Source organism: Lepidochelys kempii, chromosome 4 (assembly GCF_965140285.1).
Source record: "Lepidochelys kempii isolate rLepKem1 chromosome 4, rLepKem1.hap1, whole genome shotgun sequence".
NCBI lineage: Eukaryota > Metazoa > Chordata > Testudines > Cheloniidae > Lepidochelys > Lepidochelys kempii.
Window position 1 is genome coordinate 128,151,305 of NC_136383.1, and position 65,376 is coordinate 128,216,680.

A 65,376-nucleotide genomic window follows, 5' to 3' on the forward strand; every position below is an offset into this window, starting at 1 on the left:
CCTCACAGATTAAAAGTTACCAAAAGTTTTGGATTGACAGAACTCCGGGTAACAGTACCAGTGCAGCTGGAGAGATTCACTTTGTCTCCAGACGCAGTTGTGTCAGACACCTTCAACTGATAAGTGATTATCAGTTTCAAGAACACCTAGGGAGAATAGCCAGTGCTCTTGAGATGCCACTGGAAGAGGCGCAGGACAGTCAGCACAAGTTACTAGAGGTTCTACACTCATTGGCACCAGCAAGAGTAGCCTAATCATAGAATATCAGGCTTGGAAGGGACCTCAGGAGGTCACCTAGTCCAAGCCCCTGCTCAAAGCAGGGCCAATCCCCAACTAAATCATCCCAGCCAGGGCTTTGTCAAGCCTGACCTTAAAAACTTCAAAGGAAGGAGATTCCACCACCTCCCTAGGTAACCCCTTCCAGTGCTTCACCACCCTCCTAGTGAAAAAGTTTTTCCTAATATCCAATCTAAACCTCCCCCACTGCAACTTGAGACCATTACTCCTCATTCTGTCATCTGCTGCCCTGAACAGTCTAGAGCCATCCTCTTTGGAACCTCTTTTCAGGTAGTTGAAGGCTACCCCCACTCACTCTTCTCTTCTGCAGACTAAACAATCCCAGGTCCCCAGCCCCCTAATCATTTTCATTGCCCTCTGCTGGACTCTGCAATTTGTCCTCATCTTTCTGTAGTGGAAGCCCAAAACTGGATGCAATAAGTCCAGATGTGGCCTCACCAGTGCCAAATAGAGGGGAATAACCACTCCCCTCAATCTGCTGGCAATGCTCCTACTAATGCAGCCCAAAATGCTGTTAGCCTTCTTGGCAACAAGGGCACATTGGACTCATATCCAGCTTCTTGTCCACTGTAATTCCCAGGTCCTTTTCTGTAGAACTGCCGCTTAGCCAGTCGGTCCCTGGCCTGTAGCAGTGCCTCCTAAGTGCAGGACTCGGGTTCAACAAGGACAAATGCAGATTTCTTCTGGCCCAATTTGACAAGGTCACTCTAGACCCTGTTCCTACCCTCTGCCCCCAGCTTAGTGTCATCCAAACTTTCTGAGGGTGCAATCCATCCCATCATCCAGATCATCAATGAAGATGTTGAACAAAACCAGCCCCAGGACCCACCCCTAGGGCACTCTGCTTGATATGGGCTGCCAACTAGACATCGAGCCATTGATCACTACCTGTTGAGCTCAACTATCTAGCCAGCTTTGTATCCACCTTATAGTCCATTCATCCAATCCATACTCTTAAAACTTGCTGGCAAGAATATTGTGGGATATTGTCTCTTCCAACCCTAATTTTCTATGAATGTATTGAGTACCCAATTCCTTAAAAATAGAGCTTCCTTCACTGGTTTCTTGAGCTCTCAACAACAGTAGGCTTCATCCTTCTTTTATCAAGCACCAGTCTTACTTCTGAAGAGATACCCTGCTGTCCTGATAAAGGGTTTGCTAAAAAGGACTTTGGGTAAGGGACAGTAGAAAAACATGCTTCAGTAACATTTGTTAAAAATTGAACAGCTACAGCCTGAAGCATAGGACTGTTACAGCAGTGGTCAAAGTCTTTACAGCTCAGTTTTCCCATTTGTGCACTGGAGTGGAAAATAGCTCCTGTTGAAGAAGGCTGGGTGGGTTAGTCTGCACTTGTAAAATGCTTGATCTCTGGATGGAAGGGGGGGGATAGAAATAGCTTTAAGAAAATAAACTAAATGCTTCAGCATAGACTGACCATTGACCAAAACTTCCCTTTCCTCACCATTATCAGCTTGAATACACACAAAGGTTAGAACAGACTCAAACTAAGATGCAAGCTAAACAGACCCAAGGGGAGCAAGTGTTAAACAAGAAGTTTATTAAAATCCATTCGTAATGTTTCAGAAAAATGTACACACACTTAAATATTAAAGGGTTTTTTTGGTAGCAGCTTAAGCCAGTACAAGTACTTTGTTAGAGGAAGACCCTACCTTGCCACAAAGAATATTTTTGGAAAGATTGTTTTAGATCTGAAAATACATTACACCCACTATTTCCCTATAGCCTACATTACCTGTGAAAGGTTGGCAAAAATAACCTTTATAGAACACAAGCCCCAGGAAAAATGTATATTACAGGAAGTATTTTCAGAAACAAAGTTTTACATTTTACAGGAGGAACAGACCATCCCAGAGCAAAAAAACCAAACCACAAAAAAACAAGCTGTACATATGAACTTAATATCTAGCTACGGAGTGTAGCTAACCGTGACTGCATTGCTTCAATATCCTCTTCCTCTTCTTCATCAGCTATACCAACAGCCCCTATGGGCTCAGTTTCTGGAAGAGCATCTGTAACTTTGCTAGGTGCTTTACCCAATGCCCCTGAAAACAAGCAAGATAATGTCCAGAATCATCATTAATCAGTCAGTCATCTGTATTTAACAAATGGAGAAGTTCTCAGGTAGCTGCACATTTTAGAGGTTTAAAAGTAACAGAAGTCAGCCACTGCTGTACGGTTGAGACAGCATGTTGGAAATTTAGAGACAAGTGATTAGGCTATCTAGGCAATAATTCATGATCAATTCTTCCTAGTGTTTACCATACAGTGTCTTGCCCATTTTAAAGTGTCTAGATGAGCACTGTACTCTAATTCTAAGGGCTCTAGGGAAAGATAGTGGGAGACTCATGCTGTGACACTAACCCGACCCTGGCTCCCTGTACTCCTGTGGCCACAGGCAAAATAGATTAAAAGTAGCTCGCCTTCCTGCTTTATTCTTCTGAGGCTCTTAACAGTTGTGAATGGGAAGAGCTCCTTGTTACAGGGCAACTTCACTTCTGTTCCCATGGTACTCAGTCATGACAGCATCTATGGCCCAATCCATAAACCCAAATGCTGCAGAGCATTACTCATCTTTTGGCAAGTGAGCAGAGGATTAAAGAGTATTTTTAAAAAGGAAAAGAAATGTGAGGCAGGGAAAGGGGGACCAAAAAAAAAAGAAAAAGGGGTTTGGGAACTGGGCACAAGGAGACACGGCAAAGCATGGGGCAGGGAACCTAATTCACCCATAGGACTAGCCACTAAGGAGGCTGGGACTTGTGGGACTTCCAGCTTCCCTGTAGCCCTTCAGATAACAGTCTACAGTCAGAGACTTCTGATTTAATATTTTATATTCAAAGCACTTTTACAAGTTGTCTCATTTAATAAGGAGATTTTCCAATTATTCAGCCTAGATTTTACTTAAAAAGGGACACAGTCAAGTGGTTCAGGGCCAATTGTTTTGGTGTTGTTTAAGCTGCGTAAGACCCAACAGAGATTTTCATTTTTTCAAAAATTGGAAAATAGGGGGAAAATAGTTAAACTAAAGTGTGTTTAGCCCAAACAGTGTAGCAGCCTGTGACCCTGACTAGATCAGAATCAAAAGCAATGCACTCCGCTATTGTTACTGTACAAGTTGAGAGAAACACAAAGTAACTAAACTGCAGCAAGCATGAATTTATTTAAATTCTGGTTTAAGGGGTTACTAGTACCAAAGGAAAGTGGCTTTTTAAAATAAGGTGATAACCTGACCCTGTCTCTATTGAGTTCTGTGCATTCCTCCTATTTATACTTTTTGGACCCACCCTAGCCAGTTCTTTCCTGCCTCAGTATTCACGATTATGAGCTACAGTACTTCTGTTCCATCTCTGAGGGCCCCATCTTGTGAAGTACTGAGAACTCCCTGCTGCCACTTAAACTAAGGGCATTCAACACTGGGCCCCCAGACATTTAGTCCAGGTATATGTACTCACCAGCTGTAATCTCAAACAGGATTTTATCGATTTCCAGCTCTGCTTCCTCTTCCATTTCCTCTTGGTCTTCCATATTTTCAAAAGTATCCTCTAACATTTCTTCTATGATACCAGCCTATAGGGAAATGGAAGATAACAGATCCCATTTCTGGGACTTACAGCCAGCCAGCAGCGCAGCACTCTCAGGAAAGTATATTCAGCTCCCTCAATTTCATAATAGTCCAGATTATGCGTGCCGCTATCTCACCCATCAAAGGACTCAGCCTTGCTTCCAGTAGCAGCTTATCTACTACACACACCATCCTTGTGCTTTCCTGATAGTTCTGTAATTAAGTCAGCATGCAGTGGAGCTGGTTTAGCATGTGGGTTATTTTTAAAATACAGACGCTTTGAACATTTTCACTGCAACAAAATGACGCGTTATTGCACACTTACTGTGAGGAAAGAATGATTGACAATCAAGAGTAGGATAACCCAAGAATTAAACTGCAGTGTTGTCTTATTAACACCTTAGAGCAATATATCAAATTTATTGCCCTATATTTAATCAAATACAACTACAACAGGAAACACTGAAATCTTTGAAAAGCCAGCCTGTATGTTAATGCTCCAGTCAGTCACACACAGCTATATTTGCCCAAATGATATTCTGTAATCAACTAAAAATTTTGGAAGCTTTTTCTATAAATTTCACTGGGAACACTTTTTCTTTAAAGAAAAATCCCCCTGCAGGGCTTGGAAACCAAACATTACAAAATTACACTAGCGCATATCACATGAGCACAGTAAAATGGATAAGAAAAAAGTTTTAGTAATCTAGAGTATTAACGTAAGAAAATTATTTAAAAGTGTGTTTTTAACTTGAGTATTCCTTTAATAGCAGCAGAGGAAGACTCTGGAACCTATGTCCTGTCTGTGTATATTGTAAGCTCTTCAAGGCAGGGACCATTTTACTATGCGTTTGCACGCTGCTGAACAATGGGACCCCAATCTCACTTTGAATGTCTAGGTGCTATCGTAATACACAATATATTTCAGAACTTACCTTCATCATTTCTTTGGACAATTCCCTCATCGTTGCCTGAATTTCAGGGATTTTTACTAGATTTTGCATGGCTTTCATGACCTCTGTGCTCTTCTGTAACGAACCTGCCACCCGGAGGACAGCTGCCAAGAGAAGGCATGGAAAGGCTTTAGAATGAAGCCAGCAGAGGGGAACAAAACTGACGAGAGTCCTGCTTGTACAGATTATCATCATTTTGGCATCTAGGAAAGTGCATATAAGAAAAGAGATTGTCCATTTACTTAATCACCTTCTAAACTTAAAGTTGTCTGCTTTAGGAGAGGGGAAAAATCTGACTTTCCCTGTTTCTGAAAGATGGAAGAGTTTTAGTGGAGATACTGCTCCAATTAACTGCAGTTGAGCCAGGCCAATAGATCTAGATTCCACCCCACCTGCAGTTAGATTCAGAAAATAAAAAGTTTCTGTTTGCTCTTCTCAGGTGGGAAGTTGATGAGCATGGAATAAAACCTACACAGAAAGTCTTACTGAAGTTTTCATGCTGGTCAGGCGAGCAAGACTAGTATCCAGTTATCTGATTATTCATGATATTAGTACCCTGATGTCGTGAAGCCACGCTTGTAGTCTGACATTTTTGGGAGAATTAGAAACTCTCTCACTGTCAGGAATTCACATCACTGGATTGTTGTAAAGCCATTTAATATTGAATTAGATAACTGACAATTGCCCCTTTTTGAACAAGAAATAAAAACTGGACTAAAATACAGCCTAAATTGGGTTTCTATCAATATTTTTTTTGCAGTGGCTAATTAACAGTCCTGGGCAACCTCCAACGATGTCTGTGAAGCTAATTATTAGAATGGTGCTTAAATGTTCCTTAAATGTCAAATCCTGAATAAAGATAAAGTTGAGAAATAACAGCATCTCTTTATTAATAATGAAGAGTTCCCATATTTTAAACGACACTCTTGAATTAAGGGGATGAATTTCACATGGTACTTTTCATTTCAAAACTCTCCTAGCTTACAAGTGTTTTTAACATCAGGCCTGAATAATGAGAAGGTACAGAAATATCAAAACATTTCAATTGTATTGATAGTCAAAGTTTTTCAAGCCAATTAGGGGTCAAATAAAAATACAAGCCAGAATCCCACCTTCCTTTCTGCCTCTGATAAAATAATGGCTATAATATCACTGTTATTACTGTGGTGGTATCAGTAGTAACTCTACAGTGAAGACGGCCTTCAGTTTTTCACTTAAAGGAGGATTAAAATCCCTCTAGAGTAGAGTTCATTGATTGAATTTAGTTCCCAGATTTACCATTACTATTGTTCAGATTAGTTTTGTTGGACACTTTGTTGGGTAAAATAGTTACTAAACTCTCCAGCGAAGGTAACTGTAATAGATCAATGAAGTTTGATATGGAGGTCTCCTGGTAGCTAAGCCATCACAGTCCCCACAAACGAAAAACTTCTTACACACACACCCCCACAACCTATTATCATGGCATCCTGCATAACAGGCACTTTGGAAATCTCAGAATTAGAAACAAAAGTAATTCCTCTTAATTATAACTAAGGCTACATTTTAGTCATGCGTATTTTTAGTAAAAGTCATTGACAGGTCATGAGCCGTTTATTTTTGTTTACTGCCCGTGACCCGTCCATGACTTTTACTATATACCCAACTAAAACTTGAGGGGATGGGGGGTGTGGCACAGGGGCGCAGTGGGTGCTCGCATGGCCTGGGGGGGCACCGCAGCTCAGGGAAGTGTGGCGGGTGCTTGGGGGGGGATGGAGGGGAGTGGTGGTTCCCTACCCAGCTCCTGGGAAGTGGCGACCCCAGCTCCTAGCTCCATGTGCTGCCTCAGCTCTGTCCCAAGCCCTGGTTCTGCAGCTCCCATTGGCTGGGAACGGTGGCCAATGGGAGCTGCGGGGGTGGTGCCTGCAGGCAGAGGCAGCACATGGAGCTAGGAGCTGAGGGAGGGGACTTCCTGTTGCCCTTCCAGAGGGCTCCCCACAAGTAGCCACCGCCTCGCCCCCCAGCCCTGAGCCCCACAACCCCAAACTCCTGCTGCTGGGGGGCAGTAGGGCAGAGACTGTCTCAGCAGCAGCCAGGCGGCTCCTGGGCCAGCCACACCAGGCTGCTGCAGAAATTACAGAGGTCACAGAAAGTCACGGAATCCATGACTTCCATGACAAACACGGAGCCTTAATTATAACCATTTGCATGGACATACAGCAAGAACTAACACCTGGATCAATAAGTCTTCACTTACTGTCTTCCAATCCTGCCTCCCTAGTTCTGCTGCCCAGCCAACTTGTTGGGGAGCCTCCTCCCGTGGCCCACCTTTTCAGCCTCGCACCTCAGTTTTTTGGTGGTTGGCTGGTCGTTCTTTCTGGAAGCTGTTCACACACCCAGCCAGTCCGTCACCCTGCTTTTCTCTACACCTCTTCCAATGCATTTCTCCCCTCGTCCCCAATGGACCTGATAAGTCACACTAGGTCTCCTCTTAGCAAACAGATATACATATGATATGATTAAATCAGACTCTGGCGCCTGTTGTGGACTAAAGAAGGTGCCTCCACTGCAGAGCTAGGAGCTCCTCCTCATTTTGTTCTGTGTTTGTACACCACCACAGGGTCCTGGTCCATGACTAGGGCTTTTGGGTGCTACAGTAATACAAATTAATAATAAGGCAACTGCTTGCAAGTCTTCCCCTCCCTATCCTTGGATCCCTTTTCTCCCTGCTGCTGTTAGGAGCTACAGTGTGGGGAGTTATCAGTGATAGACCAGCCAGAAAATGCATTTTAAAGGGAGATTTCAACATGGACAACAAGGCTTGTAGATGGTCAAGAAGGGGGCAAAAATTCTAAGTGTAGGGGAGGCATGGAAGAAGGTCTCAGTAAGGGGTTGTCAAATGCTTTGACAGATGAAAAATGGTCTAAGTGCTAAATAATAAGCCATTGGGCAAATTGTTCCTCTTCTCTATCAAGCCCACCCTTGCTTTGATGCTTCACAGTGCAGGACTCTTGCTTTAAAAACCACAGGAATTCATGCAAGAAGATACAGGGTGCTCTTACAAATGAAATACCCCTCGGATACGCAGCCTGTCAAAAAACACCCCACCCCAGTAACAGAACGTGATCAAGCTCTTCTTGTAATGCTAGAATCTTTCTTACAAGGGGCTCTGGAGTCAGCCAGCATTACTCATACTATTACTATACTATACTCATTGCTATTTTAGAAACGCTCAAAGAAAAACAAACAGACACACAGCGCATCATGAGAGGAAAGACTACCTTTTGGAGCAGATGACTTAAGTGTAAATACATCCTGCAGGCTTGGACTCATTTGAGATAGGCCCAAACCATCCCAAACTTTGACAGAATTTGACTCCAATTTTGAAACATTCAGCTCAGGGCCAACCTCTACCGTTAATCTAAGGAACAGTTATTGTATTTAGGTGCAACAAGGTTCTTACCAAGCTGGTTCTTCATCCCCATGAGCACAGAGTTCATGTGTGCTTTGGATGCATAGAGTTTGCTCACAGCCTTCCGAGAGCGGATCATTTCCTTTGCCAAAACCACACACACGTCTTTTTGACCCTTTTTGGCAGCATCTTTTACTGACCGCTTTACCTTTTCTTCTTCTCTTTGGATGTCTGGGTTACAAAGGACAAACAAGTACGGACAAGTCGTCAGAAATGGCTGGAAGCTAGGAGCAGACATTCATTGCTTATTGGAGTGCATTTTTAAAAGCAACAGTTCATCATTAAAACTTTCCACTTCAATAATGCCTTTCATTTAAGCATGTATCCAGCCACTGAAGATTGAATGGGGTATTGTGGTTTATGCATCACCAACAGATTTGTTAACTAAAGTTGTAATAGCAAAATATCTATTTCTAGCATAGCACATCCAGTTCTATGATTTCCCTTACATCAGTCTGTCACAGCATTACCTCCAAGCTTTCCAAGCACCTGGCTGAGATTAGCTCCTGTATGAAGAGCAGCTGGCTGAAGCTAAACTCTGATGAGAGTGAAATAATGCTGACCAGAAGAGGGAAGCACTTTGAACCACTCACCTCCTCCATTACAATTGCCATCATCAAAGGCAGCCACATTCACATTGTTAGATTAATGCAATCTGCTTGCTGTAAACCAGACACTGCACTGCGCTCAGACAGCCAGACAGTTGTGGTGGCAATGAATGCCCATTTCCATCTACAACTGGTCAAGGAACTACACCCAGTCCTATCCGACACAGATCCAACCATGTTGAGAGACGTTATAACCTCTAACCATACTTACTGAAATTCCTTATACCTATGAAGTTAGTGCCGTAAAGGAAGCTACATCTATCGAGATGCCAACCTCGATCATACTTTTAGGGATGTTTATGAAAAAGTTAGGGAGGTTGCTTGGACCTCTCCGCCCCTTCCCTTTGGAGAAACTGGGACCTCTTGTCCCTCTCCTCCAATGGCTGGGTTCCCCTCACTCCTCTACTTGTTGACCCTCACCCTTAAAGAGAAAGAAGGATCAGCCCTAGGAAACGTGCCCTCCTATGCTGCCTAGTGCCCTTAATTACTTTGGCCATTCCTGGCTTAGAACTCCTTGCTGGGATGATCCTCCTCCTCTATCACTGCTGCCTTCTCCTCCTGCCCTTCCGACCTCACCTCCCTTTCAGCCTGGGAAGCCAGGTCTGATAGGAAGCAAACCATGGCAAACCAGTGGGGCTTGGGGTGGTGCTGGATCCACTGCCCAAGCCACAGGCTGTGCATGAATTGCCTCAGGTGGATCCTGGTGGAGAGCTCTAGTACCTAGAGCACGTTGACAAAGTCCAGCATGGCCCACTTGGGGCAGTTAAAGAGCAACACGCAGCCTGTGGCTTGGGCAGTGAATCCAGCAGTGCCCCAACCTATTCAAAACCACCACATCTTCCTCCTTTCCGACCCTCATGGTGCAGTCTGTGCACGAGTCATACGGCAGTGGAGAAAAAAGCCCCCCATTCCCACAATGCTATATGCTGTGTTTGTTGGACTCCAGTGGTGGTGAGTGACACATACATTTTATTTATGTGACAGAGACAAAATTAGTAGATTTAAACTTAAAATTGTAATTTTGTAATTACATGTGCAAATTCAGCAGGAGTACTGAAAGTTAGGAATGCTTGGTATGTCTGCATCTGGTTCAGAACAGAGCAACTTGCCTTCTCACTAAGACAGGTAACTGGGAATGCATCATCCTGATTTCCCAGTCCCTGCACTGGCTCTCAAACACCTAGAGGTCAAGGCTGCTGTTCTGAATTTCAACAGCTTGCATGAAATCAGCCCCCACTAACTACCCGAGAGACACCTTTCTTGTGATAATCTAAGCTCCACACCACTGGAAAAGATGAAGTGACCAAGAAAGAGGGGAAAACTAGTAGCCAAAGAAAATGGAAATTTCTTAGGAGCTGGACCAAGATTACGGAAATGACTGCCAGCCTCATCGCATTCAGAACTACATGCTAAATCCATCTGTCTGCTATAGCTTTCCCACAATAACGTTCTCAGTCACATTATCACTCACATTTAAATCCCTAACATCTTGTTTGTTCCTGCCAACTGGGCTGGGAAATAAAGGTTTGTAGAAGGTGTTCATATACCATTATGATGGGTGACCTCACAAAAATGTAGGTTTCAGAGTAGCAGCCGTGTTAGTCTGTATCCGCAAAAAGAACAGGAGTACTTGTGGCACCTTAGAGACTAACAAATGTATTCTGTTCTTTTCACAAAAATGTAGATGGTTTAGATTCACTTTGCTTCTTCAGGAAGCAGAAATCTTTCATCTATTTAGACTCCATACACATTTTGTAAATAAATGGCTCAACTTCCCAACTAGCTTTGCAAGTTATTTTAGAATCACATTTGTTTATTACTCAAAATCTTTAATCTCGCCGGTGGGATAATCACTTACTTTGTCAGACACAGTTCATTAAATAATTAAGCTTTGACTTGCTTTCCTGCCAGGTTTATACACTTTCACTGGCATTTAATGAACAAGGCTTAGAAGCAATTCATAGTATTCCACCTGGTGCATTAACTTTTAAATATAAAATGGTACATTCAAAATACATCCATTTGAAACAGCTGTATGGCTACTGTTGATATCATTGATAATGTTATATGATTAGAGAAGCCCTTTATTCTGGAAACTTTCAACAACATTGATAGACTTAGGAACATCTGAATGGCCTAACTCAACCTTAGTTTAGTCTCCAGCTTAACTTCCAGCATTTGATGTGACCAATATTATCGGGACAGTCCCAATAGTTGGGGCTTTGTCTTCTATATGCAACTATGTCTCCCCGCCCCCCGGCAAAAAAGAAAGTGTCCTGATTTTTCACAGTTGCTAATTTGATGTCCATGTACTAGATGTGAGGAAGAACAATACTGAATAGCGTCTTCACAAAATGAATTCCAGTCTTTTATACTTTGAAGTTAAGGTACTGTACAATGCTCAGCTTGGAAAAGAGATGACGAAGGGGGGATATGATAGAGGTCTATAAAATCGTGACTGATGTGGAGAAAGTGTTATTTACTCCTTCTCATAACACAAGAACTAGGGGTCACCAAACTAAATTAACAGGCAGCAGATTTAAAACAAACTAAAGTATGTATTTTTTCACACAATGCAGTGTCAACCTGTGGAACTCCTTGCCAGAGGATGCTGTGAAGGCCAAGATTATAACAGGGTTAAAAAAAGAACTAGACAAGAACTAGGATAGGTCCATCAATGGCTATTAGCCAGGATGGGCAGGGATGGTGTCCCTAGTCTCTGTTTGCCAGAAGCTGGGAATGGGCCACAGGGGATGGATCACTTGATGATTACCTGTTCTGTTCATTCCCTCTGGGGAACCTGGCATTGGCCACTGTCGGAAGACAGGATACTGGGCTAGATGGACCTTTGGTCTGACCCAGTATGGCCGTTCTTATGCATAAGCTTCCTGAAATAATCAAGGCCCCTCCTTTTAGAAAAGGATTTAAGTAGTGTAAAATCTCTGCATTTTATTCATCTTGAAGGGATAATGGTGGCTATGCATAGCAAAAAAACAAAAATCAAGGCACCTGAAAAATATCCTCAGGTAAGAGACATATGCTCATAAAAGAATAAGGGGTTAAAAACTGGGCTTCTATTCTCCTGGCCCAGAAATAAAGCTTCCATTGCAGAGGTGGCTGAAAACTAGCTTGCAAGAAAAAGACAACACCACCATTTGAATCCATTCAGCTTATTAACGTTTAGGGATATTACTGACAGAAGATTTCAGTGAAATTGCCTTATAAAGAGAGCAAGCTCACGACAAATGTATGCAGTGATTATTTTCAAAAGCTCACTGATTTACACAGAAATTTTACACCAGAATGATTCAGAATTTGGCCAGTTATAAAAATAAATCCATCAAAATAGCATTCTGCATTTTGGCACACGCAGGCCTAATATGAATTGGAGACATCAATGCAAATTCTCATGTGGGAGTTAATGAATCTTTTGGAGAATGACTCACGCAGAATAAATGTCATTCAGCAGCAGAACACCTAAGAAATCGCTATCAGCCAATCCACTGGGACAATGAGTGCCCTCCCCCACGCCCCCGGGACTATTTTCCTTTAGAAGAGTCTGGCTTAGTGGTGTTTTCCTCTTATTACCCACAAGAGACACAATATGCTTAAAAGATGCTGAAACCATTTCTTCAGCACAATCAACTATGCACTTTACATGACACGGGAATAGTTAAGTCCCTGCTCCAAAGAGTATACAATACAACTAGGACAAATACCCTAAGTGAAACAACAGTTCAGGCATGAGAAAGTGCTAAGATCAATCCATTGTGCACAAAGCCTTCCTACACTGACCATTTAGAAGGCCCAAAGCCTCTATCAGTCTATATTTTTGTAAGGTAAGCTTTGTTTGACTACTTTGAGGGCAGAGAACCCAACTATGTGAATATCTCCTTTTGCAGGGAATGCAGACTTATCTTGTGGTCAAAAGGTAGATTCTGCTTTCAGCACTGCCAAAGACACGATGCATGACTTTAGATAAGTAATTGTCCCTGTGCCTCAGTTTCCCATCTATCAAGTGGAGACACATCCCTGTGTCATAGGCTTAACTCAAGGTTTATAAAGTACTTCGAGGTCCTGGGATGGAAGACACTAAAGAAATGAGAAATAAAGTTACTTGCTGGCTTTAAACATCCAAAAGCATCCATTTGACAGGGGCACTGTGATATTCTATACCTTGGGGGGAGAGTACTGTAACCCCCATATTCCTCGTTTTCATATAATCATGATCTTATGTATAAAGCATGCTTTGTAAGGTATCAGGGAAAAGGTTATGATCTGCTGAAAGTCATTTCTCTATCCATATGTATGCTTCCAGACACAACAGCAAGGAAAGTAAGCAACACCCAGGGGGGGTGTCAAACAACCTATTAACAGCCATTGTCCAGCAAGGGAGCTACAATGCATGACTTGCCTGCATGAGGCAACACCGGGGGAATTGCTTAACCTTGCCTGGAGAGACTCAGCAATGCCACGCAGACATGCCTGGACTTGTGCTCCCCAAGCATATGGACTGAGGGTATAAAAGAGACAGAGTGGACACATACTGGGCCCTTCTCCTGCCCCACCGTCGCTGCAAGCAACTAAGACGCTGAGAAGAAGACAAGACTCCCAACAGAGGAGATTGGCTCAGGTTTAAGGAACAAACCTGTATATTAAGGACTGCAATATCCAGTGGGGTGAGAAAAACTGCTTAATCTAGACGTTGCCCAGTCTAATAGGGTTGAGAGTTTAGACTGTGTGCTTATATTTTATTTTAGTAACCATTCTGACTTTTTACCTATCACTTAATCTACCTTTTATAATCAATACATTTGTTTACTTGTTTATCTTTACCAGGGAGTTTGTATGAAGTGTGGGGCAAATCTGCTCAGGTGGCAAAGGCTGGTGTATGTCCACTTTCCATTGTTGAAGGGGTGAATCAATTAATAAATTTTCACTGCCCATCTTGAGCAGTGCAAGACAGTATATTCCTGGGGTACAGTGCTGGGAACTGGGGGGATTTGGCTGGTGCCTTTCTCTGTGTGATTCATGAGCGGCTCAGGGAGCAGTCATGCCATTTAGCTGGGTGTGTGGCTCTACATGTGGTTATGCTGAGTGATCACAGCTCCTGGAGGGGTTGCTGCTGGTCACTAGCAAGGCATTGTGAGAGAGCTCAGGCTAGGGAGAGTTCAGGGGGCACTGTCCCAGGCTGCACCCTGGGGGGATCCCATCACAGGCACATTCTCCTCCATAGCTAATAATAAACTGAATGGTTTTGTTGCAGTATGACATACTCCAATTTTTCTAGATTGAGCATAATCATGATGTGTATTTTATTATAGCATATGCATTACTGTGATTTGGCAACTGGACAGTCTCCTGGCAGGAGAGTGAGTTTGTGTGTAGAGGGGCGGAGGGTGAGAGAACCTGGATTTGTGCTGGAAATGGCCCAACTTGATTATCATACACATTGTAAGGAGAGTGATCACTTTAGATAAGCTATTACCAGCAGGAGAGTGGGGTGGGAGGAGGTATTGTTTCATGGTCTCTGTGTATATAATGTCTCCTGCAGTTTCCACAGTATGCATCCGATGAAGTGAGCTGTAGCTCACGAAAGCTCATGCTCAAATAAATTGGTTAGTCTCTAAGGTGCCACAAGTACTCCTTTTCTTTTTGCGAATACAGACTAACATGGCTGTTACTCTGAAACCTGTTATTTCCCCTTGTTTATTCCCCTCCCCCACCTGCACCCTGTTCCTCAGACGTTCTTGTCAACTGCTGGAAATGGCCCACCTTGATTATCACTACAAAAGGTCGTGTGGTTGTCCCCCCCACCACCACCCTCCTGCTGGTAATAGCTCACCTTAAGTGATCACTCTCATTACAGTGTGTATGGTAACACCCATTGTTTCATGTTCTCTATGTATATAAATCTTCCCACTGTATTTTACACTGAATGCATCCGATGAAGTGAGCTGTAGCTCATGAAAGCTTATGCTCAAATAAATTTGTTAGTCTCTAAGGTGCCACAAGTACTTCTGTTCTTTTTACCTAATAGAGACCAATACAAAAGGTCCTCCTGGAACTTGTTCATAGAGCAAAACCCTGGTGAGAAGTCCATCCCCTCACCCAATCCCAGCTGCTTGGAATGTGGGAAGAAGGGGATGTAGCAGAAAAATCTACTAATAGTATGGTGTAAGATCAAAACTCTCCTCCTTCCCGCAAAAAAACCCATACAGGAGTCAATCCTGTGCTCACAGAAATTGAAGTCCAATCTCCCATTATCAGAAGTCAAACTTCACCTCTTATATCCAGTTCTCCTGTTTGTCACTTTCCCAAATTTACCTCTCTTTACCCATCTGAAATGTAAGTTATACTTTTTTGCATACTCCCTCCAAGTCAGTGCACATCGTACCCTCTTGCAACTAAACTGTACCCTACATGGCTGAAGTTGCTGGTTAATTTGACCTAATTGGAACTTTTGAAAATTTTACAAGTGCCTTAAGACCTTAAATGCCTAAATAATTTTAGAAAATGGGATTTTGGAGACTAACTCACATTGAAAGTGTATGGGACTTGAGTACTTTTGAAAATTTTATCCCTAGAGACTTCTATGGGAGTTTCATGCTTACAAAAGATATAAATCCCTTGGACTATACTGTTCTTTTCATACATTCACAATTCTGTACCTCTAAAATGAGGAGTAAACTCATTCTGTGGCTTCACACACTACTCAGGCCTTTGGCCACTCTCATAATCTGCCCCCACCTCTTTTGATCAAGGGCATTTTTTCCCCTCCATTGATGGTAATTCATAATAAGAGCTCTTAGGTCTTGCTCAATATTATCCCATCTTCTCCTTGCTCAGCCATGAAGTTGCCACCCTAAGGATGTCCTTTCCACAGACACTTAGTTGATCCATCTTCCATCCTACCCATGTGCCCTGCCCACTGAAGTCCTTGGAATTTCACTACATTTACTATAGTTGGCTCTCCACAGACTTCCCGCAATTCCCTATTAAGAAGTTACCTAAAATTCCATTTTTTTTCTTTTGTATTTTGATATAAACCAGCATATATACACACAAAGAGGAAGTCTGAGAAAATGTGAAAAAAACACAAACCTCTGATCTGTCTATCAATTACTCTCATTTCTTTCCTCATCTTCAGCGACCATTCATTGACCTAAAAATAAAGACAGGAAAAAGAGAAAGCATAAAAGATACCATAACAAACTGACTTTATACAGTACACTCCCAGTTGTCCAAATTCCCTTCATCCAAATATCCTACTTATCTGACTACATGGTGCATCCTTTCTCTGCAAACAGCATCCACCTACCACGGGATTGCAGGGTTCAAGGAGCCAATTTACAGCAATGCTTTTAATTCATGCTACACCAGTGCAACAACGTATTCACTCAAATTATGGTTAAAGCTACGTTTTAGTCATGGGTGTTTTTAGTCAAAGTCATGGACAGGTCACGGGCAGTAAACAAAAATTCACAGCCCGTGACCTGTCCATGATTTTTACTATACACCCTTAACTTAAATTTGGGCAGGGGGCCACAGGTGCTCTGGGAAGGGGGGCCGTTCAGGGATGCCACAGGGGCTGGGGGAGGTGGCCCAGAACCCGGCTAATGATTGAGGGGGGGTGCAGCGCACGGCCTGGGACCCCTGCTGGTGCTGCGGAGGAGGGTTGGCGGGGCTGGCAGGGGCTCCCTACTCAGCTGTGTGTCCCCCTGCAGCTCCTAGGCTGCAGAGGGGCCGGGGACTCCGCACGCTGCTCCTGCAGGAAGCTGCGCAGCTGGCGCTTGCATTGGCCAGGAACCGCCGCCAATGGAAGTTGCGGGGGCGAGGCCTGCGGGCACAGGTAGACTGCAGAGCCCCCAGCCCCTCCACGTAAGAGCTGCAGGGCCATGGAAGTGGGAGCCCCCCAACCCAAGGTAAGCACCACCAGCCCCGCACCTCCCAACCCACTGCCCCTAGCTCCCTCCCACACACCCAGACTGCTGCTACTGGCCCAGGGGCTGCCCAGCTTGGGCAGCCCCGGAGCCAGCACCAGCTGCTGCAGACGTCATGGAAAGTCACAGAATCCAGGGATTCACAGCCTTAATTATGGTTCCATGGCTGCAACATTGTATCCAGTGCAAAGTGCAGCTCACAATAACTAGTTGTATCCATAGCGGCATCTCTAGTCAGCTCTCATCTCTGACCCCACAATCCAGGAAATAGCCCCTCCCAGTGATCAGCAGGCAGGGGTCACATTAACACTGCAACCACGGAGAGGCCATATCCAGCCACAGCTCAGGACAGGCAGCCTGGGCAGTGGGACAGCCACAGAGGGGTGGGGTGTGCAGGGACTGACAGGGAGAGTGCAGCCACTCATTGGCTCATAGTCCAGAATAGTAACAATAGCACACGATCGGTAAAGCAATACCTCAGACTCTTTAGCCCGCCCAGCTGTATCTGGACCATTACAGCCTCCCAGCCCATACCTAGAACCTACTTCAAAGTAGCACTTCCATGTGTCTGAATGGCCGGTTAGCAGAAAGTTTCAGGTGTCCCCCAGGCCATTCAGGTAAATGGGGGTGTACTTTATTTTTAAAAAGTGGTTCTTTTATGTAGCTTTTAGATGCATATTTTCAGAATCAATGCTTCAGAAATGCAACAAACCTCTTTCCCTGGGGGCACAAATATCCTGCACTGATATATGCACATTTGGCATGCATGACCAAAGAACCTCCTAATGCCAGCTAGCAAAGGGGCACAGATGGGATGCACAGAGGTTACAAAAACATCTTAATTCTGGCACGTACATCCTGGTTCACCAAAGAATGTAATGCAAGGTATCAGAGGAAAGCCTGGTCACGCTGGTTATGAATATCATCGTGAAACATATGTATTACTACTTAAGGAGCTATGTAACAAAAACCTGTTCTGACAGTTTGTATCACTGTGTTAATCCCCAGCAGAAGTGAAAAAAAAAACAACCCTGAAGGGGTTAAGATGGCTCAGAAGGGGCCAATTAGGCCACATTTGGGGAAGAGCCAGAGACTGGGAAAGGCTAATTGATGATGAAGCTCAGCTGGATGGAGGCATGCTGAGCTCCTACAAAGCCAGAAAGTTTGCAGCAGCAGGAGACTTGATAATATTCAGGCACTTTAACAGTCATAATGAGCTATAGGGAAGAAACAAAACTGATCTAAATGGTAAACGCTTGGAACAATTTACTAATGTGCATAACTTGGTAATATTGAATACAGGAGCACATAGTAGATTTAATTCTGTGGATGTATCCTTTTGTGTTAGATTTGGGAATTGCAAAATATAGGTAGTAAAAGCACTGGGAAATATATAAAGATGACAGAATGGGAAGTGATGACTTCCCTACACTTATTGAGTACCAAGGTTGAGGAGATGTCAAAAAACACAAAAAGTTCCTAAACCGGAATTTTTGAAAAGCTGATTGGGGCCTTTTCAAGATTGTTATGTATATTTATGTAGTAACTATACAACTGACAACCTAGGAGAATTCTATTACAATCTAATAAAAGGAATTACAGCAACAGCTGATCTGGTCATCTACAAAACATCAAATTGCCACTAGTTTAGAAATCTAGTTCCCTGAGGGAATGAGGGTTGCAAATTAGCAATAAAGGAAAGAAGGCATACAAGCAAGCAAAATACATGATGAATAGTAAAGACCTAAAGAATTCTAAAAGATGTAAGGCAGCCACACAAAGGATTATCAAAGACACAAAATTTGGCTAAATTTCTTTGGGAAACTGAACAAAGATTCAAAGCTTTCAGAAATATATAAACAAATTCAAAGAATGAATGGAAGTTGAAGTAAGTGTATACCTGGTGTTACAGTTAACAATGAAATTGAGGTCTCCAATTTGGGAAAGGCAGACATTTTAGCAAAGTAATTAATTCCAAAAGGTCAGTAGTGAAATGAATCAAAGCAATGAGCTTTGTGAGGGGAAAAAAGGAGATTTATTGAGGAAAACTGAACTATTAAATGGCTGGAGGGAATATACTGATTATGTGTTAAACAAAACTTTAGAATACAAGGGCTTTATTGCAGCCAACAAAAAGACAGTTCCAGGTAAAGATAAAGTAAGTAATGAAATGCTCTAGTGTTTGTCAGAAGGGAGTCTAAAGATTCTATTGTGGTTATATAATAATACTGTGTAGCGTGGAAAGGACTGCTGTCAGTAAAATGGAAACAAGCATTCGTGATACCAATTTGGAAACCAGGCAAAGTACATACAGGACCCGATACTTATAGGCCAACATTTGTGGTGTGTGTAGACTAACATGTAGACATCTGTCAGCTGAGAGCAGAAAAACCTTTTGTCTCATGCCTGCTGCTATACAGAAGCAAATAAGTGGCCACATAGAAATATTCACATTAGTGCAGAACTGGGTTCCACTGCGCTTCCTGTCCTATCTGTTGTTTAGATGATGGACTTAGATGCAGGAGATCTGGTCCCAGCTCTGCCACAGATTTCCTGTGTGACCTAGGACAAGTCACTTAATGCCTATGTGCCATGTTTTCTCATCTGTAAAGCATGGATTATATTTCTTTATCTTACAATGGGTGTGACGGGGAAAGGCACAGCAAGACTACCTACTCAACCAAGTAGATACATCCCAACTGCTGAGATTCATATTTGGGGCTCCAAGGTTGACACCTCTACTTCTTGGAGTGAAGAGAAGGGACCACTGCAGCTGCAAGCAAAGAGAGTAGGACGCCATGCTGTTGACTCTGGGGTGGGAGAGCGGGGTCTGCCACCATCACTCCAAATGGGAGACAGAGCCACAGGGGACCCATCTCAATGTGAGCAGCCTTAATCCAGTCCTGTATTCACCTACTGTACAGCACTGCCTATACTTACAGAGTCCATAGAAGAGTCTTCAAATTTGGGTGCCCAAGTTTCCTTTCTGAAATGGTTGCAGTTCCAAACTTCTAGCCACATGTTCCTTTACTGCTGTATCTAAAATAGTCTCTGTCCAACCTAGAGTCACAACTTCACATCATATTTGCAGCATTGTTTTCTCCTTGCTGAATTGGTAGTCACTGATCCCACACAGAGCAACAGAAGTTTTAGACCTGCTTTCCTCTGCTCAGCACAGTGCAATTCACAAGCACCAGTGTCTGCTTTTTAAATAATGTCTATAGCACCACAGAGGCGTATGATATATAAAGGAAAGGAACTGAAGAATTTGACCTAAATTACACAAGGTTCAGCCAAAGGCAGAAGAGGAATGGATTACACACCCACTTGCATCAGTTTAACTAAAAGTATTTTTAAACTGATCTAGTTAAGCCAGTGCAAATTTTTATGCAGTCTTAGTTCAGTTTAAGAGTGGCCTATTTTAATTTGGTAGAGACTGCTAAGCTAAACTGAAATAAGCTACCCAAAACAAAACGGAAGCGTCTACAGAGTGTTTTTCATCCATTTAACTATATCAGTTTAAAAACCGAGTTAAATGAAACTGCTTCATCTCTTGCATGTACAGAAGGCCAAAGTAATCTGTCAATGTATTGTTAAGAACTGGCACAAGGCTTGACAATTTTGCCAGACATCTTTTAGCCATAAAATTAATTAGACAGGATTCAGTCCCGACCCCCAGCTCCAATCCCTTATGGCAGGGGTTCTCAAACTGTGGGTCGGGACCCTGCAGGGGGTCACTCGGCTATTACATGAGGGGGTCGCGAGCCGTCAGCTTCCATCCTAAACCCCGCTTTGCCTTCAGCATTTATAATGGTGTTAAATAGATAAAAGTGTTTTTAATTTATAAGGGGTGGGGGTCGCACTCAGAGGCTTGCTATGTGAAAGCGGTGAGTTTGAGATGCACTGCCTTATGGGCTACCTCCACGCAAGCCGTCAGTTACAGCCTGTTGCCTCTATGGGCTGCACCAACAGGAGTACTGGAGGCAGGCCCCCATTGCAGCCCCCATCCATCCCAGGGGGCCAGCTGCTTCACTGACACCCCTCAGGATGTAGGTACCTGGCCCGCTGGGACCCGGTCACAGCAGCCCCACTGATGTTGGGGGCTCTGATCCTCTCAGCGGCCAGCCCCACTCCCTCAGCACCCAACCCAGCCCCATGGCGGCCCCCCTTCATAGACTAAAATCATAGACTATCAGGGTTGGAAGGGACCTCAGGAGGTCATCTAGTCCAACCCCCTTGCTTGAAACAGGACCAATCCCCAATTTTTGCCCCAATCCCTAAATGGCCCCCTCAAGGATTGAACTCACAACCCTGGGTTTAGCAGGCCAACGCTCAAACCACTGAGCCAGCCATCCCTCCCCCCTTCAACTCGACCTCCCCCTTTCAGCATTACCCGCCCCCCCCCCACCATGGCGGCCACCCCCTCACAAAGCCCCCCCCTACATAGCACCCAACCCCGTGGCGGCCGCCCCTTCACCCCCCCCCGTCCCCACTCTCAGCCTCTCCCCCCCAGCAGGGTGTTCGCCCCTTCACTGCCCCGCCCCCGCAGTGTGCCCGGCCCCACCCCTTCAGCGGCCGCCCCGCCCCTAAGGCGCCCTCGTCCCCCACCCTCCCGGGGGGCGGCGAACGCGCCTTCTCCCGCGGGTGCCCCCCGCCATTACCAGCTCCTTGGGCGGCTTCTCCGGCGTTTTCCCGAAAAGACCCATCGCTGACCAACAAAACAGCGACTCCTGGCCCTTCCGGCTTCCCGTCCCCTCCTCCACTGGCGGGCGGGGAGCCAGCCACACACATTGCGCAGTCGCAGCTTACCTCCCTCCTCCTCCTGCCTTGCGGCGCGAGGCTCATTCGCGTACCACTGCGCGTGCGGCCACGGCACCCCTGCCGCCTCTGAGGGGAAACAAACCCCAAGCTCCCGCCTTTGCGCATGCGTCCCTTTTCTTTCCTGCCTGCCTCCCTCCCTCCGTCTCGGAGGCGGCACTGCGCGTGCGTTCCCTCCTTCCGGGGCTGGTGGCAGGGCCGTTCTGTTCCTCGCCTCGGCCGCTAGGGGGCGTTTAACCCTGGCTGCGGATGAGAGTAATAGAAAATCATGCTGGAAGGAGGGGTGGGTGGGGAGAAGGGAGAGGAGGTGGACAGCGGAGGCCACAGGTGCGTGGTGCATTGACCCACTTCTCCCTGCACCCCAGCATGTGTCAGTCCCATAGCCGGGGCTGCCCAGCTGAGACAGAATTTTCCATAGGTCCAGGGATATTAAGTCCTACCCTGAGGATCTGGCCTCAGGCAGGCGGTCACAGCTGGGAACCTGCCCACCTGCTGCCCAGACTTCTGAATTGTTACACTCTCCCATAAGCAGCTGTCACAATTCAGGGCACCTGCATTCCCCCTCTATGGTCCTGCAAAGTCCCCCTTGTCTCAGGCTGCGGCCTCTCCCGCTGTCACAGCAGGTGGGTGGAGGACGTGAGTCTCTCTCCTTCCTGATCAGGATTTTTTCCAGGCTGCACAATTCCCTGCCTACACTGAATTCCCCAGCAAGTCAGACTGCTGAAGGTGGCCTGTTTTGGCTTCTGAGAGCCTATAAAATAGCATAATTGCCCACAGTTAAGCTACCATACAGCCATTGCTAGACAAATACATTTATTCTTAAGGAAAAAGCATTACAGAGAAAGTATATTTCAACAATAAAAGAAGCTATATGCACACTAATGAGTTTACCAGAGATCAACCCAACTTCAACAAGGCCACAAGCTCATACCAGCTATTAGCTCAAACAAAACACACCCCTAAACCTGTGAGTGATTCCTTTATAGTTTGGAAAAAGAAAAGGAGTATTTGTGGCACCTTAGAGACTAACCAATTTATTTGAGCATAAGCTTTCGTGAGCTACAGCTCACTTCATCGGATGCATAAAGTGGAAAATACAGTGAGGAGACCAGACCATGCAAAAATGGATGTTTACCATACACATTGTAAGGAGAGTGATCACTTAAGATGAGCTATTACCAGCAGGAGACTGGGGTGGGGGGAGAGAAAACCTTTTGAAGTGATAATCAAGGTGAGCCATTTCCACCACATTTCCAGGAGTTAACCAGAACATCTGAGGAACAGTGGGTGGGGAGAGGGGAGGAATAAACAAGGGGAAATAGTTTTACTTTGTATAATGACTCAACCACTCCCAGTCTCTATTCAAGCCTAACTTAATTGTATCCAATTTGCTGAATTGGAATTAATTTGCAGTCTCTCAAGTCTTACAAGTACTCCTTTTCTTTTTGCGAATACAGACTAACACAGCTGCTACTCTGAAATCTTTATAGTTTGGGTGGCATATGCAAATGTAACCCAAAGAATTCAGCCTTTTGAAGCTTCACCCTGAGGCAGAGACCTTTGTCTGCTGATCACCCATTACAGGTGGACAGCTACTGTAATTCATTGGGGGTCATTTAGCCCCAAGATGTAGGGGTTGTCAACCCTCCAAGATTATCCTGGAGTCTCCAGGCATTAAAGATTAATCTTTAATTAAAGATTAGATCATGTGATGAAACCTCAAGGAACACAACCAACCAAAATTGGCAACCTTATTTGTGGAGAGGGAAAACAAACAAGCTCTGCCCCATCCCCACCCAGCAGGCTGCCCACAGCATCACGACCTGTGTTGATATGAATGGCATGTGTCAAACACTAGCTTACAAAGAGTAAAAACACATCCAAGCAGGCATTGGAATGTACCGTAGCGTTAAATTTTAAAATAAAATCAAGCTTACATGGCTCCCCTGATTTTGTTCATTCTTCTCTCTCTCCTGAAGGCCTCTGCCACATCCCTACACCTCTGTGTCCCCATTCCAATACACATCTTCCACCTTGTGTTCCCCCCCATGGGGTCCTACCAATCATAGGTCTTGTGTCTGTTCTTCCCCTCTACCCTCCCCCCAAACATCAGAGACTTTGCGTATTCCCCCATGTATCTCATCCCACACACTAGGGCCTCTCTGCACCACTATGCCTTGCCCCCACCTCTTTGGCAGGGGCTGTGTGCAATGACCCCATCCCTGCATTCCACACTAGAGCCTACTTCCATCTACCCCTTCTATGCTAGCAACTCTCTGTGTTCAACACCACTTCTGTGTCAGGGGCTTCTTACATCTATCTACCCTCCCTTCTGCTCCCCCCGTGGGCTCTGTGTCCCCCTCTCCTGCCCACTGGCTGTTTATGACCCTTATTTGTCTTTCCACCCCGGGAGAGTCAATATCTCTAGACAAGTGTCTTCTAACTCAGTGGTTTTCAAACTTTTTTTCTGGGGACCCAGTTGAAGAAAATTGTTGACGCCTGTGACCCAGTGGAGCTGGGGATGAGGGGTTTGGGCAGAGAGTTGGGGTACGGGGGTGAGGGCTGAGGGGTGGGGCCAGGAATGAGGGGTTCAGGGTGTGGGATGGGGGCTCTGGGCTGCAGGCTCTAGGGTGCAGCTGAGGATGAGGGGTTTGGGGTGCAGGAGGGGTTCCGAGTTGGCGGGGTTAGGGCTGGGGCAGGGGATTGGGGCACAGACTTACTGGGGTGCAGAGGCAGGCTTCCCACCTGTCCTGGCACCGCAGACCGTGCTGTGCCCCGGAAGCGGCCAGCAGCAGGTCTGGCTCCTAGGTGGAGGCGCACAAGCCTTTGTTCCCAGCCAATGGGAGTGTGGAGCCGGTGCTCAGGGCGGGTGTAGCGTGCAGAGCCCCGTGGCCCCCTGCCTAGAAACCAGACCCGCTACTGGCTGCTTCTGGGGCACAGTGTTGGAACCTTTAGGTACTAGCCTGCTTTAGCTGGGCAGCACCGCCAACAGGACTTTTAACGTCCCAGTTGGCAGTGCTGACCAGAGCCGGTAGGGTCCCTGGGTGCTGAGCAAGGCAACCCCGTGCCTTACATAGTGCAACCCAGTACCGGGTTGTGATCCAAAACTTTGAAAAACACTGTTCTAACTTTAATCTCCTCCCATCCCGCCTCCCCCCGCAGCCTATAGTGCTTGCATTTATTTATCATGTATGTCAACTTAGTTTATATCAATATTAGACAGATTATAATGCCGCCATTATATAAAAACCTAATCCGAGTGCTGTGGTGCTGATTCTCTATCCTATCCATCACCCCAGCACCATCATTTGTCGTTGAACGATGATGCCTACATTCAGGGAAGAAGCCTGTTGTCTTTAGTTACAGATGTAGTCCATTAACAGCAGTTGGACTACTTGTGTAAGGAATAGTGAAAAAACAAGTACCTGAGGCATTGTTTATACAGCACTACACTGGTTTCTGTAAAAGACCACTGCTAGCAAAATGGCATAGTGCAATTGAAGTGAATGGAGCACTGCCAATTTACAGCAGCTGGGGATGTCCCTGCAGTAATTTGCAGCCTGCTCCTGCCATTGCTCCAGCACCTGTGTCGTCTCTTGTGTGCAATCTCCTTTACTTTCAAAACAGTCTTGCAGAATTGTTCTCGGAGCCAGTAACTTTAACAGGCAATACAATCTCATTAGTGTTTTCATTACCATCCACATCATGAGGAAGCACAAGCAAGTAGGTGTAGTGTATAGAGCAGTACATTTTGACAGGTTTTTTTTTCTTCAAGAACAGACCAAGTTTTCCCCTCAGTTACACTGGGGAAGTCCAAAGAGGCAACCTGAATTGTCCCACTTTAAGTTAGAGCAAAATTTGGGATATTGCTTTTGAAGAGATGATGTCTCTTATATGGTGTTGGGAAAGGTACCTGGGGCTAATCCTAATCCTTGCATCAGCCCCTTTAAGCCACGTAAAAGGGACCCAGCACAGCATAATTGAGACCTTAAAAGCCCTATGTCTGTCTGGGAGGGGCTTAGGATCAAGCCTCAATAACTGTGTATATGCTGAGTTAGCAGAGCATAGCATTTGCTCAGGAGATAGTGGTGGATGTGGGTGTTCATATCCTTCTAGATGTCTTATAGTTATAGAAAGAAAATGGTAGCTATCTCCCTACCCTCTTTTCTATGGCTCTAATCTAACTTGAATTGAACAAAGTTGTCCAATTAAAATGTTACATTTACTGTATATATCACTTATCCAGAGACTGCACTGTGCTTTACAAGACAGGCTAGGACTAGTCCTATTTCACTAATGTGGAAACTGAGGTACCAAAGGGTTAAAGTGACTTGCCTGAAATCAGACAAGTTAATGACAGAGTTGGGAATGGAAATCAGGGTTTCCTAATGGCCAGGGCCCTTACTCTAACCCCTAGACCAGGCTTTTTATTATTTTAGTTCCTCAAGGAATATTTGTACAAGGGAGAGTGAGGTTTGGTCATATTTGACCCATTTTCTACGTCCACTACAATAGCCAAACCAGTGTATTCTGAGAAGCTGAGCTGCGTCTTCCTACCTACTTTAGGATTTTACACTACAGCAAAAAGAAAAGGAGTACTTGTGGCACCACTCTCCCTACAATGTGCATGGTAATCACTTTGGATGAGCTATTACCAGCAGGAGAGTGAGTTGGTGTGTGTATGGGGGTGGGGGGGTGAGAAAACCTGGATTTGTGCTGGAAATGGCCCACCTTGATTATCATGCACATTGTAGGGAGAGTGGTCACTTTGGATAAGCTATTACCAGCAGGAGAGTGAGTTTGTGTGTGTGGTTTTTGGAGGGGGGGCGAGGGGGTGAGAGAACCTGGATTTGTGCAGGAAATGGTCCACCTTGATTATCATACACATTGTGAAGAGAGTGGTCACTTTGGATGGGCTATTACCAGCAGGAGAGTGAGTGTGTGTGTGCGGGGGCGGAGGGTGAGAAAACCTGGATTTGTGCTGGAAATGGCCCAACTTAATGATCACTTTAGATAAGCTATTACCAGCAGGAGAGTGAGTTTGTGTGTGTATGGGGGTGGGGTGTGTGTGTGTGAGAAAACCTGGATTTGTGCTGGAAATGGCCCAATGATCACTTTATGATGATCACTTTAGATAAGCTATTACCAGCAGGACAGTGGGGTGGGAGGGGGTATTGTTTCATGGTCTCTGTGTGTATATAATGTCTACTGCAGTTTCCACGGTATGCATCCGATGAAGTGAGCTGTAGCTCACGAAAGCTCATGCTCAAATAAATTGGTTAGTCTCTAAGGTGCCACAAGTACTCCTTTTCTTTTTGCAAAGACAGACTAACACGGCTGTTACTCTGAAACCGTACACTACAGCAGTAATTGAGTACCTTCTGCATAAAACAGAGTGGTGATAGCAAAGTCTCTAGTGGGACTCCACATTTGATCATTTACTTATTACGTATGTACATACCAGGAATACATGATAGTGGTGGTACAAAGGTTTTAACATCACGAGTTTGTCATGGGTACATTATTCACACAAAGCAAATGCTATGAGTCAGTTATGCAGCTGATCCCAGTTGAGTGCAATAAAACCTTCAGGCCACACCATCATGTAATCTGTATATGCCACACGTACTACAGATGAGCTACTTAGGAATATTTTAATTAATTCAGACTTGTACGGGAGCTTAGGGTATCCCTCCTTTGGAATTAAAATCACGCACTTTACATTTTAAATAATTTTCTCTGTTAACCTGTATGTAGACCTAGATTGTGTGCCTTGGTGGGAAAACCCATGGAAGGACTACATTAAAACCATGCAATTGGCACAGTAATATTTTGTACCCATAGAGTGGTCAGGGGAAGTAGCCCTCCTAATCTTCAAGATGGCAGGGCATCCTCAAGAAGCCATGCTGCCATGGCCTCTGCTGTGTATGCCTGACCCTACTGCCCTTCCTCAGTAGGGGGTTGATACCTAATGGGAGTTGGTTTAAATCAGTGGTTCTCAACCAGAGGCACACATACCCCTGGGGATATGCTCTGTTTTCACTAACAAGGTCAGCTCCCAGACTGCTGCGCTGGGCATCACAAAATGGGGAAGAGATGGCCAGTCCTCTGTGGAGATAGAGGTGGTTAGGGACTATTTAGAAAAGCTGGACGTGCACAAGTCCATGGGGCCGGACGAGTTGCATCCAAGAGTGCTGAAGGAATTGGCGGCTGTGATTGCAGAGCCATTGGCCATTATCTTTGAAAACTCGTGGCGAAACGGGGAAGTCCCAGATGACTGGAAAAAGGCTAATGTAGTGCCAATCTTTAAAAAAGGGAAGGAGGAGGATCCTGGGAACTACAGGCCAGTCAGCCTCACCTCAGTCCCTGGAAAAATCATGGAGCAGGTCCTCAAAGAATCAATCCTGAAGCACTTGCATGAGAGGAAAGTGATCAGGAACAGCCAGCATGGATTCACCAAGGGAAGGTCATGCCTGACTAATCTAATCGCCTTTTATGAGATTACTGGTTCTGTGGATGAAGGGAAAGCAGTGGATGTATTGTTTCTTGACTTTAGCAAAGCTTTTGACACGGTCTCCCACAGTATTCTTGTCAGCAAGTTAAGGAAGTATGGGCTGGATGAATGCACTATAAGGTGGGTAGAAAGCTGGCTAGATTGTCGTGCTCAACGGGTAGTGTTCAATGGCTCCATGTCTAGTTGGCAGCCGGTATCAAGTGGAGTACCCCAAGGGTCGGTCCTGGGGCCGGTTTTGTTCAATATCTTCATAAATGATCTGGAGGATGGTGTGGATTGCACTCTCAGCAAATTTGCGGATGATACTAAACTGGGAGGAGTGGTAGATACGCTGGAGGGGAGGGATAGGATACAGAAGGACCTAGACAAATTGGAGGATTGGGCCAAAAGAAATCTGATGAGGTTCAATAAGGATAAGTGCAGGGTCCTGCACTTAGGACGGAAGAACCCAATGCACAGCTACAGACTAGGGACCGAATGGCTAGGCAGCAGTTCTGCGGAAAAGGACCTAGGGGTGACAGTGGACGAGAAGCTGGATATGAGTCAGCAGTGTGCCCTTGTTGCCAAGAAGGCCAATGGCATTTTGGGATGTATAAGTAGGGGCATAGCGAGCAGATCGAGGGACGTGATCATTCCCCTCTATTCGACATTGGTGAGGCCTCATCTGGAGTACTGTGTCCAGTTTTGGGCCCCACACTTCAAGAAGGATGTGGATAAATTGGAGAGAGTCCAGCGAAGGGCAACAAAAATGATTAGGGGACTGGAACACATGAGTTATGAGGAGAGGCTGAGGGAGCTGGGATTGTTTAGCCTGCAGAAGAGAAGAATGAAGGGGGATTTGATAGCTGCTTTCAACTACCTGAAAGGGGGTTCCAAAGAGGATGGCTCTAGGCTGTTCTCAATGGTAGCAGATGACAGAACGAGGAATAATGGTCTCAAGTTGCAGTGGGGGAGGTTTAGATTGGATATTAGGAAAAACTTTTTCACTAAGAGGGTGATGAAACACTGGAATGCGTTACCTAGGGAGGTAGAATCTCCCTACTTTGAGCTACTCAGTCAATAGACTTAATGAGGTGCAAGAGACTTCGAGAGAATGTCTTTATGTTCTTCTAGCTCAGATGCACTGGAATAAATAATACCCCTAACAATGAACAGAACTCTTTCCTTCCTTAGAGGTTTTTAAGGTCAGGCTTGACAAAGCCTTGGCTGGGATGATTTAACTGGGAATTGGTCCGGCTTCGAGCAGGGGGTTGGACTAGATGACCTTCTGGGGTCCCTTCCAACCCTGATATTCTATGATTCTATGATATGCAGAGGTCTTCCAGGGGGTACATCAACTCATCTAGACATTTGCCTAGTTTTACAACAGGCTACAAAAAAAGTACTAGTGAAGTCACTACAGACTAAAATTTCATGCAGACAGTAACTTTTTACACTGCTCTATATACTAGACATTGAAATGTAAATACAATATTTATATTCTACTTGATTTATTTTATAATTATATGGTAAAAATGAGAACGTAACAGTAAGCAATTTTTCAGAAATAGTGTACTGTGACACTTTTGTATTTTTATGTCTGATCTTGTAATCAAGTAGTTTAAGTGAGGTGAAACTTGGGGTATGCAATCCTGAAGGGGGTACAGTAGTCTAGAGAGTTTGAGAGCCAATGGTTTAAATTAAACACAGATAGTTTAGAGTTCTCACACTGCTCTGCCACTGATTTGCTGTGTGGCCTTGGGCAGGTCATTTCACCTCTCTGCCTTAGTTTATCTGTAAACTGAGGAATACCTACCAAGATCATGGCACGGTAAGGAGTGGTGGTTGGGAGAATTAGTTAATGACTGTAGAAGGGTTTGACGAGGGTTAAGTATCACTAAGCAGTGCACGTGAAGAAATACAGGATTTTTAGAACAAGGTAAAAGAAAAGGGCATGAACCATCCTACTCTAATTACAGTAGCTACATATCATTATACTTGCCTTCATTATTTAATTCCCAGAACAAGACCATTTAACACTTACAAATATTTATTGTTCATCTCAGTCTCCTTCCTAAATCTTACCCAGTATGAGCAGGTATTTTCTAGAGAAGAGTTCTGTTCATTGTTAGGGGTATTATTTATTCCAGTGCATCTGAGCTAGAAGAACATAAAGACATTCTCTCGAAGTCTCTTGCACCTCATTAAGTCTATTGACTGAGTAGCTCAAAGTTGGTCATTTTGCATTTTCACTTGTTGAACTCTCAGACCAGACTCTTTCTTAGAACACTGCACTTCTAAGACCCTTTTCACCCAAAGATTTCAAGACATGTTACAAATATTCATGAAATCCAACTGAACAACAAACTACCCAAATTGTGCCAATATTATTTGTTTTATATTCTCAGCCTTTCGCCTATTCTTATCTCTTAGATTGTAAACACTGGGATAGGGAGTGTCTCTGTGTTTGTATAGCATGCAGCATAATAGACTCGATCCTGACTGCAGCCTTTGGGTGCTACTGTAACAAGAGTTTAATATAATAAATGCACCCCATTGCCATTGCTTCTCAGCTGAAACTGTCAACAAAGATACCAAATGCGGTGGTTTTTGAAATAGACTGTCCACTACGAACTAGACTGAGACCATTAATTTTACAAAGGCGACCAAACAGACAGCAGATGCCAAAGATCTGAGTCACTACTTACTGCTCATGATCTGGAGACCTACAGCAGCGAGATTCTCTTTCATTACCACAAGTCATCCTTGTAAAACTAGGTTTCAGAGTAGCAGCCGTGTTAGTCTGTATCCGCAAAAAGAAAAGGAGGACTTTTGGCACCTTAGAGACTAACCAATTTATTTGAGCATAAGCTTTCGTGAGCTACAGCTCACTTCATCGGATGCATGTAAAACTAGTGTGTCTGTGTCCTCTATATGCCTCCTTCTGACTGTCCAAACTATTGGCTTATTTCTCAAACAGAAATAGACTTCTACAGCAGCAGTGACCATTAGAACCATCTTTGACTGAAATGGACATCCACTCACTATTGCTTGCAAATCAAGGACAGTACCCACTCAGTTTTCACATTACAATGACAACTTTCTGTAACCCACAGTGTATGCTTAGCCCAAAGGTGCACTCTGCCTGATCATTACTGTAGTAGTGTTGTATAGAACTGTTCATCTTAGGAAAGAGATTATGAAGGAGGGATATGATAGAGGGCTATAAAATCATTAATGATGTGGAGTGTTATTTATCCCTTCACATATCAGAAAAACCAAAGATCACCCAAAGAAATCAATAGGCAGCACATTTAAAACAAACAAAAGGAAGTACTTCATCACACAACACAGTCAACCTGTGGAACTTCTTGTCATGTGATTTTGTGAAGGGAAAAGCATAACTGGGTTCAAAAAAGAATTAGGTAAGTTCATAGAGAATAGGTCCCTCAATGGCTATTAGCCAGCATGGTCAGGGACATAACCCCATGCTCTGGGTGCAGAGCCGTCCCTACCCATATGCAAAGCATACAGCTGCATAGGGCACCAGGAAATTTGAGGCACCAAATTTCCTGGTGCCCTACGCAGCTGTGTGCTGCTCCAGTCCCTGCTCTGCCTCTTCCCCGTGGCCTCCGCCCCTACTCCGCCCCTTCCCCAAGCCCCCGCCCCTGCTCCGCCCCAGCCCCACCCCCACCCCCCTGAGGACTGCAGCAGGGGTCGGGCCTGCACTCACCAGTGGCAAGTAGAGCGACCCGGGCCCAGCGTGCTCCACTCCACCGGCTCCCAGCCGTGGCGCTGGCAAGTGCTGGTGGGCGGTTCCCCCTGCCCTCCAAGGCTAGGAGCCAGGGGAGCAAAGCAGAGCAGAGCAGGCTGGAGCCGGGTCGCTCCACTTCCCACCGCCCCGTGAGTGCAGGGCTCAGCCCGCCCTGCACTCACCAGGCAGTAGGAAGTGGAAAGACTCGGCCCCAGCCCGCTATGCTACGCCGGCTCGTGCTGGGGGGTGGTTTCCCCCCTACCCTGCCCCCCCCCATGGAGGCCTGGTGGGGGCTGCGTAGCGCATCAGAATGGCTAGGGACGACCCTGTCCGGGTGTCCCTAAACCTCCAACTGCCAGAAGCTGAGACCACACAACAGAGGATGGATAAACAGTTACCCACCTTTTTGTAACTGTTGTTCTTCAAGATGTGCTGCTCACGTCCTTTCCATTGTAGATGTACGCACACCCACAGTGTGGCCAGAGACTTTTGCCTTAGCGGTACCTGTAGGGCTGGCTGTGGCACCCTTTGGAGTGCTGTGCTCCTGGCGTGGTAGATCAGACACTGCCGGCCCTGGGCCCTCTCGGTTCCTTTTTGCCAACAACTCCAACAGAGGGGCAGGAGGGCGGGTAATGAAATGGACATGAGCAACACATCTCAAAGAACAACAGTTACAAAAAGGTGGGTAACCATTTTTTCTTCTTCAAGTGCTTGCTCATGTCAAGTCCATTGTAGGTGACTCACAAGCCGAATTCCCTGCGGGGGGCACGGAGTTCACAGTTCTTGCAGATTGGAGTACTGCTCTGCCAAAACCAGCATCAGCCGGAGCCTGCTGGGTCAGCATATAGTGTGAAGCAAACGTGTGGATGGACAACCAGGTTGCGGCACTGCAAATTTCCTGGATTGGCACTTGAGCGAGGAAGGATGCCAATGACTCTTGCACCCTAGTCAAGTGGGATGTCACAGCCGCTTGTGGGGCGGGGAGTTACCTTCGCCAGCTCATAGTAGTAGCGGATGCAGGCAGTGATCCAGGATCAGATTCTCTGGGTAGATATCAGAGTAACAGCCATGTTAGTCTGTATTCGCAAAAAGAAAAGGAGTACTTGTGGCACCTTAGAGACTAACCAATTTATTTGAGCATGAGCTTTCGTGAGCTACAGCTCACTTCATCAGATGTATGCCGTGGAAACTGCAGCAGACTTTATACATACACAGAGAATATGAAAAAATACCTCCTCCTACCCCATTGTCCAGCTGGTAATAGCTTATCAGGTGACCACCTGATGATCACTTTAGATAAGCTATTACCAGCTGGACAATGGGGTAGGAGGAGGTATTTTTTCATATTCTCTGTGTATGTATAAAGTCTGCTGCAGTTTCCACGGCATACATCTGATGAAGTGAGCTGTAGCTCACGAAAGCTCATGCTCAAATAAATTGGTTAGTCTCTAAGGTGCCACAAGTACTCCTTTTCTTTCTGGGTAGATACTGGGCAACCCTTCATCCGGTCTGTGACAGCAACAAAATTGCATAGACTTACGGTATGGCTTCATCCTCTCTATGTAGGCCAGCGCCTGCCTGATGTCCAGGGTATCCAGCCTGCATTCCTCATCTGTAACATGAGGCTTTGAGCAGAGGACTGGAAAATATATGATCTTACACGATCAAACTCATGGCGATTGGGGGAGGTCCCGGATGACTGGAAAAAGGCTAATAAAGTGCCCATCTTTAAAAAGGGGAAGGAGGAGGATCCAGGGAACTACAGGCCAGTCAGCCTCACCTCAGTCCCTGGAAAAATCATGGAGTAGGTCCTCAAGGAATCAATTTTGAAGCACTTTGAGGAAAGTGATCAGGAACAGTCAGCATGGTTTCACCAAGGGCAAGTCATGCCTGACTAACCTAATTGCCTTCTATGATGAGATAACTGGCTCTGTGGATGAGGAGAAAGCTGTGGACGTGTTACTCCTTGACTTTAGCAAAGGTTTTGATATGGTCTCCCACAGTATTCTTACCAGCAAGTAGTATGGGCTGGATGAATGGACTATAAGGTGGGTAGAAAGTTGGCTAGATCGTTGGGCTCAACGAGTAGTGATCAATGGCTCCATGTCTAGTTGGCAGCTGGTATCAAGCGGAGTGTCCCAAGGGTCGTCCTGGGGCTGGTTTTGTTCAATATCTTCATTAATGATCTGGAGGATGGAGTGGATTGCACCCTCAGCAAGTTTGCAGATGACACTAAACTGGGAGGAGTGGTAGATACGTTGGAGGATAGGGATAGGATACAGAGGGTCCTAGACAAATTAGAGGATTGGGCCAAAAGAAATCTGATGAGGTTCAACAAGAGCAGAGTCCTGCATTTAGGACGGAAGAATCCCATGCACTGCTACACACTCGGGACCAAGTGGCTAGGCAGCAGTTCCGCAGAAAAGGACCTAGGGGTTACAGTGGATGAGAAACTGGATACGAGTCAACGGTGTGCCCTTCTTGCCAAGAAGGCTAATGGCATTTTGGGCTGTATAAGTAGGAGCATTGTCAGCAGATCAAGGGACGGGATTGTTTCTCTCTATTCGGCATTGGTGAGGCCTCATCTGGAGTACTGTGTCCAGTTTTGGGCCCCGTACTACAAGAAGGATGTGAAAAAATTGGAAAGCATCCAGTGGAGGGCAACAAAAATGATTAGGGGACTGGAACACATGACTTATGAGGAGAGGCTGAGGGAACTGGGATTATTTAGTCTGCTGAAGAGAAGAATGAGGGGGGATTTGATAGCTGCTTTCAACTATCTGAAAGGGGGTTCCGAAGAGGATGGATCTGGACTGTTCTCAGTGGTAGCAGATGACAGAATGAGAAGTAATGGTCTCAAGTTGCAGTGGGGGAGGTTTAGGTTGGATATTGGGAAAAACTTTTTCATTAGGAGGGTGGTGAAGCACTGGAATGTGTTACCTAAGGAGGTGTTGGAATCTCCTTCCTTAGAGGTTTTTAAGGTCAGGCTTGACAAAGACCTGGCTGGGATGATTTAGTTGGGGATCGGTCCTGCTTTGAGCAGGGGGTTGGACTAGATGACATCCTGAGGTCCCTTCCAACCCTGATATTCTATTATATATGTCCTGACCAGTATGGAAATGGGAGACATCCTTGGGCAGAAAAGCTGGGTATGGACGCAGCTGGATCTTGTCCTTATAGAAGATCGTGTACGGGGGCTCCAAAGCGAGTGCCCTGATCTTGGGACACCCTACGGGCCGAAGTTATAGTGACCAAAAAGGAGACCTTCCAGGAGAGAAGCAGAAGGGAGCAGGTAGCCAGGGGCTCAAAGGGGGGACCCCGTGAGCCTGGACAGCACAAGGTTCAGGTCCCAAAGAGGGACCGGGTCCCAGGTGTGCAGGTAAAGGTATTCCAGAACTTTCAGGAACCGCGCCATCGTGGCATGGGCAAATACTAATCTGCCATGAAACAGAGGATGGAAAGCTGAAATGGCTGCCAGGTGCACCTTGACCAAGGACAGCAACAGGCCCTGGAGCTTCAGGTGTAACAAATAACATAGGGCAGGGGTTCTCAAACTGGGGGTTGTGAGGTTATGACGTGTGGGATTGCAAGCTGTCAGCCTCCACCCCAAACCCCACTTCAAATTCCGTATTTATAACGCTGTTAAATATAAAAACAAGTATTTTTAATTTATAAGGGGGGGGGTCACACTTAGAGACTTGCTGTGTGAAAGGGGTCACTAATACAAAAGTTTGAGAACCACTGACATAGGGTGACCACATTTCTCTATGCTAAATATGGGAAACCTGGTAAAATTACTTGTATTCAAGCAAGTTCAATGGCATTCAGTCAGAATTATGTAGTACAAACGTTCAAATTAACATCAAGTTGACTGAGCCCGTTAAAAAGAAATACTGCATAGTTGGATTCTTTTTATTTACCTTCTTATCAAAAGTTACCTTTTGCACTGAAAGTTTCCATGCTGGATTTTCAGCTAGATGATTTTTGACAAGTGTAAACAAAATACCTTCATCCATTTTATGCATCAAGGTCGTAACACATACACTTTGCCACTATATTAAGCACCCATCCTCCCCACTGCTGCTCGCACTGTACAGACAGGTAATAAGAAACAGTCGGACTTTGAAATCTCAAACTTGTTATTTAAATAAACAATATTATAAATGTTGTTTTAGTCATTATGTGAGAATGCTATGCCACCTAGTACAGTGGATCTCATACTAAGGTCTACATGCCCTTATGGCTGGCTGTAGAATGAGACACAAAGGCCCAAGCAATGGATGGTTGTGAGGGGAGAGAGGGAAATCTTCTCTCATAGACCTTTTACAAAGTGGTCTGCAGAACGAACTGCAGAATCACTGGTCTAGCAGAACAGCACACAACAGCAAAAAGCAGGCTCAGAAATACTTACAAAGGAGAACTCTTCAAGACAGGGACACATGGTCTTCCAGTGTTTGGCAAGTGTCTAGTACATTTTTAGAACTACCACAATAAAACAAATTCTTCCACCACCAGAGAGATGATCTATAGGTCTTGCTGCAAGTCTGAAATAGTAATGAGTTTAAATGGCTTTGAGTGAGATAAGGAGTTATACTTACTGATTTTTGCATTTCTTCTGTATACAGACACAAAAGTTTTATTATGTTTTTATTTGTCTTCACAGCTATGTAAGACTGGTAACATCTGTAGCCACATGCACAGGATATTTATCAAAACTCATATTACAAGTCTGCAGCCTTCTCATTTTAAAATAATTTATTTTACGGATTTATTTTTAAATGGTACTGTCATATAACATACATTATTCAACAAAGGTGTGCTGAGCAGACTCTAAAAGAAGAAACTCAAATTATGCAATTCCCAGATTAGAATTTCAAATGTTCATCCAAACCCTAACTTGTAAACTTTTGCTGGAATACACTTTTGTTGTAGGCTTGATCTTTGTGCTTACAAAAACTGCATTAAATTTCCAAATGTTGTAAAGGAAAAAACAATTAATTGTATAGTAAGTATGCATTCAGTTTCAACATACAAGGCAACCAAATGATTCTGTCATTAACATTACCATCATGTATATTTTAGTTCACTGCACTAACATTTAAACTAAAACTTCAAACCACAAAATCTTTAAGTGACTAACATTTAAAAGGCAAGCGGTAATATATGGAAAGTTTACAAAGGACATTAGTACACAGCTAAGATGGGGTATCGTTTGACAAAGGCTGATGATGTGTATATGGCTGCTTTTTCTTATAAGAAGCCCATCTACAAACTGGGCAGCAATGTCGCCCCCCAGCTAACCACATCACGATGCAATTCTGATGAAACACATGACCACATGGTAAACCCATTAGCAGACATCCATTTTCAAAATTCTCTAGACACACAACACATTCTGTACAGTGCAACATATTAGAGGGCCAGGCTGACCAATCTGGTTCCATGTCTTCTGTAGTGCTATATGATCCATACGACCTTGCTTTCCTTTCATACGGCTCATTATGACAATTTTTATTGGCACATGAACAGATATCAGCATTGCACTGAGGCTCTACTTCACTGGGACTGTGAACTGTACTTAGCTCATCCTCAGATACTTCTTTTTCTCCACTCAAGACATCTTTGCTTTCACTGTCTGAGTCACTTTCACTCTCTTGAGAGGCTTCCAACATTTCCTCTTCAGAATGCATGCCAAGACATTTAAACCTCCACATTGGTAAACTTTTTATATAATCAGTTGGTATCAGAGGGTGAAGCCATAAATCAGGGAAAGCTAATCGCTCTAAGAACAAATCTGGGTCTTCGTCCCAATCTGATTCATAGGGGAAGTGTTGAAAAGAAGCAATTGGGTGGAACAAGTAGCTGGTGTACCAGTCCCACAGACTTGACAGCCATTCCAAGTTATTGGCATTTATTTCATCATTGTTGTTCCGTCGTCTTTTTTTCTCAAAGTAATCTACTAGTAAGCCATGACCAAGGTAAGTGCTGAGGAATAGGGCTGGGTGTGATGAGTAGAACATCCAGTCAGCTCTCACCCACGAAGCTAGAGTAGTTGTATTAGAATACCTGAAGAGTTTTAAACTATACTCATAAAAGCTATCTAAGTAAGGTAACTGCAAAAAGCCCAACACAGGTAGCCAAGAAATAATTAAGAGAGAATTATATGTCCCTAAAGTGCTTATCAGAACCACAAAACGCTTTATAGTAGCACCTTGTGTGATAAATAGGTCCATCCAAGCCATCAGATTAACCAATACTAAGCTTAAAACAAATAAATCATTAACTTCAGGTTGTATTGAGCGCAAGAAGGAATCCATGGCACGTAGGGATATAAATTCACCAGTGTTATTCCCATACCTGTAAATTCCCTCTGGAGTTCTAAGTATGTAAGATGGTGTCTTACAGATACCAATCTCCGGCATATGACTCTTGTTGTCCCAGTTTTCTACATTCACAAAAATAAACTCAACTCTTCCAGTAAACTTTACACTTAGTGCAGAGAAGAAAGCTGGAGGCTGGTCAAGGTTAGCAAACAGGTATATTTTCACCCGATACTGGTCACTTTTGTTCCATTCTTCTTTTAAATGTTCAGAGTTGTAGATAGTTTTGATCCGAGAAGCTGCATGGGCTGTTATCCACTTGAAAATGTGTTCAGCTTCAATTCTGCGTCCACTGTATTCTTTAAGCATCACTTTCCCCTTGGAGGTACTGGTTTGTGGGACTGACATAATTAGTGTGGATCTCACCCAGCCTCTTCTCCTGCAGTATCTGCAAAGAAAATAGTGGATAAGCCTATACAGTTTTATATTTCGTGGACAGCAGTCCTTAAATTTTGAATGCAAGTCTGATGATTATCAGAAGTGCTGAGCACCTGCACACAGAGAAATAAATGGGAGGTGTGTGCGCTCAACACCAATGGAAACCTTTCCCCACTCCCAGAACCTGCTGTTATAATTCTTCTAGTTTCCTATCTACTTCACAAGGGTGCTGTGGGGTCTTGGGAGGATATGTAAAGAATTGGTGATGAGGAAAGTGCTAAATAAAGGTTTATTATAGTTAATAAAGTCATGTATCATTGATATCAAAGTTCTTAAAGTAGAACTTGGGGGAAAAAACGTGCTCACTTTCAAGTGGTAAGTAGAAAGCTTTAATTTTAGAAGTTATTAAGTTTCTAGGCCTTCAAGTTGTAGAGATAACCTTTACAATGTGAACAGATGCAGCAGTGCTTTCTTGACTCTGCAAACTAACCTCCCGGTGCTTCTGTTGTTATTCATAGTTTTGTCAAGCAATAGCAAAGTGAAGTTAGCAAGATTGTGGTCTGTTTCTCTGCTGCTTTGAAAAACAAGGTGCAGAGCCATTCTGCCAGGAGGTTCTGGAGTGAAGTTCTACAAGAGAAAGCTTCTCTACTTTCCAGCTGGCTGAAGGAAGGGAAGAGAGACTGACTTCAAACAAACACCTACTAGCCGAAGTTTGATAAAGACTAAGCTCCCAAGCAGGGTCCACAGACACCTCCCTGGCAGATTTCCGAGAACCTTTTCTAATCCCACCAACTGTGGGGCTGGTCTGGTCAGCCAGGTGTTGTTCCTGGAACTCCCTGGTGACCCCTTCCTCCACAAATCTTGTGTGACAGCCTCTGACTGATCACTTTAGTTAGCAGGTGTCTGATAAATTTTTCAGGACATTTTAAAACCCAACAAAAACTATAAACACAGCCATCTGCCTCTCTTTCCAAACCTGACAAACAAGTTCTGCGAAGGAATAAAAGCAGGAAGACTGGTTCACCATCCAAATAATCTATTCCCTTTCTATCTGTAGTCATAGTTTTGAGTAATTATTTTTAAATTTCTCATATAAAAAAATTAATTGCTGCCACCACAAAAAGAAGTTAACATTAATTTTGAAAACGGCCACAAGATATTATGCCAATAGCAAAAGAATCTTAACTGATGATGACGCTATGTGCTCTTTAGTGGGAGTTTCAACTGTTTTCTGATGAAAATTATTCATGAGCATTTATTCAGCAAGACAAAAAAAAAAGACTAAAATACAATGTTAGTTTTGTTTCTTTAAGTTAGATTTTATTTAAAAATAATATTTGATCACAATGTGAAGACTAGTCAGAAATTATGTACACAACTAGATGATCTAATGGTCCCTTCTGGCATTAAGCACTATGAATCTCTAAATGCTGCCTCTCATTTTTAAGATGTTTAAAGTTAAAAAAAAATTAATACAATATTAGCTTACATAAACACTTCTGATCTAAAATTTCTCCCATCCTATTCAGTTTAATACTTCTGTAAACTTTTAGGATTAAGACCATCTAAGAATCATGCACACATAATACTACCCTTCCTGTACATCGTACTGAAATTCAAGGCAAGCTTGTCTGTGGTCTGAAGGAAGCGACCACTAATGCCTGCTAAGTACTAAAGGATTGTATTGGTTTTGCGACAGCATAGCAATAGCTACTGCTGAAGCAGCTGCAACTTCTTTGGAGATTCTTCCATTTACAGTGTTGTTCCAGAATCAGAGAGTCTCTGGCACATTTAAGAGCTTCAAGAGCTTTAAGGTTACATTAAGTCTACTTTCCAACAGGATACTGTATGTTGTTAAAAGGGTGTGTTCATATTTACACATGTATATACACACATTCCTCAGGCTGAGAGAAAACAATATCCTGTGTACATTCTTCTGAGAATAGGGTACTATTGTCAAGGTTCAAACAGATGGCTTGTCCACACATGGAAGTCAGTGCACAGTAAGCTAGGATCTGAGCTTAAAGTGCACTAGATACTCCACACTAACTCCCCATGTGGACATTCTTACTGAGCACTTTTTCCAATATGCAGAGGCAGCCAAAAAAGTGAACAGAATGTTGGGAATCATTAGGAAAGGGATAGATAATAAGACAGAATATATCCTATTGCCTCTATATAAATCCATGGAATGCCCACAGCTTGAGTACTGCGTGCAGATCTGGTCATCCCATCTCAGAAAGGATATACTGGAATTTTAAAAGGTATAGAAAAGGGCAACAAAAATGATTATGGATATGGAACAGCTTCCATAGGCGGACAGATTAATAAGACTGACTTTTCAGCTTGGAAAAGAGACAATTAAGGAGGGATATGATAGAGGTCTATAAAATGACTGGTGTGGAGAAAGGAAATAAAGAAGTGTTATTTACTCCTTTTCATAACACAAGGACTAATAGGCAGCAGGTTTAAAACAAACAAAAGGAAGTATTTCTTCACACAACACACAGTCAACCTGTGGAACACTTTACCAGAGGATGTTGTGAAGGCCAAGACTATAACAGGGTTCAAAAAAGAACTACATAAGCTCATGGAGCATAGGTCCATCAATGGCTATTAGCCATGATGGGCTGGGATGCAAAATCATGCTCTGAAGTCTCCGTAGCCTCTATTTGCCAGAAGCTGGGAATGGGTACAGGGGATGGATCACTTTATGATTATCTGTCCTGTTCATTCCCTCTGAAGCACCTGGCATTGGCCATAGTTGGAAGACAGGATACCGGGCTAGATGGACCATTGGTAGACCCAGTATGGCCGTTCTTATGAGCACTAAGAGTGCCTTTGGGCAGCTTAGCTTAATGTACTTTCAAAGTACATTAAGCTAATGTGCACAAAGGCTCTACTGGTGCACAGTAAGTGTGTGTCCACACAATGAGTTAGTGTGGAGTAGCTAGCATGTAGAGCTCCAGTGGACTTCCCCCCGCACCCCCTCAATTTGGACAAATCCCCAGTTAAAACACGGTGGCTATAAAACATATACATTTTGCCCCCCTTTTCAGACTAAGCTTTAGAGTCTTGTAACTAATAAATTTATCCAACATGGGCCAAATTCAGCCAGGTCATAAGTGAGCACAATTCCCATTAACTTCAGTCACGGCTATAAAGCCAACAGATTCATTTAGTCATCTTTCCACACTGCTGTACTCTACCCTAGCCCAAATATATATTTCTCAGATGCTACTTTTAGTAGCAGCAATTTTATGGGTAATTACATTATTTATGAAAATCATAATGGAGAGTTTTAAACATACTTTAGCAGGGATAAAAACCTGTAGGTAGCAGCCTTTTGTCATGGCTACCTGTACAACAGAAGGCATTCCAGTTAGAATCCAACTGTACTTTAAGACAGCCTATGGATTTAAATTGCCCTTTAAAGAACATACCTGGGGTCACTGGAGCAGTTAAAAGTGCCTGTCCGTATGCCAAATCTTGATACTTTCTTCACCATTTTTTCCCAATGGACTTTACCCACGAGAGGACTTCTATCATTTGCTATCACCTATTGCCAAAAGGAGGTGGGAGGGGGGGAAGCTTTAGTGCCAGAAACAAACTTAATCAACATTTCACAACATCTGCTCTCCTACAATTAAGTTAACTTTTCATGAAAACAGAAACCGGTTCATCCTCAATATTTCATTTCCTCCAAAATATACTAAAGATTTTATTCTGAAGTTTTGTCTATCCCTAGCTAAAAGATTGTGTTTGGTAAGTGAAGCTGTAACATTGGTAGTAGGAGTATTATGGTTTCTTGCCAAGAGAAAAACATGTCAGGAACATGACAACTAATACAATTATTTGCTACATGCCAAAGCTTCTAACATTTAATAGCAGCCTTGCAAAACTCATTAAAATTTACCAGCCCAGGTACAAAAATATGCTTGTTCTTTACCAGTGAGGAAAATGTTAGTGATACATTACTAACCAGTCTCTCTTTTCTCTCCCAATGAGAAACTAAAACCTACCCAAAAGAGAGTTGATCCAGAGCAAGTAGAATTATACACAGCTGCTTTAGACTACACACAACCATTACCGTATTAGACTCCCTAAAGCGATTTGCCAAAGAAGGCAATGCTGTCTAGTGATTAGATCCACAGACAGGCACCTAGGAATTTACTTCCAACTCTACCAGTGATTCACTCTATAACTGTATGTAATCACTCCATGCCTCATTTGTAACATGAAGTTCCTTCCCCCTTTGAACATGAGATTAATACTTAATTCACAGAGAAGTTCCAAGGCTTAGTTATTAATGTCTATAAAATGCTTAGAGCCTCTTTGTTTAATAATTTATTTGTGACACTTTTGATCAAACACTCATCTGACTTATCAAAACCAAGAGAGAGTTAAAAACTGCCTGCAGGCTGCTGACAGGTAATTGTAAGTTACATGATTGATCACGAATCAATCAGTATGACATTACAGTATCTACACACACTGCTTATTTTAGAAATGCTTAATATGCCCTAAAAGCTGACTGGTTGCCACTTTTTAAATGATTTCAGACTTCACTTTAAAAACTCACATTTGTCAAGTGTTTATTAAAATAAATACAGTAAAACTGGTCCCAATGATAATCTGACCTAACAATAGGAAATTTCACACACACTTCAAAAGTTGATATCTCCATCATGATTAGCCACCTTATGTTGCTCGTGCAGGTGGCTGCATAGTCACTGTGAGCAAACATTAGCACAGCTGAAACATAATTAAAGATTGGATGTTCAGAACCCCAAACCCTAAGACAGCCAGAAACACTCCTCCGTTGTATAGGGGAAAAAACAAGGCTGTGGGAAGTCCAGAGGACAAATATATTTTAACATTACATAAAAGTGAAACACTACTTCACTGTCTCTCCTATTTCCATACTGCACTATCCAGTTACTTGTAATGACAGCCAAGAAAATACAGTTACTAGTAGGCTTCAGTGTAATTTGGCTGTTTGCACTGATTGCACCATGACAGCACAATTGCATTATGTTCAAATGACAAAAAAGCTTCTCTCTTGGAACTGGTTATTTATTTGCACTAGAGAATAAACACATTATTAGTGGTTTTAAACCATGACGGATCTAGTTAAAAAACTAATTTACAACATGGTTTTGCAAAATGAAGTTTTGCTAGCACATCTTGGAATTGTGTCTTTTGCTTTGTTTTCTTTGTAAAATACTAAGATGGCAGAAGAGCCATATATTGCAGCCACTTTGCACAGTGAACACCTGCTGACATCACTAGTTCAGTGCATAGACAGGATAGGACTTTATCCTCTATGCATCACATTTCATGGAAGACGTATTCATAATCTGCAAAACGTTATCAGTTTGAATGGGAATTACTGTAATAAAATTTATATATTAGTCCATTCGTGATTTAATGTGTCAAGAGGATCCAGTATGATAAAAAAAGTACTGTGTTAACTAACAATCCCATATATATTAAAGATTATATGCATAGTCTGAGTCTAAATACAGGTGAGAAGGGTTAGTTAAGTTTACACAGTCCAGATCACTGCTATTTGTATATGGAAGAGAGAAGACAAATTGCTGTCACGTAACAACTAGTCAGGTAGAGTAGTGTGGCAACTTGGAGAGGCACAATAGTCCAGTAGTTAGGGCACTAGCTTGGGAGATGTGGATTCAATTCCATGCTCTGCCACAAACTGCCTGTGTGGCCTTGGGTAAGTCATTTAGTTTCTCTAAGCCTCGGTTCTTCTACAGAATTGAAAGGATAAGTACTTTAAAAGATGAGATGCTCAGATAGTATGATAATAGGTGCCATCTATATACTTGAAGACAGACAGGTGTTCCCACTGATAAATGAAAAACATGAAAGCAGAATTAAAGTTAGTATTGGATCATTAATTCTATTTTAATTTTAAGCAATATCTTAAAACAGTATTATTAGACATGTATATTTTTTAAAATGTTGCAATTAAAAAACCAGAATTAATTAATGTAGGAATATATAATTTGGCAACAATGTAAAATCCTGTTGATTTTGACAGGAAATTTCACAATAAAACTTGTAATGTAATATCTTTGTTGACACTGGATTAGAGTGAAAGGTCCCAAACGATTTCAAGTGAGAGTCTCATTTAAGATGTGACTCAAAATTATGGGGCGAAGGGACCAAAAAGCCTTTACGAACAGATACTTGGATGAATAAGGTATAGATTGTGACGGTGCCCCCCATAAGGCTTTATGGAAATATGCTTATTTATGTATATATAACATAACTGGAATATGTTTTACGCTACATATGCCATGTAACATATCTCTGTAAAGTTATGATCTACTGAATCTATTAATCCTATTTGTATGCATATGTCATTGTTGTATTCGAAGTTATGAATATTGGCTGTGTATTTGCTTGATTTCTAAGTAGCCTTAGTCAAGGATTTGGTCAGCTTCTTGAGAAAGGAATGTGCAAATTAAGTGCCCAATCAAGAAGCACTTAACGAACAATGGATCTTGGAATGCTCCAATCCACATAAGAAGTCTACTTGAGGACGTCCAAGGTATCATGTGACTCATGGCTGCTACCTGTAAATTCTGACAGGTTTCAGAGTAACAGCCGTGTTAGTCTGTATTCGCAAAAAGAAAAGGAGTACTTGTGGCACCTTAGAGACTAACCAATTTATTTGAGCATGAGCTGTAGCTCACGAAAGCTCATGCTCAAATAAATTGGTTAGTCTCTAAGGTGCCACAAGTACTCCTTTTCTTTTTGTAAATTCTGAGTCATGCATGGACATGTGACTGGCCCATGTGACTCCAAAACTCCATACTGTAGCTGAGATTCTACACAGGGGGAGTGAGGGGTGTCCACCCACCAGAGAAAGTCTATTTAAACCCGGGGGGGGGGGGGGGGCTCCATTTTGTCTTCAGCTGGCTAAAGAGATAGCCTCTCCACCCGCAAGGATACCTGAAAGAAACTGGAACAAAGGACAGTAACTACAGGGGGTGTGAGTGATTGCTGGACCCTGACTAGAAGGAGACTAGTTTGTAAAAGGAAGCTTACTAGAATTCCTTTAAGGGTGAGGTTTTTATCTGTATTCAGTTTTCTTAGACATAGACTTGCGTGTTCTATTTTATTTCGCTTGGTAATTCACTTTGTTCTGTCTGCTATTACTTGGAACCACTTAAATCCTACTTTCTGTATTGAATAAAATCACTATTTACTTATTAATTAACCCAGAGTATGTATTAATATCTGGGGGAGTGGGGGGGCAAACAGCTGTGCATCTCTCTCTATCAGTGTTATAGAGGGCAAACAATTTATGAGTTTACCCTGTATAAGCTTTACATGGGGTAAAACAGATTTATTTGGGGTTTGGACCCCATTGAGAGTTGGGCAACCGAGTGTTAAAGACAGGAACATTTCTTAAACTGCTTTCATTTCAAGCCTGCGGCTTTGGGACACGTGGTTCAGACCCTGGGTCTGTGCTGGAGCAGACTGGCATGTCTGGCTCAACAAGACAGGGTGCTAGAGTCCCAAACTGGCAGGGAAAGCAGGGGCAGAAGTAATCTTGGCACATCAGCTGGCAGCCCCAAGGGGGTTTCTGTGATCCAACCCGTCACATAGATGCCTAGAACATCATCAGTAGGAAGTGGCTCTCCCTCTCCCAACAAGAAAGAATCTCAGACAATTGCGCAGCCAAATGGTTTCTCCATCATTAGCTAATCAGTATAGTTGCTACTTGCTTTGCCAATTGCCCTAATCAGGATTTTTTAAAAACTATTATTATTCCACTATAAATCCCATACAAGTGTTAAAGGGTTTGATATAAACCAATGAACTTGAGGAAATTAAACACTCCTACTGTCCAGATCAGCTGCTGTGTCTACGCAACACAGAAAGATCACTCCCTTTTCCATTACTCCAGAAATACACAAACATGAGCACACCAGGGGAGCAGCCTAAATTCTAAGTTTCATTTCTGCTGTTGGTGTAAGCCAGATATCCCTCATGCTATTTCATGCAGAGTTTTTTATAGGTCATAATAATAATATCTAGTCCCTCATTAAATTTCCAAGAAGATGTGCAAACATCACAAGACATGTGAATGAAGGGTCACACAGTTGACAACTGAAGACAAGAACCGCATTTAATTATAAACTTTGGTATAGTCTCCAGTATAGTATGTCATTTTAGCATTTTTGATTTCTATAAGTTTTTCCCTCTGCACTGTAGTTACAAGACATACGATAAAAATTTTCTGTGCATTTGAGGCACAAGAGGGAGGATAAAATGCAGGAGAGGGATTAGGTATATTTTGATGCAGAAAACATTAAAATAGGATTAACTAGACAATTTTAATGTTAAATAATGCTTTCAACATATCACATACAGAATAAGGTATAATGCATGGTGATTTAAAATGTAGTACTTTATCAAGAACACAGGGTGACTAAAGTTGTTTGACTGAAATAACCCAATGTTGTTGTAGCTGTGTTGGTCTCAGGATATTAAAGACACCAAGTGGGTGAAATAATATCTTTTATTGGACCAACCAATCTGTTCTATCTTGTACCTAGCTGTGACTCTCTGAGTACATTTCCCAGACCTGAAGAAGAGCTCTGTGTAAACTCAAAAGCTTGTCTCCCCTACCAGCAGGAGTTGGTCCAATAAAAGATATTACCTCACCCACCTTGAATCTCTAAAGGAACCCAAAGCATTCTACAAACTGATACAGAGCCTACTTGGGGATCATTTCACCTATCTATGGTGAAACAGCAGCTGTTTGAAAGAAATACCAACTTAAAAGAAAAAAAGGGGACTGAACGGGCGGTCTCACACATCTGAGGAGAGTGCACTAACCACAGAGTTCTGGATATTCTGAAAAGGCCTCCTCTCAGTCTCTTACGTTAAAGCTGTTCCATTGTGGATAAATACTTAGAGTCACCAGGCCAGAAAGAGAGAGCGAGAGAGAGAGAATGATTCTGTAGTCAGGTGCTTAGGGCACCCTCTTGGATGGAGATCCAGGGACCAGTCCCCCTGCTCCAAGTACTCAAAAGTATTTATATACAGTAGAACAGCTTCTACTGGAGACTAGGAGTCCTACATCAGAATATCCCTTTGCTTAATGGTTAGAGCACTCTCCTGAGGGATGGGAAACCCCCTGTTCAAATTCTTTCCCTGCTTCTGGCAGAGGGGTGAATTGAACCTGAGTCTCCCACATCCCCGGAGAGTACTCTAACCACTGGTATAAAAGTTATAAGATGGGCACCATCATCTCCTCCCCCCTCAGATTTTGAATGGGACCTGATCTAGTAGGCAGCCTCTGAGCATACCTACTGGATCAAGGGTGACAATACGTCCTGTTTTGGTTGGAGAGTCCCTTTTTTAAGCCCTGTCCTGACTTTTTTTTGGCAAAAGCAAACAAGACAGATGCCTAGTTTTGTGTAAAAAAAAAAAAAAAAGTGGGGTGCGGATACATGTACAGGGGTGGGGGGGAGTGGTGATGCCAACCCTGCACAGGGAGAGAGGCAGGGCTCAAGTGGGGGACAGGCAGGGCTCGAGCAAGCAGCATCTCTAGTCTCAGCCTGACGCAGGGGGAAAGGCAGGGCTTGGGCGAGCAGCAACGCCAGCCCCGCATAGAGTTTGGGGTGGGGCGGGGCACCTCAGGCTAGCCTCATGCGATGTTCTGTTTTCCCTTTGGGAAATATAGTCATCCTAATCAGGCCCCATCTGAAAGTTAGGCAGACAAACATCTATCTTCCCCAGTTTGTGAAGTGCTCTGGGGCTTAAGCAGGAGATAGGTGTCTGGATCATGCATGCCCAAAGGCAAAACCTTAGGTGATTAGGGAACTTTTACAGGAAGGCTTGAATGAGTTCAGTAGAAGTCTTGTGGATTGTAGTGGACTCTAAAACTGGAACTTAGGTGCCTAAGTACCTTTGTGAATCTAGACATAAAAGACTATTTCCATTGGAAAAGATGTAAGTGATTTATAAATAACAGCCTTCTTTATTAAATGCAAGAAAAAGAGAGCACTTGATGAATTAAAAGGCAAATATAAAAGTTAAGACCTTGTGTGCAAAACACAAAAACAAGAACCTCCCAAAAACACAAAAAAAGTTTGTTGCCACATGACATTATTCAGGCAAACCAATTAAATTCAGAAAGACGTCAACATTTTACATGAATTAGAATATCCTTTGCAGCTGCCCTCTGACAGTCCTTATTTCATTCTAGCTCTGCTTATGTTTTCATAGCATAAGCTAATCAGCAGCTGAAGCCTGGAAGTTTCCTTTTCCTCTCCACATCCATGGTATAATGTTGCACAGGTATACTGTGAGGGTTTCACAACTTCCTCTGACACTTCCAGCAATGGCTACGGTCAGAGACTGGAGACCTGATCAGGTTTTTGCAGGTCCATCCATTTATGGTATATGGCAGTAGTTAAGCCACAGCCCTGACAACTATAACATCATTTAAAGAGGCATTTTATCTGTAGATGACTTGCTGTATATTTGAGAGTCATATAGTGTAACAATGATATTGGAATCACTCTCATGTCATCAGGCATGAAGAAATTCTAGAACCTGTCTGCAGAGTTGAGGCTGTAGCAGGAGGGATAAGAGGAAGCGAGAGTGCCACACACAAATCCTACATCAACATGGTTATCAATATGGTAAACTGGACTGGCCTCAGCTCTTGGCCTCAGCTCTTGGATTTACTGCTTAACCTCCTTGTCAACCAAAGAGGAAATGCCATAACATCAGGATAAAAGGAAAGAAGTGATGAGCTCATCAGCTAATACAAGAGAAAGAATGTTGCTGCTTTAGGGACTCCAAGGAAGCTCCACGCAGAAATATCAGGCACTTTGACATATGCAGTCATTGAGGAAGGCGAGATTGCTTGTATTGATGCACAGATTACCAGATTATTTTGGATGCTTTGTGTAAGAGTTCACAAAAAACCAAGGAACATAGCCACAAAATATTTGACATTTCTTTGCATACTGACTTTGATCTGTTTCTTCAAACGTTTATATTGCTGGCCGTAAACAATACACTCACAGATAAACCTGTCTTAAGTGAGCCCTCACTTGACTAGCCTTTGCACCCATCAGTTTCAGGAAAAATCTAACATCTCTGTACTTTTTCTGTGCCATTATTTATGCATGGGACAGACCCCTGGGGGCACAACAACAAACAAAAACAAAAAAAGTGTAGACCCACTATCTTATCCTCTTTCAAAACCCCGAAACCTGTCACTTTAAGACCGTCCTCAATTGTATAGACTACAAAACACTGGCAGCTGACCATGGCTGAGCATGCGATGAGCTGTGACTGTCACTCTTACTCTGCTTCATTACAGCAGCCAAAACTGACTGGAGATCCAGGGACAGTACCCCGATAGGTATCCCAGCTCCCTTCTGTTTCCCAGCAATTAGTGCAGGCAATGTGGGGGAAAGGAAGGTAGGGCAGGCATCTTCCCTGGGCACTGCCCATGAACACTGGAGTCCCTATCTTCGTTACCGATCTGTACTTAGAAGGTTAAGTCCTCTGACTATTAGCTGTCTTGTTAAATTTCCAAGCCCTACATATGTATATGGCTCAGAGTGGCCAATTAGATGGACAGAAGCAGGACAGATTGATCAGATAAGTTAGGGGAGAAAAAAAAAAAAAGTATGATATCAAGAAATTTGAGAAAGAAAGGAGAAACAGAAAATATAGGGGGGAAAGTAGAGGCCACAATGTAGAGTAAGAAATTGCGGGGGGGGGGGGGGGGGAAGAGAGTGAGAGGAGGAGGAGGAGGAACAATGAAAATAGTTCAGAAAGTCATATACCACAAGCTACTACTAGGACAAAAAATGGAGAGAAACCAAGAATGGAAAGGCGATACTACAGCTCTCTTCTTTTTATTCTGCAGGACTAGGCAAATACCATTTAGTGAATATGCTATTCAATAAGTTGCACTGGATCAAATAATTTATTCAATGATTTTTATTTTTACAGTGTTGTGACAAACTCTATAGCTGGTCAAATACCATTCAAAAATACCAGTTATAGCCAAATAATTATTTCTAATATAGTCTACTATTTGATCAGTCATAGTAATAAATAACTACATTTTTAAAATGTATTAAGTAAGCTGATGAATGCTATATTGCAATCAAATTCAGTATGCAATTGAAAGTACACAACTAATTTTATTCCTTTAAAATTGTTGTGGCTGACCTTTGGGAAGGTGCTAACACACATTTTTCATCCTGGCCAGCTGGGGGTCAAGTACATTTCCCCCATATCCTTAGCTTTGCCTATTGGGATGTTTCATAATGCATATACATAACATACAATGGCAAATTCTTACTGTACCTGGCTACATGCCAGTGCAGTGTGTACACTTAAGAACAAATATGTATTATTGTGCTATTTACTGGTTCTATATTAAATGTCTCTTACTAAACAGCATACTATAATGAAAAACTGTTTATGATCAGTATAGGAGCTCTGTCACTTCCTATCCTATCTGCTGTCGCACAGGTTAGTTCTCTCGTGCTTGTTACCTTGGAGTACCCTTCTGGGGTTTTCCTTGTACCACAGAGTCAAATGCAGTCTCTTAGCAAACTCAGATCCTACGTGTTGCTATTAGATGAACTAGTCTCCAGAAATAACTTCTCCTTTGAAGCATATTTTAGCCACGATCAAAACTAGAAAAATTTCCAATACCTGTACCAGCCAGATACCATCCTTTGTGTCTTCTACAAGCTCATAGAAGTGCATTTCACCACTGAAGTTTGTACTGGAAACTGATTCAGAGGCTTCTTCTTCCTTGAGAGCAGAATAGAGCTCACCCTCCATGAGGTCTCCTAAATAATGGACAGAAGGAAAAAAAAAATTACACTACATTTGATAACGGTTACATTAATCAAACATATTCCGACACAAAAGCCATTTCTTTGTCAGATAGTGAAGATTTTGTTGATTACATTTTACATAGCTGGGTGAAGCATCACTTCAGTCCAAGGACCATTAAAACTACTCTTAGTTTATTTTTATATGTATTCATACTGTTAACACACACACCAATTTTAGCTGTCAATAAGCCATGAAAAATGAACATTACACAGATGCATCTACATATGTAATTGGACATACTGAAAAACAAATGTATTTTCAGCCTCGTAAGTCCCTGTTGATGTTGACTGAAATTTGCAGTACTAAATTGGAAGACATCAGTTTTAGTTTTGATGTCTACTCCTTTATTTTACATGAAATTTAGTTCTACTGTGAACACAGAGATCACACAAAAGACAAATTGTTAAAACTGCCAATTTAGACAGGTTTTTAGAATTCCAAACACTATAATTAGAATTTTACTTACAATCGAATAATCTGACGTAGCTTTTACACAGCTAGCCTATGATTAAATTATTCCATTCTAAAAATTTATTTATTCATTCTATTTACAAAGTAGTAAACATTTCCTAAGAACTTCAAGCCTAGCAACATGGTTTCCTTAAAACAATGTATGTAAGCGTATTTGATCATCTCTCTTTTGTTATCTCATTTCCTTTCCCATACTCCCTTTTAGAGACATTACAAACCAGATTATATTGTTAATACCGAATAACATTGTAGCACTTACTGTATTAAACTCTCTTGAAAGTTTTTTTTTTGTAAACAAGGAAGTTGTTTCTTACAAAATGTACGAAATTGAGAATTAAAGTTGAACTCTTGGTTGTTAGAAAGCTATGAACTTCATTGAGAGACACCATCACATGATTTAAAGCCAAAAAAAAAAAATTGTGTAAAATTGTTACAAAACTTAATAGGAGTGTTTCTGTGACATTTAAAAAAAATCAGTGACAACGTTTTGTTTGGAGTTAAACATTCCCCTTCAGTGTTTGCACCCACACATTACAACGTTATGAAAGCACATGAGCCAAAAAGCAAAAGTGACAATCAACACAAGTGAAACTGACTAATCAGTTGTCACTGTTCAAACCAGGGAAGTAATAATAAATAATAATAAAAAAAGTAACTAAACAAGGTAAATGGTGAAAAGTAAGTTAGATTTTTAAAGTGTTAGTATTAACAGTACCAGCAACTAATATCAACAATTAATTTTTTTAAGTCAATGGGACCCAAATCTCTTCTCACTTTCACTGGTGTAAATTAAGAGTCAATCCATGCGAGTCTTTTTCTTTCTGCCCAAACACTCTGAAGTCCTAGCTCCCACTACTGTTGCCTCTTCTCCATCCTCCCCCTCTCCTACACCCACATCCCATTGACAATCAATTTAAAAAGCAGCAGCTAAAATTATCTTCCTTGCCTGTTACTCAGTCCACATCAGCCCTTCCTCCCAACCACATTCGCCATATCACATTCTAATTTCACATCCTCACCATCAAGGCCCTTCTACAACACCGCACTTCTTTACTGGTCTGCTCAATCCTTATGTTGCTTGCCACCTTCAAAGATGCCAACCTCATCCTTTCTCAGCTTCTCACACAACATTTCCATGCCTAATTCCTGACTGTGTTTTGTATATGTATAGAACTATAAAACAACTACACTACCCTCTCCTCAAGACCCACCTCTGAAGCAACACCTGTAAGAAACCAGTCAGATTGCTAGGTTGAGAAGCACATAGGGAAAGCTGGCACATTATTATAAAGATTAACATATTTGTTGGTATCCTTCTCTCTTCCTAGACTTGATGGACTAGATCAGTGATACTCAGACCTCAGTGTTCAGAAGCCACATTAGCAATCGACATTATCCAAAAGAGCCACAGTAGCGTGAATTCATTGTTTCTTTAATATTATATATTATTATTCTTACAGCAAAATGATGGACCAAGTATTATTATTTTATCAACTACAATGGGTTAATAACATAGTAAAAGCATCCTGATTGGCTAATAAATAAATCACCCAGTGTTTTAATATAATGTGAGGCAAAGAGCCACAGGAGATACATTAAAGAGCCACTTGCGGCTCATGAGCCTAGGCCTGAGTATCACTGGGCTAGATTCACAAAGGGTTTTAGGCACTGTGATGCGAAGCGTTGCAATGCTTAACGCCTGGGTGCCTAGGAAATTGCTGTGATTCACAAAGATAGAGTTAGATGCTCAGGCTTCCTATAACAGAGGGAGATAGGCACCTAGAAAAGCTAGAAGCCAGATTAGGAGCCATCTAAGCTAGCCAGTTGGAGGTGCATCTGTCCTAAGCCATGCCCCTCTCGGGGAGTTCCGTGCCTAAATCCATGGGCTGGAGCAAAGTGCCTATCTCTGCTTGGGATTCTCCGCTGTGAACCCTCTCCTGAGTCAAGTGCCTAAGGTATCTCTTACAAAAAGTTCAAGCTGGGGAGAAGAAGAGCTCCCTCATAACTTTTAGCCCAATGGTTATGGTATGCATCCGATGAAGTGAGCTGTTGCTCACGAAAGCTCATGCTCAAATAAATTGGTTAGTCTCTAAGGTGCCACAAGTACTCCTTTTCTTTTTGCGAATACAGACTAACACGGCTGTTACTCTGAAACCTGGTATTTACCTGGTATGTTATGACCCTGTGGTTCGATTCCCCCTCCCCCCCCACTGCCTGATAGCAGTGGTGCCTGATCTGCCACTTGCTGTTCCAGTTTGGATAAGTAATTAAAGAGTCATTGGGCAAGCGAGAGACAGAGTGCACACAAGTGTGTAAATAGACAATACTGTACATAGAAACAACCTGAACTTAAAACAGAAATCAATACAGGTGACTTTAAATCTTATTAAAAGATGTATAATCTGTTTGGCCCATACAAGGTTGTACTTAGGTTTGTGTGGCCCTCCTGTGTAATAAATTTGGGCACCACTGCCCTAACCATGGGCTAAAATTTATGTGGGAACACCTCTGACCATCATGGGCCATTTTAAGTGCAGTTAGATATGCTAAGAGCACACCAACCAGATCAGGCCCCACAGGTGAGTTAGGCAGAGGAGCATTTTTCTTCCCTCAGCTAATTAATTGCACTAGGCCTCGGGCGCCCAGACATCTAGAATGAAGCACCAGCGTACATTCCCAGAGGCAGAAACATAGGCACCCAGGGAAATCTTTTCCAGCAAAAATGTGAGTGCTGAGTGAGTTTAGGCACCTACAGGGCTAGGTGGCAGTGGAGCAGAAATTTTGTAAATACCAGTGGTATCTGGATTTACACACCTAAAGTGGCAGTTAGATGCTTAAGTCCCTTTGTGAATCTAGCACCATAGGTCACTTCTCTTTTTAGATAGCAGGCTCTTTGGCACAGGAGTTAGTTACATATCTGTGCTATGTGCTGCATAAACACGCACATAAGAATGTTGGTCCTAATTGGGGTCTTTGAGCACTATGGTAATATAAATGGTAAGTTAGAGGAGTTCCACCAGGGCAAGACCAGTGTGACCAAAATTAGGCCCATAACAGCGTCCTTTTAAAAAGTTAATATTCTGGCCTATGTAGTTACAGTGCTGAGGGCTAGAGTAACCAGGAGGATGCAGAGTGGGAGGGGAAAAAAACGTTTGACTTTTAGAAGCTAAGCTCAGAGTAACAGCCGTGTTAGTCTGTATTTGCAAAAAGAAAAGGAGTACTTGTGGCACCTTAGAGACTAACCAGTTTATTTGAGCATAAGCTTTCGTGAGCTACAGCTCAGCATCCGATGAAGTGACCTGTAGCTCACGAAAGCTTATGCTCAAATAAACTGGTTAGTCTCTAAGGTGCCACAAGTCCTCCTTTTCTTTTTAGGAAGCAAAGCTGACAGCATACTTCCTACTGTGCAAACATAATCTAACATTCAGATTCAATCCCCCTCAGCAACTCAGACTAACTTCTCTAAAATAGTCCCTTTCCTGCTTGCTCAGTAACTAGTCTATTGAATATAGAAGGTCTATTTTCTTGATAGATGGTAGAATATGATATTCACATTTACAACTTCTGTTAGAAATTTAATGTATTTTACAGTTCTACAGCTTTTTGAATGATCTCTTACATTTATCACACTAATATTTTATTATTTGGTCTACCAAGACAACTGGTTATTTATTTAAATTCTGCTTGGAGAGCTGTTAACTCATAAAGGTGGACATAAGGTTGAGAAACAGAGACATGTATTGTATATAACATTTGACAAGACCTGCAAAACTGAGGCTCTGTCCCCTCACAGTAAGCATATCATGATACTTTGCATAAAAGTAGCATTTGTCCGGATGTCCTTGGCCAAAATTTCCCCCCTCCCACAATACTATAGTAAGGCATACCCTGTGCCAGCTGGCTGCTGTCCTATACTCCAGAGGTGGCTGCATTTCAGTAGTGCTGTATGTACAATCTGGAAAGCACTTTAGGACCCTTCCGTATGAAAGCTGCTATTAGAAATGTAAGATTATTACAACTGAGATGATTTTGTTCCCCAATAAGCTCTTAATGTGTATTAAGGTTTTTTTTAAAATCAAGCGTTCAAAGATTTTTAACTAAAGAAAACCATTCCTAGGCAAAAAACCAGCAAACGTCTAAACGTTAATGGGTGAAATATCTTCTTACATGATCTCTTACCTGACTTCTCCACCAGCTCCCTGACATCTTTCTTTTCCGGCAGCCCAGAGTACCCAAGCCCCCTGCACTCCAAAATGGTCTTCAGCTTCTTGAAGCTCAGGGCCACCGGGTCCACCAACTGGGTGGCAAAGAAGCCAGTCTCATACCAGACAATGGCCTCAAAAAACCTGGCCAGGACAAACAGGACCAGAAAATAGAGAAGCAAGAAAAACAGCTTCAGCCACATCTTTCCTCTCTCTGTGTGTGTGACTCTCTGCAGAGAGAGCCAATCCTAGGAGAGAGAGAAAGAGAGAGATCCCAATGGAGGAGACAGGGGGAAGGAGCGAATTATTCAGACCAATAACCCCACTGCTGCCGCCGCCTGGATCCTCCTCCTCCTCGCCCCTGGCTTCTGGGCCCTCTCCTTGCTGCCCTGGTCCCCAGTCAGGTGTTGGGGGGAGAGAAAGGAGGTCTCAGGGGTGTTGCCAAGTTGGCCGGGGGAGGGGGCTGAGCCCCCAGTGAGGCCGGGGAGGGGAGGGGAAGAAGCTGATCTGTGTGCGGGGGATTTGGAGAGGAGACGCCTCCCCTCGGGGACTCCCCGGGCTGAACGGTCAGCGGGCCGAGGCGCTGGGCCTGGCGCCGGCCTGCGAAATCCACGTCCCGGCCTCCCGCGCCCGGCCGCCGCCTGGCCCCAGCGGCGCCCGAGCCGCCGGCCGAGCCATAACAAGTGACGTCGCAGCCGGGGACAGCCGGGGAGGGGGCAAAGGGCAGCGGGGAGGGGGCACCTCGGGCACCGCCCCCTCCCTGTTTCCGCCCGCCCCAGGGCCCCGGACACTTAGTTCCCTCCCCCCGATCTCTTCCCCGGCCCCTAATCCCCCCTCCCCCCTATCCCGGGCCCCGGACACTTAGTTCCCCCCCACATCTCTTCCCCGGCCCCTAATCCCCCTCCCCCACATCCCCGGCCCCGGACACTTATCCCCCCCCATCTCTTCCCCGGCCCCTAATCCCCCTCCCCCACATCCCCGGCCCCGGACACTTATCCCCCCCCATCTCTTCCCCGGCCCCTAATCCCCCTCCCCCACATCCCGGGCCCCGGACACTTAGTTCCCCCCCACATCTCTTCCCCGGCCCCTAATCCCCCTCCCCCACATCCCCGGCCCCGGACACTTATCCCCCCACATCTCTTCCCCGGCCCCTAATCCCCCTCCCCCACATCCCCGGCCCCGGACACTTATCCCCCCCCATCTCTTCCCCGGCCCCTAATCCCCCTCCCCCACATCCCCGGCCCCAGACACTTATCCCCCCACATCTCTTCCCCGGCCCCTAATCCCCCTCCCCCACATCCCCGGCCCCGGACACTTATCCCCCCCACATCTCTTCCCCGGCCCCTAATCCCCCTCCCCCACATCCCCGGCCCCGGACACTTATCCCCCCCCCATCTCTTCCCCGGCCCCTAATCCCCCTCCCCCCCATCCCGGGCCCCGGACACTTATCCCCCCCATCTCTTCCCCGGCCCCTAATCCCCCCTCCCCCCTATCCCGGGCCCAGGACACTTATCCCCCCCCATCTCTTCCCCGGCCCCTAATCCCCCCTCCCCCACATCCCGGGCCCCGGACATTTATCCCCCCCCCCATCTCTTCCCCGGCCCCTAATCCCCCTCCCCCACATCCCCGGCCCCGGACACTTATCCCCCCACATCTCTTCCCCGGCCCCTAATCCCCCTCCCCCACATCCCGGGCCCCGGACACTTATCCCCCCCCCATCTCTTCCCCGGCCCCTAATCCCCCTCCCCCCTATCCCGGGCCCAGGACACTTATCCCCCCCATCTCTTCCCCGGCCCCTAATCCTCCCTCCCCCCCATTCCCGGGCCCAGGACACTTAGTTCCCCCCCACATCTCTTCCCCGGCCCCTAATCCCCCTCCCCCACATCCCGGGCCCCGGACACTTATCCCCCCCACATCTCTTCCCCGGCCCCTAATCCTCCCTCCCCCCCATTCCCGGGCCCAGGACACTTAGTTCCCCCCCACATCTCTTCCCCGGCCCCTAATCCCCCTCCCCCACATCCCCGGCCCCGGACACTTATCCCCTCCATCTCTTCCCCGGCCCCTAATCCCCCCTCCCCCACATCCCGGGCCCCGGACACTTATCCCCCCCCCATCTCTTCCCCGGCCCCTAATCCTCCCTCCCCCCCATTCCCGGGCCCAGGACACTTAGTTCCCCCCCACATCTCTTCCCCGGCCCCTAATCCCCCTCCCCCACATCCCGGGCCCCGGACACTTATCCCCCCCCCATCTCTTCCCCGGCCCCTAATCCCCCTCCCCCACATCCCGGGCCCCGGACACTTATCCCCCCCCCATCTCTTCCCCGGCCCCTAATCCCCCTCCCCCCCATTCCCGGGCCCAGGACACTTAGTTCCCCCCCACATCTCTTCCCCGGCCCCTAATCCCCCTCCCCCACATCCCGGGCCCCGGACACTTATCCCCCCCCATCTCTTCCCCGGCCCCTAATCCCCCTCCCCCACATCCCGGGCCCCGGACACTTATCCCCCCCCATCTCTTCCCCGGCCCCTAATCCCCCTCCCCCCCATTCCCGGGCCCCGGACACTTATCCCCCCATCTCTTCCCCAGCCCCGGATACTCATTCCTCATTCACCCCCCCCCATCTCTTCCCCGGACACATGCCCCCCAGGGAATGATCCTCCCCCCCATATCCTGTGACTGGGATTATCATGTGCTAAAGCACAGGGGCAGCAGAGCGTTTACCTCAGCCCGCCGCTCCCGGGCTCCCTGTGGGACCGAGTCGCCCCCACCCAAGCGAGCCGAGGCGGCAGCGGGAGAGGCTGAGGCGTGGGGCAGGCATGGTTTTAGCACCCCGAGCCGGGCTTTTTCATAACCGCGTTGGCGAGTCCGCAGCATCCCTCCCCCACCCCGGCCCTGCTGTGAAGGGCTGACACCCCACGAACAAGGGAGCTCCAGGGCAAGTGAACTGGGGTGTAACCCGAGGAGCCCGGTCCTTCCTGCTGACAGCGGCTGCTCCACCTGTGTGCAAGCCAGGCAGCTGCCTAGGGCTGCAGGTTTGACCCGGCCACCCCTCTGTCATGATGGAGAGGTGGCTGGGTCAAATTTGGGTGGCCTTGTAACCCCATGGGCCAGGTCACAATGCCACTTACTCAAATATGGCCCGGCTGCTCCCCCATCATGACAGGGGGAGGGCAAATCTGCTGCCCCTTTGTGAGGAGGAGCGGCTCCAAATGCAGTTTTGCCTAGGATGGCAGATTGTCTTGTGGGGCCTCTGTCGGTGGAGATTCATGTGTGCTCCCCCCTTAACTCACATGATTTATTCCTCTCACCCAAAGTGATAACAAGCAACCCAAATGCTGCTGCTCCCCAGGATCAGGCCCTAAGTGCTTCCAGAGAGATGAACCCCCCCTCACCCTCCTGTGCCTTGCCAGAGCTGGAGTTTAATTTATGTGCTCAGTTGGATGTTAATGGTAAATTCTATGGTGGGGGGGGGAGAAAACCTGGATTTGTGCTGGAAATGGCCCAACTTGATTATCATACACATTGTAAGGAGAGTGATCACTTTAGATAAGCTATTACCAGCAGGAGAGTGGGGTGGGGGGAGAGAAAACCTTTTGTAGTGGTAAACACCAATTTTTTCATGCTTTGTGTGTATAAAAAGATCTTCTATACTTTCCACAGTATGCATCTAATGAAGTGAGCTGTAGCTCAGGAAAGCTTATGCTCAAATAAATTGGTTAGTCTCTAAGGCGCCACAAGTCCTCCTTTTCTTTTTGCGAATACAGACTAACAGGGCTGTTACTCTGAAACCTGTCTATGGTGACTGACTATAGACTTTTTAATAGTTTTGACATTTTAATGTTTAAGACTTTTTTTATTAACTGAAATGTTCAAAATTGCAGGAAATTGGGGGCGGGGGAGGCATCAGATAGTAATTATTTAATGATTGTAGGCATTGAGATTCAAAAAGTAAAAGCTTTATAACCATTAAAACACAAATTGTCAACATCACATGCCAAAATATACAAAGTAGATATCCTTAAATCAAACTCTAATAAGTTCGCAAGCAGCATTTTTCTTACATTGCCTATTTGTTACATTTCAATTACCAATTTTGTCATTTTTGTGTGTGGATGATGAAATTGACATTTACCAATAAAAATGTAATCTTTGCACACTGAACTATAGAAAAGCCAAGCAGAGTTAGATCAGTTGGTCAGGCAGCTTAGGCCCCCGATTTAAGATTTGTATGAAAAGAAAAGCGTCACAAAACCACAGCACTGATATGTGTCCCATTCGTAACTCTTGTCCAACAAGCCACACGAAATCTGACCGTAAGTATTGAAGTTCCTACAGCTAAAGCGTAGCTGGGACTGCGACTGCACAAGCATCTCTCCCCACAGTGCCAGCAGATCCAACAATTCAGGTGTGCTCCAAGTGGGAGAGCATTTGCTGCATGGAGCCCCCATGGTCAGCTGGGAAGATGCATTCAGCTGTCCACAGGGAGCAAACAGGAAGTGGAATTTCAAAAAGTATTGGGCCTTAAAAGGGGGAAGGGTGGATACCTTTGTACCTAGGTGCAGTGCAGCAAAGTTCGAACTGCTGACCAGTTGTCACGATGGGCATTGTGGGACACCTCATGGAGGCCAATTAGAGCAACATAACCAAAGGCGGTGTCTACACTGACACTTAGTTGATATAACTTTGCTGCAAAAAGCTCTATGCTTCTCAGCGAAGTGGTTTTATTTTGTTGGCAAAGCAGAAGAGTTTTCTTGCTAGAAGAAGCATTGCAGTGGTACACCTCCACTGTTTTGTCGATGAAAGCTGACTTTTGTTGACAAAACTGTGTAATGTAGACAAGGCCTAAGGCTCCTTAATAATAGCAGGGCCTACAGAAAAACAAGTCTAGCAATATGCCTCAGCTGTCTCAGGACACAAGCTCAACCTAATTTCTGGTGCATGTTAGTTCACAGCCAGGGCCCCTTCACTGAGAACACCATAGATACCATTCCCCAAATTTGAACATGGCTACTCTTATCCTCCGTGTACTTGCTGAGTAGAGTTCCGATCGTCAAGAGTGACAAGGTAATTGATTTTAGTGGTAGCTGGTCACAAGCTGAGCCTTTTGGCTTTATCAACTTTGCTCCCTATATTGAAAGTCATAGTCCCTTATTCTTACGATGTACATTTGTGAAGGGGTAGTGAAGAGTAAAGATTTGAAGGATGAACCATATAGCTCCAATACTGGACAGTTAAGGACAAACTGATTTTAGGAGGTAGTTTTGCTCAATACCGAGTCACATGGGGGAAGACCAGCTTGAACAGAACGTACCCAGGGATCAGTTGGTATTTTAAAGTTAATCTATGAGAGGGAGGGGTCGTAATGCTCTCCCATTTCTTCATAATATGTCACAGTACACAAAACTTTATCAAGCTGACAAATGTGAGGCATAATTTCTGGGTCTCTGTCAAATCTTCCATGCACTAAGGGTCCTTCTAAATAATGAGAAAGTGACTCACTGCTGTAATGACCACTAACAGGACCAGCCCACCATGTGCTGAAAACTGTTTGGCTACTAGCATAGATAGGTCCAAAATGTAATTTACAGCATTACAAAAAGCATGTTCAACATCACCTGCCGTCAGGCCCCTAACAGATTCTTTGTACCCGTGCTGCAACCCTCTTCTCCTTTAAATCCCTCTTAAAGATCTACTTCTTCTGAGACACATACAAGAACCTAGCTGACTAATTCCTATATATTTATTTAAAGTGAGCACCTCAGACATACATGGAGTGATGGGTGGGAGGAACCTACCATGTTTAATTTCAGTTAAAAGTTTGTTCAGGATTTTTAATAAGCAGTGGACTTATCATATGAATACTTTGCTCATATGTTGTATCCCTCACTGCTTTTATGTTTTTAGGGTGTATGCTTTTCAGGGTAGGGGCTGTTCAGCTCCTCCTCAGTTTGGAAAGCACATAGCAATAATTAAAATAAAAGTCCACACAGCAAAACTGTTTAATGTCAATTAAGCAAGGTGTGGTAGGGGCACATAGACAATACTTGTCTCTAATATGGCATTTCCTATTGTCAATGGACTAAGTGAAGCAGAACAGCATTGCCTTTGCCAAGAGCCTCAAAAGTTAGTCCCAACATTTCCCACACACTGTTGACTGTGGTTTTTGGTTAAAATAATTTCTTTAAGCTTGTTGTTCAACTTTCTGGCAGTTCATATGTATTCACATGCTGATATTTTGGCAAGCAAACCAAAACATGAAACTCTGGAATATGACTGTCCTAATAGTAAGGACACAAACATCACTACTTTTTAAAATTTGATTTTCTATCAATGCTCAGTGGTAGACTGGGCAGCAAGGTAACTGACTGAGACTTTCACAGCAAAGAAGTGGAGACTACCGATGTTTCTCTGTATAAGAGGGGCCTGTGAATCAGACTGGAATCTGGCTTAGCATCAGTAGTTGAAAGGCTCCCCACAACACTTCTGCCTCAACTCCATTTTGCACCTAGGTGGCCCAGTTAGGGGAACTGGGGCAGGAGGAGCCCTTGAAGTACAGAGATATGAGCAGATAGACTAGGCTGTATCCCCCATCATATTAGGTTAGGCCTTGTATACACTACAAAGTTTTGTTGGCAAAAGCTGGCTTTTGCCGACAAAACAGGGGAGGTGTACACACTACAAAGCTACTTTTAGCAGCAAAACTCTGCTGTTTTACAGACAAAATAAGACCACCTCAACAAGAGGCATAAAGCTTTTTGTGGCAAAATTAAAGCAACAGAGCATCAGTGTAGACACTGCTGTTTGTTTAGTTGACATAACTGGCTTCCACAAGTATCCCTCAGTGCCTGCCACCACTATTCCACAGTGCCTGCCATGACCGCTTGGCTCATTGTTTTGATCTCTGCTGCTCCGTAGGCATGTGCCCCTCCCCTCTCACAGCTCCAGGAAGTATCTGACAGCTGTGCATGCTGCACCCTTTGGGGAAACAAAGAGCAAATCATTGATGTGGAATGCTCCTGTTCTACCCTCCATGCACTAGGAACACAGCAGCAGGCAGACTGCTACTGCAGGGACAGGACTGCTGTGCTACTTTGACATATTCCTCAAGAGGAAGAGCTCACAGAGCTGCTCAGAATGCCGCTGTGGCAGAACTTGGAGAGAATCACAGAACCATAGGCAGGCAGAGTAGGCTGCTGCAGGAGAGAGTGCTGTGCCAAGCAGAGCTGGGGGCTGATGTGGGGTGGTGGCGTCCACCTTTCCCTGCCTCAGGATAAGTCAACCTGCTGTCTCCCTTGCCTCAGACACACCGCTCTGCTCTCCCTCCCCCACACTCTTCATCTGAAAAAGCAGCTGACAATCTACTAGAATGCCCCTGGAACAATGGGATTGAGAAACCTTCATCATATGATGCTGTACCTGCCCCATGAGGCATTACAAACCCTTCCCAAAGCACCCCGAAGCTAGTTGCACAGTGGGGGTAGCTATCACAGTACACTGCTCTCTGTGTGGATGCAAGAGCTGTTAGCGTGGATGCACTCTGCCAACACAAGGAGCTAGTGTGCACATGCAACAGCCGTTTCAATTAAAGCAGAAAAAACTCTGTAGACAAGGCCTGTAGTCTAACACAGCCCTCTTCCCCCATCTGTCCCCCACCCCACATTATCTCCCCAACCTACAAACTTGGCCCTAACTATACTGATGATTATAGGCTAGATACAACCATCAACTTTGCTGAATTACAACCCAATTTTTTTCAAATGTAGCCTACACATAAGTATTCAGTGAGTTTTAACTATATGAAAAGTCTGAAAAGTCCCTAATTCAATTGTTAAGAATGTTTGGACCAAAGAAAGGCGAGATATGTACTGGTATTTTTAAAAGGCCCATTTTAAAATTAATTCTAACAACCTATTTCGCAAAATTACTTGTGAATGGTCAGAAAACTCATCCTGTACTCAAAAAGCAAGTACTGTGAGTGTGAATAGAGTACTCTATTACTTATAAAGTGGAATCTCTGATTTAGGTACAAAAATGAACATGGAGAAATACGTTTAGACAGTTACAGCAGCAACAATCTTTCATTTTTATTTACCCGAAAGAAATAGACCAAAGCTTGAAAACCAGGACAACCATGTTTTGTCGGACAGACAAATTTGAAGTCTTAACTGTTCATTGACAATCAGAAGTGCCTTCACTCCCCGCCTGCTGGTAGTTTGGAACTAAAAACAAAATACAGTTAAATTGAGAAATAGGACAAAAACCCCCAAAACCTTTGCTAAACGATAGGGAAAGTAGTATTTTCAAGCCTTTAAGATGCAACTATATACAATGGAAATTTTAAAAAGTGTTTTTTTAAACACCCCAGCTAACAGTATCCTTTAAAATGAAATTTCAGTAGCATTATCTATATTGTGCAAAGGCAAGATATCATTGTACAGTTTTAACAGTCACAAATCAACACAAGTTCCAGCAAGCACTGTGTGATATCACAATTCGTGACATTCTGCCTCAGTTTCCCCATCAGAAAAGTGAGAATACAGTGAATACTGAGTCAGTGATGTTAAGCAATGGGATGAAGTTTTAAAGCAGGGTTTGAAAAATTTACCAGCTAGTCAAAAGATTAAACTCACTAGACAAAGAGTCCAAAATAAAAGGACAGGAGGAAGCTCACTGCCCAACTTAAATGATCTAGTGAAAAGCCAACTGCCCTTCCCAACTTGCTGGAAAAGGAAACTGTGTTACCATGTTCCTACCATGGTGTTGTCCCTTTAACCTACTCAAGGGCTCCATCTTTTATGTCAGCCTCTTGCTAGTACGTGTCTGACAGCTTTGAAGCCCCCTCCCCAGACATTCCCCCTGCAAAAGGAGCATTCTGTCTACCAGCCCCTAACCTTAAAGGGGTTCTACTAGTCTATCCTCCACCTTCCTTCATACTCTGAATTTCCCTCTCAAGTAGTTTCTTTTGCTGCCTCTCAGGATTTTTCCAAGTAGCAGGGTTAAAGTGGCATAGTTCTTGTCAGTTCCACTACTACATATGGGATAGGATTCTGAATAGCAACAGTAAAAACTACAAAAGTTCTGCTCTTATTCCAGATGGCTGCTGTTTGAAAAAAGCTCCGAGCACTGAACC

The 65,376-nt window shown here is 44.1% G+C and overlaps 2 protein-coding genes across 9 annotated transcripts; both read right to left on the minus strand.

The window, feature by feature from the left end:
• Positions 1-1,835: 1,835 nt before the first annotated feature.
• On the minus strand, positions 1,836-36,401 carry CHMP3 (charged multivesicular body protein 3). Of its 4 annotated transcripts, none has more exons than XM_073342880.2 (6): positions 36,309-36,401; positions 15,994-16,054; positions 8,273-8,452; positions 4,813-4,934; positions 3,768-3,882; positions 1,836-2,360 (listed from the first exon to the last, which is right to left on the minus strand). In XM_073342880.2, the coding sequence occupies exons 1-6, from the start codon at positions 36,336-36,338 to the stop codon at positions 2,221-2,223; spliced, it is 648 nt and encodes a 215-aa protein (XP_073198981.1). In that variant the 5' UTR covers positions 36,339-36,401; the 3' UTR covers positions 1,836-2,220. The 4 variants fall into 4 exon arrangements, with proteins under 4 accessions (XP_073198981.1, XP_073198979.1, XP_073198980.1 ...); XM_073342878.2 differs by lacking the exon at positions 36,309-36,401 and adding an exon at positions 21,642-21,802; XM_073342879.2 differs by lacking the exon at positions 36,309-36,401 and adding an exon at positions 21,494-21,623.
• Positions 36,363-56,819, minus strand: RNF103 (ring finger protein 103). Of its 5 annotated transcripts, none has more exons than XM_078852607.1 (4): positions 56,227-56,819; positions 51,388-51,527; positions 42,099-42,214; positions 36,363-36,441 (listed from the first exon to the last, which is right to left on the minus strand). In XM_078852607.1, exons 1-4 carry the CDS (start codon positions 56,450-56,452, stop codon positions 36,363-36,365), a joined length of 561 nt encoding a protein of 186 aa, XP_078708733.1. In that variant the 5' UTR covers positions 56,453-56,819. The 5 variants fall into 5 exon arrangements, with proteins under 5 accessions (XP_078708733.1, XP_073198975.1, XP_073198983.1 ...); XM_073342874.1 differs by lacking the exon at positions 36,363-36,441 and adding an exon at positions 36,635-38,665; XM_073342881.2 differs by lacking the exon at positions 36,363-36,441 and adding an exon at positions 38,700-39,315.
• Between the last annotated feature and the right edge of the window lie 8,557 nt (positions 56,820-65,376).

Coding starts and splice junctions, on each gene's coding strand:
- RNF103 (XM_073342874.1), bottom strand. CDS start 56,452: ATGTGGCTGAAGCTGTTTTTCTTGCTTCTCTATTTTCTGGTCCTGTTT. Junction 42,215..51,387: donor ATGGTATCTGGCTGGTACAG/GTATTGGAAATT, acceptor TTTTGGCAATAG/GTGATAGCAAATGATAGAAG. Junction 38,666..42,098: donor AACTGCTCCAGTGACCCCAG/GTATGTTCTTTA, acceptor TTTTCTTTGCAG/ATACTGCAGGAGAAGAGGCT.
- CHMP3 (XM_073342878.2), bottom strand. CDS start 21,758: ATGCGCAAAGGCGGGAGCTTGGGGTTTGTTTCCCCTCAGAGGCGGCAG. Junction 8,453..15,993: donor AATTGATAGACAGATCAGAG/GTTTGTGTTTTT, acceptor TTTGTAACCCAG/ACATCCAAAGAGAAGAAGAA. Junction 4,935..8,272: donor GGGGATGAAGAACCAGCTTG/GTAAGAACCTTG, acceptor TTCTCTTGGCAG/CTGTCCTCCGGGTGGCAGGT.